Source organism: Cryptomeria japonica, chromosome 10 (assembly GCF_030272615.1).
Source record: "Cryptomeria japonica chromosome 10, Sugi_1.0, whole genome shotgun sequence".
NCBI classification, from domain to species: Eukaryota; Viridiplantae; Streptophyta; class Pinopsida; order Cupressales; family Cupressaceae; genus Cryptomeria; species Cryptomeria japonica.
The window spans coordinates 477,486,777-477,558,865 of NC_081414.1; the positions used below are offsets into that span (position 1 = coordinate 477,486,777).

Below are 72,089 nucleotides of genomic sequence, written 5' to 3' on the forward strand. Positions count from 1 at the left end.
TAATCAAATTATCAAAATTGGCATGACAAAATCTCTTGTGCCACAAACAATTGTCTTCAATCTTTTCCACCAAACAATCATTTACATTAGTATTCAGATGAAATAGATTACCTCTAGTTTTCTTTCCAATAGCAATCAATTCTCCATTGTTTCTAAGAATCCTACACACTCCAATTTTGAATTCAAGTAGATATCCCTTATCATTAAGTTGTCCAACACTCAAGAGGTTGTGTTTTAGTCCATCAACCCAAAAGACATCATCTGCATTACTCTTCCCATTTAATGAAATTGATCCTTTACCTTTAACCATGTAGGGAGATTTATTACCAAACCTTACAACACCTCCATCAAACTCTTCAAGGGATAAGAACTTACTTTTTTCACCAGTCATGTGGTGTGAGCAACCACTATCTATTATCCATTCATCATTGTTATCCATGTGAGACACCAATGCCTTCTCATCAATCAGGTCCTCCTTCATAGCAACAAACATTATATCCTCATTGTCATCTTCTTCTGATTCACCATCGATCATACTTTCATCCACTACAACATAACAATGTTTCTTGCCTTTTCCTTTCAATTTCCTAAATTTCTCTTTCCTATCCGTGTTAGGGCAGTTAGCAACTATGTGTCCAATTTTACTACAAGAGGAACACTTCAAGGGTAACTTACCTTTATATTTACCTGTTCCTCTAGGGAATCTTTTAGCCAGTAATGCCTCAAGTTCCATCAGATGATCTTCATCATCACCATCACCTCTGCTACCGCCATGACTAGACCTGTAGTCATGATTATGACAAACATATTTTCCTTTCCTTGTTGATGTACTGATTACAGAAGCCTTAAAAGCATATTTAGAAGGCTTAGAAATACTATTATCAAAATTGTTTAGTTCAAATGTAGATAACTTTCCAATTAGAGAATCAATAGTGACTTTATCTTTTGAAATGGATCTCAGTTCTTGAATAGTAGAAACTCTGATTGAATATTGCGGTAAAAGAGTTCTAAGCATTTTACTAACAACAATATCATCTTCAATCATACCTCTGACACTCTTTATACCACTTACAACTTCCTTCATCCTTTGACCGTATTGTGCTATGTTCTCACCATCAACTATTTTTATATCATCAAATTTTCCTCTTAAAATTTCTTCATTTTCCCTTTGTACGTATTCATCTCCTCCATAAATTAAATTAAATTTCTCTCATACCTCATTTGCAGTCTCTAATCCATGAACATTTATATACTCAGAGTCAGACAAAGTACTTACAATTGCATCAAGGGCCTAGATGTTTTCTTGTTGTTCTTTAAGTTCATCTGATGTCAAGGGATTGGTAGTTGGAGCAACATACTTGGTTACCACATGATTCCAATATTGTGAACACATTCCTTTAATGTAGATCTTCATTCGATCACTCCATATCTGGTAGTTGTCCTTGGTAAACTTGGGACCCTCCTTCTTCATCATCTTTCACAGGATCTTTCCCTCAAGCTATTAGGCTTTCTGCACACAAAGGACCAATTCTCTAATACCAATTGTTAATCTTAGAGGATCTGGTTAATACTGAGAGGGTGGGTGAATCAGTATTAACAATAATTTGAAATCAGAAACTTAGACTCATAAAACTTTCACAAAATCAAACGTAGACCAACATTAGAGTCATTTACTAGTACCGGTATTTGCTGGTAAACATCTACTAAACTGATATATCAATGTTGCACATTAAGTTTTCATTAACCATGCATAAACTGAAAGTAAAGCATACTATGACATCAAAAACTGTAGACATCTAAAAATGGTCAACGCTTGCGGAGTCATACTTTAACATTTGCGCATTGCCTTATTTTAGGGTTCTTGCATCGCATTAACATTTCTTCTATGTTGCGCACTTGGTCTTTATCATTTGCGAGCATCGAGTCCTGCTTCTGCATTCCTCATTTTTATCGCTTTCGAATTAGGTCTTGTCGATAACAATCTTCAGTCATGATTTTGGTTGATCTTATCCTATCGCATCAATGTGCATGCTCATTTATCATCATTTTGGACATCGTCAATCCTAATCGATGATAGAATTAGGGTTTTTGTCCTCTCGTCAATCTCGTCATTTTGCGATCGATTCATCATCGATCCTTGTCCTTGTCAATCTTGTCATTTTGCGATCGATTCGTCATCGATCCTTGTCCTTTTCAATCATGTCAATTTGGATCGATTACTCATTGTTCCTCATCAATTGGCGCCTATCAATTTGATCTCCTTGTCAATCTTGGTCAATTTGTCATTGATTTTTGTCAACCAATCTCAATCATTTATCAACATTGGTCCTTTGTCAATCATAATCATGATCGAACCTACATTAATTTCTTGTTGTCTTGACCTAATTCCTTGTCCTCTTATTTCTAGGGTTTTATGACTTGTTCATTTAATCCTTTTCTTCTTCTTTGTGGGTTAAATAAATCTATTTATTTAGTCCTAGGTCTCTTTTCATGAATTAATTAATGGATGAAAACCTATTAATTAATTCACCTAATTTCTATTTCATCTTTTTCCTCAATTTTCTAATTTGCTAATTTCTCCTAATTCCTAATTTCTATTTCTCCAATTTTCTTTAATTTTTCTAATATTTCCCCTAATTTCATTCCCTCATTTTCTCCTATGTTTATGCTTCCACTTGCCATAATTTGTCATAATTTGTCATGCATTTTGCATAGCAACTTGTCATAATTTGTCATAATTTGTCATACTCCTTGCATAGCAAATTGTCATTTGTCATAATTTTGCCATTCTTGATTTGAATTTCCTTTCAAATCTCTTCATGCTAATCTTGTCCTCTCTCCAATTTGTCTATAAATTGGATGATTTTCTTCAATGAAAGGGAGGAATCAATCACATTTTCAGAGATCAATCACATTTTGGATAATCAATTAAAAAATGAATCAACCACGCTTCTAGTATCCTTATGCTGCAATTTTCATCTTGTCATCTTGCTTGCTTTCATACTTTGCTCTTGCACTTGTAGGTGAGATCCACAAACAAGATAATTTGAAGGAGAAAGAAGGACAATGGAGGTCAATTGAAAGAGACATTGATGATGATTTTTCATTTATTTTGAATGTCTTATTTTCAATTCTTCTATTGATTGTAATAGGATTTTATTTCATTGCAATTTAGCTTTGTGGTTAGCTAATATTTATTGCTTTGATGCATTCCATTTTCCTAGTTACAAAAACATTTACCATATGAAAACCATAATTTTCACGTGGAAACCCAAATAGGGAAAAACCACAGTGGGAATTGGTACCCATAAATATTTTGCACTCTTTCGAAATGTGCCCTATTAGGAGCCAAGCCCGGTTAGAAGCTTACAATGATGCCCTATTAGGAGCAGACCTTGTTAGGAGTCACCCAGTTAAGGGATTTACCTCAGCCCTGTTAGGAGATTTGATCTGTTAGGATCAACCTCACAAGAGGATTTACAACTCAGATATTGAGTCACCCTGTTAGGGGATTTTACAATGTGAGGTTTGTTAGGACCTACCCGATTAAGAGATTTTAGTTGTTGTAATTGTTAGAGAACAACATTGAATGATCTGTGTATAGAACTCAACTACTTGCTTGATCAGATCCAATTAAGTTCTAAGTCTGCAACACTCTGGCAGATCTTCTCATACCCCCGTTCGGCTTCACACAATTCTCAAAAACAACCAACACAACAAACATCATCTGTACCGACATAAATAACCTTTACAACTAGGTTGGCATCAAAACCCTAAGACTTACAACATAGATCATCCTAGATCTTTACAACTCATTACATATCCTCATATGGATCATTACAATCAATTACAAATCAATATCAATTGTTGAATGATCATAAGTCATCACAGCAAGTCGATCTGATACAAATTCAAACCCCTAGCTCATTCCGCTAAGCACTTTGCACATTCCCAAGAAATTTGATCTCCAAACATGCCAAAACATCTTTTAAACACATCACATGGTTTGTGCCGCATTATCATCAACATGTGAACTTGATGTAGATCACCGCCAACCCAAAAATCATTACCGGTCAAGAGAATTCTCTACCGGTCCTTAAACCCTTCTTAAACCTTGGCAAACACTCAACATAAATTATAAACATAACTTCTAGTTGTCACAACATGATGTAGTTTGGATAAGATACATGTTACAATGATAAAAACTTACATTCAAAACCACAAAGCCTTAATCATGACCAAACACCATATACATTTAAAATATTTCCTCGTTTACCAGTTAAGGTCCTAATTCCTAGTTTCTTGATTCTTTATCGGTAAGCTCTTTCCAGTAGACCAAAATATTTAGATGACACAATACAACACAAGTAAACATCATTAGACATGAATACACATTAGTTGCCTTCAATGACAACACAAATAACTGATCAGAGTCATCCATCATGCAATCTCAATCTCTTCATCACAATATCATCTCAAACAGTCCTTTACCAATTCAGTCATCATTCTCCATCTATATCAGTTATGCCAAACATGCCAACACTCCAGGTGGTCGAATAGAAATGCAGAATTATTGAAGATGTTGTTGGTCAATCTAATTAGTGCAAAGGTTGTAGAAGACATTAATGGTGGATCTGTAGCAGTTGGTTGATGGGCTTGAGGTGATCAATAGAGGTTGGATCAGATTTGTTGAGTAGATTGAGATTACTAAGTTTAGTAATTTATGTACAGAATGACCTGAAGACAGGTAAAATATATTTAATGTGAGTGGCTAGTCTGATATCATCAAGACAAAGAATGAAATTGTACAAATACAGAGCTGACCAAATGAAGAGGCATTTTTTATGAGATTTGACATCGATGGTTGAGGTAGCTGAGATGGGAGAACTGTGTGGATAGGTAGCAAAGCAGACAGAGGCAGAAGATCTTATGGGCAAATACAAAGATGATCATGTTGAGAATGGATAGCTGTGAGGCAGTTGAGTTGGCAGGGTTGTGTGAACATGTGGAAGAAGTGGTTGATGGCATGACATGTAAAACCACCATGATGCCAACAGTGAAGGTTGAATCTAGTAGATCGACGACTTAGATTCAAAGTTGATCATGAACACAGGTTGGTGCGTTTAGAAACTTGAATTGCCAACTGGGAGGATGCAAACTGACTGAATGGACGATCTACATGATGCATAGGAACTTGTACAGATCACGGGGCATGATAATGAGGAAAATAATGTAGTATGTTTTGAATAGAGCAACAAGTTGAGATAGAAGTAGGTTACAACAGACAGTGGTGGTGGTGTAACAAGGAGGTTGTCGCCAAGAACTGAAGTAGCAGAAGCACATAGAGAGAAGGATAAGATCGATGAAGCGAATGCTGCTGAATTTGGAGAGAAAAGTGATTACAAAAGGTGTGGTAGCGGTCGAGCTGATAGGTGTGTGCAGTTGCAGAAGGACAGCAAAGAGATAGAGAGAAGAAAATAGAGATAGAGGTAGGAGAATACAAAGAGTTATCTGTAGAGACAAAGGAAGGCATAAAATAAAGTGTTGTTTGTAGACACACAAAGAAGACAAAGATCAGAGAGCAATAGAAACTAGAGACCAAAGAGTAGAAACAAGAGGCAGATAACATATTAGGTTGTGTACACTGTGAGAGGAAGAGAAGGAGAAGTGATCTGAGTAGCAGACAGAGAGCAGAGAGCAGAGAGCAAAGAGCAGAGAATAAAGAGAAGGAGGAGAAAGAGCAGAACAATAAGGTGTTGCAAAACCTCATTTGCAACAAGGCACATAATTTATATTTGAAATATATACTCATTGTAATTATCTGAGTGGGTGCTTAGAGTTAGGGTTTGGTGCCCATAAACTTCAGGGGTTGGTGCTCCTTTGGGTTGGTGCCCATAAAAGTTGTAACCAACATTTTCATTGTGAGGTTGGGTTAGAGAAATAGACTCCATCAGCTATTCTCACCGAGGTTTTTTCCCACATTGGGTTTTCCTCATATATTCATGTGTTATGAGTTGTCTTTTATGTGTGTGTGCTTATGTGTTTGATACTTTTGCTCATTGCTTGATGATTATTGTTATTAAATATTAGATCTTTTTGTTGAACACAATGTACTACTGAGAAGGGGGTGAATCAGTGGTTCCTAAAAATATTTTCTCTTTAAACCAAGCTTTGAGTACTAGTTAACAACCTAAACACTAAGCAATCAAACCGGTAAGATATCCAAGGATATCAAAAGAGGCAAACACACAAATGCATAACCCACAACACCAGATGTACTAGGAAAACCCTATATAGGAAAAACCTCGATGAGAAATGTTGCTAAAGTCTACTGCTCCAATCCACCCTCACAATGAAACAACAGGTTACAAATGATTTAGGGCACCAACCCCTGCACCAAGCACCAACCCGGTGTAATGCAATGATAGCACCTAGTTGCAAATGAATTCTGCAACACCTGATCAACTGATGTCTATCAGTTATCACCTTCCTCTGGTTCACCAGTCCTTCTACTGTCGATTATCAGATTGCTCTCTCTAATCTCTTACCAGTTACTCTCTGCCTCTCTTCTCTTTCTCAGAACCTCACCCTACATAGTATCACACTTGTAAGCCTTCTTAACCATACAATCTCTATCGATATGCTTGACTATTAAGATTATAATAGTTTACTAGTTACTCAGTCTCTGTAGGTTAGAACCTCTCACTGATTCAGCCTGCTAACTCAACACTTTGACTCTCTATGAAAGAACTCTCAGGTAGATAGTCTCTCTTCTTTCTCAAGCTCTCTTCTTACACTCAACTTGTATCCAACATCATCATCTTCAGTATCGAGTTCACATATTTATATATGAGGGTTCCCGCCAAAAGCAACATTCAAATGGTGGCGTGCTAGGGTTTTCCTCTACCAACTCAATCTAAATCAAATATGATCGGATCTCCTTTTCTGGAAAGATGATCCACATCATATCAAACAACACTGCCATATCCTTGCCTTCCAATGCACATTTTCTATTTTTAGATGTCTGCAACAAGCTTTTCGACATTGCTCTGTCAATCACCTTTAATGGCTCGATTGTTTCCTTCAACCAATGAGTACAAGGATCAGATCATCTTGCAAGGTCAGTTCAATCACCTTGCCACTCCGTCTCCCTCAAGCCGCAACATCTTGCCATCGTCCCATGATTTGTAGGTTCTTCATTAATGTCGACCTGCTTGTCAACTATCATGTTGATGAACACTTCCCCAACCTCTGCATGCTCACCACCTAGTGTCCACTTGTCATGCTTTTTGACATCCACCTATGCTCATATTGTAAAGTCAGTTTGACATCCTTCACCGACCAAGACTCACTATCGGTTCAACACACCTTACCGGTATAACCTAACTTCACCAGTGGACCTTCATACCTGTTGACCTCTTCTCTATCTATGGATCAGCTTGTCCTTCCATCAAACATGTTGGTCCATCCACTGGATCCATTTACTGATTACATTATCTTTCTCTTTGTCTATCGGTGATCACATCCCTTTGTTCTTCTTTGCTTCTTTGCTTGCTTGTCGGTGGTCCTGCTTTACCGGTAGATGATGCACTTCATGTGTACTAGTAACATATCTTTTCTGTCTACTTACACACTCCATCCTTCATACCGATTGGCATCATTACTTACTTCACCCATACCGGTCACTACTACTTACTCACTAGTGACCATTCCATACCAGTTGACATCAATGACAACATAATGCCAATAGTTTTAGAAGTCAAAGTTTTAATCGATTACCACTGATTCACCCCCCTCTCAGTGGTCCATTGTGTTCCAACAATTATGGGGGGAGGATATGACCAACTATGAAAATAGATTCAGGGTAAACCCTGACATTCCAATGATATTTGTGACAATCCTTCTAGTGTTGAAATTGTCGAAGGCAGAAGTAATTAACCTTTGTAAATAATTTTTTAGGACATAACTCCTCAAGGGCTTGGAAATTGCAGTAGACAATGTGGATGGACATTTGAGGATCCTCTCTCTGAAATATTATGAACTATAGATGGGCAAGAAGGCACAACTTTGAAAATATGGCATTGTTCATTTTCCTGTTTTGGTAATAAAGGATATGAATCAATTCATAGAAAGGAAATTAATCATGGAATACAATATTGATTTCCTTCAGAAGTGGCTGCATTTTAAGTTCATGGAGGGCATCCAATGGTGGGCAGAATACATGAGAGCTGAAGGATTTAAGCCCCCATCAAAATTTTCAGAGGCAGGGCTGGGCAACTTTCAGGTTTTACCCCCTGTAATTATCAGGGCTTCTCACCTTCAGATGGAAAGGTGGAATGCAAGGGCAGAATTGAAAAGGAAGGTGAGTGAAGCTAAAGGTGGGAGCATGTCATCTCCCTAGTTCCATGATTTAGATACTAATTAAGGTTTCCTCTACAAAATATAGTTATTTGTTGCTTCCATAGGAGTTTACATTTTATTAAGTCTAGTGTTTCTCCTAGTGTCGGTCATTAATGGCGATTAGGGTATGGACTCCTTGTTTATTTTGAACCTATGGGTTGTTGAGAGACTTCTCATACAATATCTATCTGTCTTTCTAATTATAGGACTTCTCATACTACAAACTAAGCTCTAAGTAAGTTTATGAGCATTTTTGGAATTATAATCCTATAGACATGGTAATCTACCAATCTAGTTTATATTATGCTATATTTTTGAATGTCACATTTTCAAGTACTGATACACACACACACACACACACACACACACACACACACACACACACACACATATACATATATATAGATATGTAAATATATATATGTGTGTGTGTGTGTGTGTGTGTGTGTGTGTGTGTGTGTGTGTGTGTGTGTGTGTGTGTGTGTGTGTGTGTGTGTATGCATATATGTATATGTATATATACATACATATACATACATACATGTATGTATGTATGTATGTATGTATGTATGTATATGTATGTATGTATATATATGTATGTACATACATGTATGTACATGTATGGATATATATATATATATATACATATATATATGTATATGTATATATACATATATGTATATACATATATACATATATACATATACATATATGTATATATGTATATACATATATGTATATATACATATACATATATATATATACATATAGATATATACATATACATATATATACATATATATATATACATGTATGTACATACATATATACATGTATATATGTATGTACATACATGTATGTATATATATATACATATGTATATATACATATACATATATGTATATATATACATATATATATATATATGTATATATATATAATATATATACATATATATAATATATATACATATATATATATATATATGTATACATATATATATGTATACATATATGTGTGTGTGTGTACATACATATATACATATATATATGTATATATGTATGTACATACATATACACATACATATATATATATATATATGTATATATATATATATACATATATATATATATGTATATATATGTATATATACATATATATATATATATATATGTATATATATATACATATATATATATATATATATATGTATGTACACACACACACACACACACACATGTGTGTGTGTGTGTGTGTGTATGCCCAATTTCATATGCTTATTTAGAATGTATTCTCTTTTTCGATTGGATATGGTCATAGAATATTACGCCCGATTTGATTTCATGCAATGGTTAGGCATGGATAGTCTAGTTGATTCCCTTCAGTTCTGATTACAAGGACAGAGAAGGTTCCTTCTTATATAGTTATATTTCTTTCATTCATTAATTATGATGCATTGTTTATGAAATGTTGTTTTTGGTGATGCTGGAGAATATAAGTGCCCTCTTGTAATTTGGTCATAGGGGGTGGATTAGTAGCTCTTTTATTGAGCAGTTTAAGATTGAGGATTCTTTGGTTGAATTATAATATCTCTTGGGATCTATCTTCCATATGCACCAGTAAAGGGCAGATGAGTAATTATTTCTCAAGTTATATTCTTGTAAGAAACTTTCTTCTGAATTTTGAGTTTAGTTGTAGTTAGTCCTTAAGTATTGAAAAGAAGGTACTATTTACTATTTATAAAACATGATTTTGGTTGCATTAAGGTCCTCTGGCATTCTAGATTTATTGTTGATAGATTCATTTTGATTTCAGTCACTTATTGCTTATCTCTAACGTGATTTTATGCCTCATAAGGATGGGCATTTTGTTATGATTGTCTCAGTATGTTATACTTTGCCTATCAATCCTAAGTATAAGTGTTAACATATTAAAGATGGGTTAAATTCCATTTTAAAGAGGGCTTAAATATGGCTTGACATTTTTAAGATGGTTTAAATTCCATTTCAACATTATTCTTTTCCTTCGGATGATTGAAAATTTATTTCAGCTTGAGTAATGATAGCTGATGATATGGATAGGATGAATAATGATATCTATTTTGCCTAACCCCTTCCGTTGAGTTGTGAAGTTTTCAGCATTACAAGATCTTACAGGGATACATATGACATGATTTGATCTGGATAGCTACCTAGGGTACTATCTGAAAGAATCTAGATATGTAAATGGGAAATAAATCCCCAAAAGGAAATCCTTGTATCTCTAGAAATTTACTATGGCAGCGGATGTAAAATGGTAAATTGTATTGCCAGAATTTGCCTATGGCAGTTGATGTAAAAATTGTAAATTATACTTCCACGAAATTTTTCCTTTGGAAAGACCGAAGGTTTTCTTGACTCGGTTCTTTCCTACTGGTGCCCACACTGAACTGAGTTTGTAAAAATTACCTCAATCAATAAAAATTATCTGGCTATGGCCTTTAACCTATATAAAAAAAAACCCTAATAAAATTTCTAATTTACCAATTAAAAATATTAGCTTTAACTATGATATTTTATAGTTTTTTTGGGTAAAGGGTCAAGGCCCATAATATATATTAGATAATAGAAAATATAAGATTACAAATAGGAATAATGCTATGTTGAAGGAGAGAAACCACTTCAATAACTGAACCCAAAAACAATTCCATTCTAGAATTTCATGAACTCAATTCTAAACCCAATATTTGCAGTTCAGAATTCAACTGTTTCCTTAGAAACGGATAAATTACAACTATTTGAACCCGAAAAGCATGAGAAAATAGAGTGCCCCCTATATATGTTGGCACATACAAAATATAACTCCTACATCCACTAGGAGTGTAGAGCCACTGATTACAACTAAAAATATGACAGAGGAGAAGCCAAATAAAAAATTGAACACAAAGGTTGACAAAGTCAAAATGTAAGATGAAGATGTTGGAAATTGAAGCCTCTAGTATGAGGAAACTACTATCACAGTTCAATGGCTACCTATTGTCAAAACATAAATTTGATCAAAGGGCCAAATTAGGGTCTTCAGATATACTAAACATCCCCATGGTTGTCAAAAAGAGCTCATGAATGGCTCCCACCAACTATAATCTGAGCGAAGAGAATCCTTTGGGCCAGATCCAACTTGAGTAACTACTACCAACTGGTTGAGAAAAATAGTTCTAATTGGCACTTGATCCCCATGAAATCTTAATTTTTTCACCAAGACACACAACATCCTCAATGACATGTTCTTTTTCAGAATTAAACATGCCTTCAGTTGTCACATTAACATGTCTCACTGAAGTCTTAAGTCACATCGAAAACCACAAATTGTCACCAAGATCCCACATAAGTCTCACCAACATGGTCTTCATCGACAAAGGAAGTTACTTTGGCTAGCCCCATGAAATGTCTTGTCGAACAAGAATGTTATATTGAAAGCAGCTTATCGCCAAGATGAGCCCCGTAGCACATTATACAAAGCTAATCGGCCAAAGGGCACAATTAGATTATAGTTAAACCAATTGCTAATCTTATTAGTCTTAAAATTATCTCATCCATATCCTAACACCTTGAATGTCACTCTAAACCATGATGAAATAGTTAGGAAACATAAAATTAGTGAGGCAATTAAAGAGTAGGAATCATGTTGCTTTTTCCATTCCACATAAAAAAGAGGTAGTTACAAAACAAAAAATCAACAAGCCAATAAGTAAAAGAGGAGGAACTATTTTTTCCTTTTTAAGTTCTTATTTCAATCAGATGAAAAAGGGAAATTTTCAATGAATACTGAATAAAGAAGAACACAAGATATTTTTATATGCTCTTTTTCCTTTTTATAGAGTCTACTCCCCAACTTTTTACTTATCCCCTACTAAAACTTATAGTAAAAATATATATAACATATTAAATAAGTACTCAAATTTAACAATGAAAGTTATTATAGCATTAAATACACTACAAAAATTTAAGAGTAAAAGAAAATATATATTTTTTTATAGTAAAAGAGTTTTTATTTATTGAGATTGGGTTTTAATCTTGGTCCAAACCAAGTGGGGCTACAAGTAAAGAGCCACCTCCCCTAATAAGGCACCAAAGTGCAAAAACCCATCAATAGGTCGATAAATCAAGTCTTCTATTTAACTCCATTCATGTCCTCAAAGAGAAACAAACAATTGAGTAGGCCCTCCTTCAATGCTCTTTTGTTCCTCTTGTTGGCAATTTGGAGGAATTGATTATGTGTTGCATTGATGTTTGTCATTGATGTCAACACTAGTTGTTTTGCTAGCTACTAGTTTTTGGTAGAGTGGTTGGTCTTTGATGTTGATATGGAGATTCGTCTTTGGTTTTGGTCTGACTGTTGGAATTGGTTTGGATTGGTTATTCATGTATTCCTTATGTGTATCACATTCAGTTGGTTCGGGATTTGATGATCTGGATGCTATCATATGTTCTAGTAAGTCTTTTGGTTATCGGTAAGGGTTTTATCGGCAGTGCTTTGATGAAGATCTTTTGATGAATCTGATAAGTGGTGTTGGTGTGGCTTCTAGAAGGTTATCAAGATGCTAATGATTATCATGTTCATTTTTTAGTTGTTTGTGGTGTTTCATTTGTCTTATGGCAACCTATTTTAGGTCCAATGGTTATTCTATTAGGTTATGGACGGGTTTATGTAACGTGTTGGTTGATGCTCTCGATGCATCACTGATTGGATTTATTGTTTGGTTTATGTTGTTTCGGTCTTAGGCCGACTTGGTTTATCATTGGTTTGTGGGATTATGTAATAGATCTATTGTATTATCTTTTAGGTGGCCGACCTAATTGTTTAGGTCCTGGGCTGGTATAAATATAATGTAAGATCTTTTTGTAGATCATATATATATATATGTGGTAGGAAAAGGTTATGGGATTATCTATGTGTGAATAAAGTTGTAATCATGTGCAGAGGTTTTGGTCGATCATAGGTGATCGAATTGGGTTTGTAAAAGGGGTTTAAGACCTCGGGTATTGAGCTTAACCGGAACTGTACTTAGGCATAGGAGATGTTATTCTTGCAGTTCATTCATTTTTCTAGATTGTAGTCTAGATTTCTTTGTAGTCAGTGAGGCTCCTTTTGTGATGATAAGTGCACTCTAGGTTGTTGGCCTTCCTGCATGTGCAGGTCCCTCTTATTGTAATCACATAGTTGGTGCAGAAGTATTATCTGACTGTGGGTAGGCTCCCACCGTGGTTTTTCCCTTTACCGAGTTTTCCACGTACAAATCATGGTGTTATGTGTTATGGATGGTTGGTAATTGTTCTATGATTTATGTTTACGCTTAACTGTTATATCTACTATTTCGGTATTTGGTTTATGCATTCCAGTAAAAGGTTTTGTGTGCTTAAAGTTGTATAATCTATTGACAACTTATTCACCTCCCCCCCCCCTCTCAATTGTCCACCGGTTATCCTAATAATTGGTATCAGAGCTTGGTCCTCTTTGCAGAAGCTTAACTACTTGAGGAAGATCCTATGGCAACTATTAGTTCAACTGCATCTATTTTCCAGAGAGAAACCCCTAAGCTTGAATCAACAAATTATAGGGTATGAAGATTCAAATGGAAACTCATTTGAGATGTATTGGGAAAGAGATTTGGGAGGTCACGGAGAAAGGTTATACTCCTCATAATCTGGCATCTGGCAATCCTCCTCTAACAACCTTGGATAAGGACATTGAGAATGATTGTAGAGCTAGAGAAGCACTCTTAAGTGCACTTTCTGATCAACAAATTATGGGATTAACTAACCAATCATCTGTGAAGGCTTTATGGGATAATTTGGAGGCTCTGAATGAAGGTAACCCTATTGTTAAAATTGCTAAACTTGATGGTTACCGGGTGAGGTATGAGAATTTGAAGATGGAAGAAGATGAAATGATTACTGCTTTTATGGAAAGAGTTAATGAAATTGTTATGGGAATTCGGTGTTGTGGTGGATCTCTGAGTGAAGATGAGATTGTTTCTAAAGTATTGAGAGCTTTTCCATTGGCTTACAAGATGAAGGCTAATACAATTAATGAGCTAAGAACAATGGCTAACACTTTTGTTAACATGGATACTTTGGTTGGAAAATTATTTGCTTTTGAGCTTGAAGAATTTGGTCCTCAAGTAGCTGCAAAGACTGAATCTACTTTTCACACATCTTCATCATCAATTGACAAGAGTGATTGGAAGCTTTATATGTGAAGGAACTGGAGGAAATGAAGAAAGAAGATGATGAGTTTGAGCAACTTGACATCCTATTTTCTACAAGAGTACCTAAAGGTCTAGCAGGAAGTAAATATGAAGGAAAATCACCTTTCAAATGTTTTGCATGTAATAAGATAGGTCGTTTTGCATCTAGATGTCCTGAAAGGAATTCAAGATTTGAAGAGAAAGCTAGAAGATCTTTTAGGCCTAACCATGATTATCAAAACAAGCATAAGTATAGGAGAAACAAAGAAAAATCATGTTACTATGCGGATGAGGAAGGTGTGATTGATTTTGATAATGAACCGACACAAGATTTAGTTAGTGGATCCAATAGTGGAAAGGAATGGGTATTTTTGGCTATCAAGGAAGATGCTTTGACACCTGTTGTTCAAAATGAGGAAAAGACCCTTGCTGCTAAAATTGAAGACAAGGATGAATGGGTGATAGATAGTGGTTGTTCACATCATATTACTGGAGATAAAAGGAAGTTTTTATCTTTGCAATAATTTAATGGTGGTCTGGTTAGATTTGGAGATGACAAAGCATGTATGATCAATAGAAGAGGAACTATATCATTGGATGGTAAGCATAACACTGGTAATGTTTATTATGTTGAAGGTTTAAGGCATAATATTTTGAGTGTAGGACAGTTGGTGGATAAAGGATTTCAATTACAATTCAAGGATGGAAAATGCAAAATCATTAACAGATCTAGTTTGGAGATTGCAACCAATACACAGACTAAAGGTAACATCTTTCATTTGAACTCCGGTGAGAAGACATGTTTGATTGCACAAGTTGATGAGAGTTGGTTATGGCATAAGAGGTTGTGTCATGTGAATTTTGATTGCATTTTAAAGATCAGTTCAACTAAGGTTGTTAGAGATATACCTAATATTGTGAAGCCCTGTAATCCGGTATGTAAGGAACGTCAAATGGGAAAGCAAGTCAACACTTCTTTTAAGAGTATACAAGACAAATCTAATGATGTTCTTGATCTTATTCGTACTGATTTGTGTGGTCCTACTAGAATAAAGATTTTTCAGGGTGATAGACATTTCATGCTAATCATTGATGACTATTCTAGAATGACGTGGGTTACTTTTCTAAGGGAGAAATCTGAAGCTTTTGAAAAGTTTAAGATCTTTAAAGATAAAGTTGAGACAGAGACAAGGTTGAAGATTAAATGCTTAAGGTCAGATCAGGGTGGTGAATTTACATCTGATGAATTTAACAGTTATTGTGAGAAGCATGGGATAAGGAGATAGTTGTCTGCTCCTCAGACACCTTAGTAGAAGGGTGTTGTGGAAAGAAAGAACAAAACTATCTTGGATGTGGATAGAACTATGATGATGGAAGCTAACTTGCCTCATATATATTGGAGAGAAGCCGTGAGCATGATTGTATACACATTTAACAGAGTTCATATTAAAGGAGACATCGGTAAGGCACCTTATGAGTTATGGTTTGGTCATACACCTACAATTAAGTATTTTAGAATCTTTGGTAGTAAATGCTATATCAAAAGAGATGATTCCATTGGAAAGTTTGACCCTAGATGTGATGAAGGGATATTTCTTGGTTATTCTAATGAAAGCAAAGCATATAGATGTTATAACAAAAGATTGCAGATAATTGTGGAGAGTACTAATGCCAAGGTGGATGAGTTGTACAAAGGTCAAATCAGAACTTATGAGAGAGAACTGGAAGTGGAGATGATCATAATTGAACTGGTAGCACCTGTACCGGAATAAAATGTTGAACCATTTACCCCGACAATATCAGAAAATTCAACAGTAGCTGAAGATCAGAGCAGAGGAACAAAAACTCAGAAGACTCCAAGGTATGCAAGGTTAAATCATTCAGAAGATCAGATCATTGGAGACAAGAACAAATGAGTAATGAAAAGAAGAAGGTTGTCAACTGGTGAGGTATGTTTAATTTCTCAAGATGAACCAACATAAGTTATTGAAGCTCGTAAAGATGAATGTTGAATGAGAGCTATGGAAGAGGAATTAGATCAGATTGAGAAGAGAAACACATGGACTTTAGTTCCTCAACCTAAAAATAAGAATGTTATTGGAACTAAATGGGTTTTTAGGAATAAATTGAATGAGGATGGACAAGTTGTGAGGAATAAGGCTAGATTGGTATGTAAAGGATATTCTCAAAAGGAAGGAATTGATTATGATGAGACTTTTGCTCTGGTAGCTAGGATTGAAGCTATGAGATTATTTCTTGCTTATGTTGCCCATAAGAAATACAAGGTTTATCAGATGGATGTTAAGTGTGCATTTTTTAATGGAGATATTGAAGAGGAAGTTTACACTGAGAAAATTGATGGATTTTTACTTTCAAATGACAAAAACATGGTTTGCAGGTTAAGGAAACCTTTATATGGATTGAAACAAGCCCCTAGAGCTTGGTATGCTAGATTGGACAAATATCTTTTGAAGCTTTGTTTCACTAAAGGTAATGCTGATTGTAACTTATATTATACAATTAATGATGATGCCATATTGATTGTTGAGGTCTTTGTTGATGATATCATTTTTGGAGGTGAGGATAAGTTACGTATGAAATTCTTTGAAAATATGAAGAATGAATTTGAGATGTCTATGATTGGGGAGATGAAATTTTTCTTAGGTTTGCAAATTACTCAGAATGATAAAGGTATTTTCATCTGTCAAACTAAGTATGCTAGAGAGTTGTTGAAGAAATTTGGTATGGAAAATTCCAAACCGGTTGGTATCCCTATGGTTACAAGTGAGAAATTGACAAAGAATGATGCATCAACTCCGATAAATCCTACAAGGTATAAATCTATGATTTGAGGTTTTTTATATCTGACTCGGACTAGACCGGATATAATGAATGCAATTTGTATTGTATCAAGATATCAGAGTGATCCTAGAGAGAATCATGAGAGTGTAGTGAAAAGGATTTTTGAGGTATTTGCAAGGAACAATTGAGTATGGTTTGTGGTATCCTAAAAATGATGACTTTACACTATGCGCATATACAAATGTTGACTGGGCTAGAGATGTTGATGACCGGAAGAGAACATCTGGTGGAGCTTTCTTTCTTGGAAAGAAACTTGTTTCATGGATCAACAAGAAACATTCATGTACTTCTTTATCTACTATTGAAGATGAGTATGTTGTTGTTGCTACTAATTGTACACAAGTTCTATGGATGAAGCAAATGTTGAAGGATATAAGGGTGGATTGTAATGAACTGGTAGTTATTCACTGTGATAACTCTGCTGCTATTGCCATATCAAAGAATCTGGTATTTCATTCTAAGACTAAGCACATTTCTATCAAGTATAATTTTCTGAAGGAGAAGGTGGAAGCAAATGAAGTCAGACTGGTTTATGTGAACACTAAAGAATAGATTGCATATATCTTCACTAGACCTTTGCCTATGGAATCATTTGAGTACTTCAGAGATAGATTGGGAGTTTCTACGCCTCTGGTATAAACTTGAGCGATGTTGATTGGCATCAATCTAGCATGTATTATCAAAACTATCATTCATTCCTAATCGATGTGTTGGTGCTACTACTCAGGGGGAGTAGTCAGCTATGTGGTTCAGAGGTTTTATGACTTTTCTTTGATGTTTTATGTCATATTTATGGCATTGATATCAAAGGGGGAGATATATTTATGTGAAAAACAGAGCTTAACAAGGATATCATTCATAGGGGGAGTTTGGTCTGTTGGTTCAAAACTTCATTGTCATATCATTTTGGGGAGATTGTTGGATGTCTTCCTTTGGGGGAGACTTGTTTGGCACTTCTTGGCACTTGGATGTTTTTCACATCTAGTGTTGCCATCAATGCCAAAGGGGGAGATTGTTGGCAATTTGGAGGAATTGATTATGTGTTGCATTGATGTTTGTCATTGATGTCAACACTAGTTGTTTTGTTATCTACCGACTTCCGATAGAGTGGTTGGTCTTTGATGTTGATCTGGAGATTTGTCTCTAGTTTTAGTCTGACTATTGGAATCGGTTTGGATTGGTTATTCATGTGTTCTTGATGTGTATCACATTCAGTTGGTTCAGGATTTGATGATCTGGATGCTATCATATGTTCTAGTAAGCCTTTTGGTTACCGGTAAGGGTTTTACTGACAACGCTTTGATGAAGATCTTTTGATGAATCTGATAAGTGGTGTTGGTGCAGATTCTAGAAGGTTATCAGGATGCTGATGATTATCATGTTCGTGTTTTAGTTGTTCGTGGTGTTTCATTTGGCTTATGGCGACCTATTTTAGGTCTGGTGGTTATTTTGTTAGGTTATGGACCGGTTTATGTAACGTGTTGGTTGATGCTCCCGATGCATCACCAGTTGGATTTATTGTTTGCTTTATGTTGTTTTGATCTTAGGCTGACTTGGTTTATCATTGGTTTGCGAGATTATGTAATGGATCTATTGTATTATCTTTTAGGTGGCAGACCTAATTGTTTAGGTCCTGAGTTGGTATAAATATAATGTAAGATCTCTGTAGATCATATATATATGTGGTAGGAAAAGGTTATGGGATTATCTGTGTGCGGATAAAGTTGTAATCATATGCAAAGTTTTTGGTCGATCATAGGTGATTGAATTGGGTTTGTAAAAGAGGTTTAAGACCTTTGGTATTGAGCTTAACCAGAATTTTACTCAGGCATAGGAGATGCTATTGTTGCAGTTCATTCATCTTTCCAGATTATAGTCTGGATTTCTTTGTAGTCAGTGTAACTCCTTTTGTGATGAGAAGTACCCTCTAGGTTGTTGGCCTTCTTGCATGTGCAAGCCCCTCTTATTGTAATCACATACTTTCTACATAAGTATTATTTGACTGTGGGTAGGCTTCCTGCCGTGGTTTTTCCCTTTACCGGGTTTTTTTTTACAAATCATGGTGTTATGTGTTATGGATGGTTGGTAATTGTTCCATGATTTATGTTTATGTTTAATTGTTATATCTTCTATTCCGGTATTTGGTTTATGCATTCCGGTAAAAGGTTTGTGTGCTTAAAGTTGTATAATCTGTTGACAACTGATTCACCCCCCCCCCCCCCCCCCCTCACAGTTGTCCACCGGTTATCCTAACACATCTTCCCTTGCACCTCAATCCACCCTCATTCCTTCTCTATCACTCCCTAAGTTACTGCAATATTATCACCAGATGAAGCCCCATTACTCTCCATCACACACTATAAACCAACATGGCTACTAACTATATTCATCACAAAGCTACAATCCACATGTAATGTCCCTATTCTTTGTCACCAACTCCTTTGAAGATTTTGAAGCCGAGGACACCAAACTTTGCATGCCCTTAGCTTTTATGTCAACCTCCTTTCTAACAACTCCCATTCCTAACTTTTCCTTAACAACTTTATCCTTTTTCTTACCATTTCCCTCCTTCTGTATGATAGTTTCTTCCTTCTCCACCAAATAATGATGGGGGAGACCTCCCTCCACTAGGTAGCCTATCTATTCTATTTATGCTTGACACATTTAGCAACCAAAAGCCCAATTCGATAACATTTTTTGCATCTAAAGGGGATACTTTCATAATCCACCAACTGCACCCAAATCCCTTACCTATATTCAAAGATAAATTTGTAGGAGGGGATTTTGGGATGTCCATCTCTACCTAAGATTCATGCATAAGTAGTATAAAAATACCTTAGAGAGCTCTCATCCACTCCCAAAAATTTCGCTAAAGTATTTCTTATAGCTTTAAAACATGATTCATACTAGAACTGTAACGTCAAGTTTGGCAATCTTACCCATATAGGGATTTTATCGAATGACTGGGTTGAAGGTTGGGTACCATGATTTCAAGAAGAGTATGTGTTTCTCCTCCCATCCCCGAAGAGACTCATAAATGATCTCTTCTTGTCCTTCTCATTATTAAACACCACTACAAAAAAATCATGTGCTCCACGGTAGATTTGGACATCTCCCTCTAGAATGGGGCTTTAACACTCAGTAATCCGTTTATGTAAATTTTCCAAACTCAGCCAAAAACCTTAAAACCCACCAATCAAACCCATCTCAACAAAATTTAGTTTGTTCTCCTTTACTTCAATAGAGGTCTAAACATCAAAACCCACCATTGTCCAAGGTCAAGTGCAACATTACCTTGAGAAAAGGGGAAACCTGCACCTTTGGAACCCCCTCTCCAACAATCCTCCACGCCTAGAAAACCCTTTTTTGCCTCATTCTCAAATTTCTTGTGTGCATCCTGCTATTCCATTCTCCTCCGAATAGATTTACTGTCGTTGTGAAAGGTAGAAGCGCCATCGTTAGCATCATCTCCTAGCAAAGATCCATCATTGGGAGGATGAAAACTATCTACAAAAGTAGAATGAAAGTCATGCCCAAAACCATACACTGAATCATGAGAAGGTGTCAAAATTACAAAAGGCCTTTGCCATTTTTGGTAGACATCTCTGCTACATTGAGAAATTGTAGAAACCCTACAGGTCATAAAAATTCATAGTGGCGACATCACATCAACTATCCCAATGCCACTTATAGAAAATATAGCATATTAAATACATCTATAGATCACAAATTGATTGATCAAACTTTATTATATTTTTATGGACTCCAAACTTTTGTTACCCATAAAAAAATATTAGAACAAAATTTTTATTAAATACAATAAAGATAAAACCATGTAAATATAAATGTGTAGCAAAAAATGACTGAAAATAAGATTGATCATATACTAAATACTTCCAAAAAAAACCTAGATAGAATGTTTTTTTGTTTTGAAAATGCCCACTTATGCTTCTAATATTTATTGGTGTGCAATACTAAGCTTTGCAACATAAGTAATCCACTTTTAAAGTTAGGAATGAGAATCCTAGAAATAATTTTGTGAATCTACCACCTCTAAATTTTTGAAATAGATAAGCTTACATCTATCTACATTTTATTCTAAGAATCAATCCTAGAAATTAGAGTTAGAACCTTTGCTACTATTCTCTCTTACATTGATAAATAGTATTGTATGCCAATTATATATTTACGAAGAAGATTAAGGGTATATATATGCAAAGAATTATAATTTTTTATATGAAATTCACCTCCTTAACCCCACTCACCCACATGAAAATCTCAATGTAATGAATTACAACTTCATTTTCATTATATTCAAATTTGGAGAGATTCTTCCCAAACAAGGAAAATTTCCAAATGGAGCCATCATTTGCACAACATTTACAAAGAAAATCTTTAAATTTTTTTTCCTTCAAAACACAAAAAATATTCAAAAGAAAAAGAAAGTTAATTTTTTCCAAATCTTATTAGTGACTGGTTTGTTACCTATTTGGCAAAGAAGATTTCAATGTTCAAATCTATCTTGGGGGTAACAATTACTAGTTTCATTGATAGGAACTATCATTATGTAACACAAGAGAGAATTAAGAAAAAAAATGTTTTAAAAAAGATCAATTTCTATGAGAACTATATATAGAAGCTCCCTGCAAAATTAATCACTTTATTTTATTGTCAATGTATCAAATTGCACTAATCTTCTTGGATCCAACTGGATTTGGAGGTTTTGACCCTCTTTAAATTTTTTTCGAGTTTTCTGAATCCCAAATTAAGAAAGTATTTTTCATCTTCTATTTTATTAGATTGCATATTTTATAGGAGTTTTACAATACCTCTACTTCTCTTTGAGATCTAACAATGGAGGATGTCACCGTTAGACTCAAAGACAAAGAAGGAGGAAATGTAACTTGACCATAAGGTTGCCATGGGATGTGAAGAATGATGTTGCTCTTCTTCTCTAGCCTCAATTGACATTTCTTTGTTTGTGCAAGTATAATGCACCAGAGGAAATAATGGATACTCACTTGATTCTAACAAACCCTTCATTACTTGATAAGGATTAAAAAAAATGAAAAATGTAATCTACTACAAACATTGCCCATGACATTAGAGGATTTAAAAAATACAGTATATGGAGAAATTATTTACAAATAGAACCACACAAGAAAAATAATAAATATGGACTCCCTAGGTTCAAAGCCAAAATATGCATATTAATTTTTTTTTTTAAAACAACAAAAATAAATTGGGTCGTCATTAAAACCTATTCATTAAATATGTCAAACCTACAACATTTTATTAAAACCTTGTTTTTATGCACTCTAACATTGAAATATACTTTATATAAAATGTAACAATACTAGCTGCAAAATCTTAGAATTTTTTTGATAAACTTAAATATTTTTTTGAGTTAAGACTCCAAACTAGATTTATTTGCACTTGTTTATTGCAACACTTTTCTTGTTGCATTTCTTCAAGTTACAAACCATCATCATCAACAAAACTAATATTATGGTTTGATAATACTTGATTGAAAAATGTAAAGTTGAATGCAATTATAAATAGAGGGGGGGAGTGGGTCAAATACAAGATTGAATTCACACCCAATCATCTTACTAAAATTGAATACACGACTAATTAATTTTCTCAATCAAAGAAGTGAACCCAATAGTTTTTCCAAGCAATTAACACAACATGTGGGTCTTCACAAAAAAATGTTCTAAATCTAAACAAATTAGGTTTTTGCAATAAGAGATCCTCCAAGATATACCCAATGAAAACAAATCTACAAAATTGAATCTATGAATATTGAAAAAAAATTTCATAGGCATTTAGGTGCTATTAGACAGTTTAAAATTGTAACAAAATTCGAGGATCGACACATAATGAAAAAAAACCCTAAACAATCATGAATTGAATTTGAGTTCATCCATATAAATAGATTCTTCGAGATTCTAGTAAATCTGTAATTGAGATAAAGGGTTCAAAACCTCGATTGATGAATCTCTGAAAGAAACAAAAAAATGTGTCTTCCTTTGTGATACATAATCGAAGGTCCCACCCCGTAACACACAAATACAAAATTGAGGGGAAAAATCCTCAAAGAACACAATTCTGGGCAACAAAATTGAACGAAAACATTACAAAAGTAGTTGATTAAAGAAGTAGTTCAAAGTAATAATCACAACTACACATAAACGACCATAAAACCCAAACATTGAAACTATAAAACAAATTTTTGATAGTAATTTCATTAAAAAAAAGTTCAAGCAAGAGAATAAACCATACCTTAGATGAGAGAGAAAGAGAGATAGAAATGAACTACTAAAAGAAAATGCTTCTGCCTCAGGGTTCGTTTGTAAAATGTTTATAATGCTGATTGACAAAATGACATCATCCTTGACAATATTTGTACATAAAGAAAGTTGTTCATTGTAACATGTCTTGAATTCAACATTGGTACATGCAAATACCCAAGTTGGAACAACCTTCTCCGTGCCATTGTTTGAGGAAATGAACTCCCCTTCATCACCATACCAACATACCTACATCAATGGACTTCCATCTTCAACCAAAAGCTCACAATGAATGTTTATTTGTTCCCGTTTGAAAATAACTAAACGATTGACCATCAGTAAATATTGAGAATAAGTTTAATAAAATGATTATCTACAGTTAAACATGAACAACTACGATTAAAATTAACCCCGATATTTATGCAAATCTTGATTTTTTTGTATTAATCATCCATATTGGTAGAATTTTTTTAGCCAATTAGATTGAAGAAAAAGAATAAATTCAAATATGTTTTGTTAAAGAAATTGCAATTGTACTTTAGTTAAACAAATATTCTTTGAATAGGGAAATAAATCTGTATTAATAACGAGTTAAATACAATGCATTACCTATATTTTTATGGCAGGAACTAAAAATATAAATAACATGTTTAGCTTAAAAGTACAAATATTAACTTTCTAATAATCATTTTTTTAAAATAAAAATAATAATCACTTTTGATTGGTACAAAACAATTGATTAATTGAATGCACAAATAATAATAATAACTAAATTTACTTTTTATTTTTTAAATAAATTTATCAATTTAAATTACAAATTGATTTTTTAATTTATATTTTAAACTATCAATTTAATTTACAAATTGGTTTCTAAATTCATATTTTAAATCTCCAATACACAAATAAAAAAATTACACTTAAACATATATTAACTTACAAATGCTAAGTTACATAAACCAATGGTGGACCGGCTGCTTACTTTGAAGCCAATCTGAACGTCCCACGTCATTTGAGCAGGAATCTACGGCTGCGGGCGCATATATTTGGATCCAAGGGCAGTGAATGCAACCCTGTCATATATAACTAGTCTCGAGCCTTTTTGTCAAACGCTTGGCGCAACTTCAACTCATTCCCCGTCGCTCCCCTCTGCAGGAGTGGAAGAAACCATCCCGTCTAATTTCGAAACCCCAAGTGAAATTTCTCAACTGTAGGACTAATCGAAAGTCACTTGAATCCGAATTTCTTTCTCCCAATAGAAATTCCTTAACCAGAAGCCTTTATTTACATGTTACCTCGTAAGGTTGATTGGAAATCATTTGAACCAGAATTTCTTTTCACCATTTGAAAATTCCTTAATCAGAAAGATTGAAAGCTTACTTCCTAAGGTTGCTTGAAAATCGTTTGAATCCGAATTTTACAGATAATATGGGCTACTTGATGCGTTCAAAGTTCCTCAAAATACTCTTCGTGTTTCTACTTGTAATTACGCCAATTATGGCAACTGGACGTCACATTGTTTTGGTTTTAGATGATGACGATGCCTTAAAAGAAGGCGGGGACGGAGAAGGAGGTGCAGGGAGTGGAGACGGAGGTACGGTTGAGGCTTCTGAAACAGTAGCAATGGAGGATTCTGAAGAATGGGACGAATTTGGATATTCAGAGGACAGATCAGAGGAGGAGCTTGATCCGGGGTCATGGAGAAGGGTTTTGGAGGATGCCTCGAGCAACGAAAATATATCTGCAGATGGCCGCTTATATGTTTCTGGTTTGAATAAGATGATGTTTGCTGTAAGTGAGGGTGATCCAGAACTCATGAAAGAAGCTGTAACAGATCTTCAGCTGGCTGCTGATGGTGGCCATGCACATGCCCAATCAACACTCGGGTTTTTGTATGGGAGTGGAAATGGAGTGGACCAGAGCGATGCAAAGGCTTTCTTGTATCATCATTTTGCTGCAGAAGGTGGGAATTTTCAGTCAAAGATGGCACTGGCTTACATCTATCATCGCCAGCAGGTACATTTTGATGGTTTTTTATCATTGTTTTTAAAATAAGTGGAAGTAAAATATTATATTGAATTATGAACATAGGTTTTCGCAGTCAAATCTAGTGAACGAGGAACGATTCTGGAAAAACCTGTGTGTGTGTGTGTGTTATGTTTGCATCAATGTTTCCGATCACACACCTTGATCAGGATGACGAGGAGTAAAGATATATTAAGATTTTAGCACAAGCTATTTCTAGAAATCTCCATATGAAGTATAATTGCATTAAGTAGGCAACGTCCATTCCCTCCCATAGCAATTTATCATCACTGGGAACTAAGAATTTTAATCTGGGCTGGACAGGTCAAAAAATTAAAACTACGGCACATAGATTATCTATTCATTTTAAGTCCTAAAGTTTAATCCTAGAAATTAGCACAGAAATTAAATGTCCTATCATTTGTCTTCCTGTCTGCTTTGAGGAGATCAAGGTGTTTATCCATCTTGAACGCCTTGCAACCGTCTACATTGCCATAGCCTAGAGACTGACCTAAGGGAAGAATGGTAGGCCCCTTTTGGGCAAACTGCCAGTCACAATGTTCCTGCATCTATGAGAACGGGAAAAATCCACTTTAGAGAGGAAGCCATTATGACTTTTATATCCCGCTGTCATCATTCCAGGCAAGGCATGACCTTGGAATCCTAGAATATCTCAATAATAACCTTTTATGTGCCTTGCTTATATGCTTCCAAAAGCTATTTTTAACTCAAGTGCAACTACATGCTAACACCAAGGTTAAGGATTAACCGGAGTTTAAGAATTGTACTATAATTCTTATAAAGCTTTTCCAATGCTGCAAACTGTAATAGCCCCTGGCTGCAATGAGTGATACAGTTATGTATTTGATCTCTGTCTGCAATATGTGATACAGTTTTGATATTCATATACAAAATAGAGGAGAGACAGTCACAGGAGGGATTAAAACATGCATATAATAACATACTGTAGCCAGAACTTGCAACAGAAATTTCTGGTATACAGTCAGGTCTCAGGTTACAATAACAGTGCAGGGATATTTTCCTTCAAATTGTTCTATATTTGTATATCAGTTTAGGGTTAGCAGATATCGACAGTCCTGGAAAAATATCATTAATCACTTACAGACTGCATGCATCTACTTTGCCTCTTAATGAACTCTCTGGGGTATCCTGTTGTCTTGGCTATGGCAATCTGAGTGTTTGCTGACCTGCACCCTGTTATGTGACCATCTGGTTATGCATGGTAATCTGTGAATTCACTGGTCTGCATCCTGTCAATGCAACAACCTGAGATGACCTGTGCTTTGTCAATAGGGCTATCCGTATATTAAAATATTTACTTTGCAAGAGATTGTAGGTAGTGTGATCAGATTTATGCCTCTCTAAGAGGGAAATGAGGGTGATGACTGTGACTGCCCTATGAAATGATGGTGATCACTACTCCTTTGCTGACTCTACAAGGCTGGAAATGCCTCAGCTTGCACAGTTTACTTGCTCCAAGGTGTGATGCCATCAACCTGGCAGCGTAAGGATATCCACTTCCAGATGCATGGTGGATGATGGATCCTTAAATTCTTCCCAAATTGGTGCTCCTCTCGAACAGCAGCTTGAAACCACCTGGAAAGACCTCAAGATTTCACAGTCAAGGGGTATTGTCCTCTATTGTGGAAGCTTTGGTTTTAAACCAATAGTGTAAACTTAGGAATTACCCAAATGAATAATGGAAACTTGCTTTTAGACCTTCCTTGGATTGGGCCAATAGGTCCCTATTTTGGTGCCAGTTTAAATTTTAAAAATTAATTTATATTAATATATTTTATATATTAATATAATATTTGTAAATTTCTATACATGTATAGTGTTTTAAAACGCTTTCTTTTATAAGGGTGCTGGAGGTCGGCTAGGAAAGAAGGGACATGTCAGTTCTTCTTTCCCCAATTTCAGATTTTGATGTTCAAATATCTCCACTCCTTCCTGTGTGGTGTGGTCTGGTTTCATTGAGTGGGAGACTCTTCCATTTCATCAAATACCTAGAATGACCTTGTTTCTTAGCTTCATCTCCGTCAGTCGATGATAGCTTTGGGCTCCAAAATCAATTTTCCTTTATCACCAAGTGGTGGCAGCTCTAAAGTAGGTGTGGCATGTTGTCCAAGAGCCTTCTTAAGGCACAACTCATGAAAGACATTGTGAATTCTGCTGTTTTCCGGATGTTCCAGCTCATATGCAACCCACCTATCCTTTGTATGATCTTATAAGGTCCTTAAAATTAGGGCTTGAGATCTTTTGCATCACTCCCCTTGATGGATGACTGCCTATAAGGTTGTAACTTCGAAAAAAACCATGTTTCCCACTTTTAAAGCTCTCTCCAATTGGGTGGTGATCAGCATACATCTATTGTTGATTTTGGGCCTATACACATGTGATGAGTAGAATTGTAGCAATACTCTCCAAGGTGGAGCCACTTAACCCATGTTGTTTGCTGTCTTGTAACACAAATCCTCAAATATCCTTCTATTCACTTGTTCTCTGTTTGCCCGTCTATTTGAGGATGATAAGTAATGCTTGGAGACAATTCTATACTTTTCACTCAAAAATGTTTTTGTCAAAACAAACTAATGAACCTGCTGTTTCTGTTGTTCACAATATTCCATGGCAGTCCATTTAGTTAAATACCTCTCTAAAAAACAAAACAGTCACTTGTGGAGCCTTGTATTCTAAATATACATAATAATAATGAGCATACTTAGTGAGTCTATCCACTTTTGCATCTTTGTACTTACGGAAGATCTGTGATAAAATCCATTGAGATGCTCTTGCATTTTTGATGGGGAATGGGTAAAGGTCGTGACAAACCGGTTGGAAATACATGTTCTACTTTGTTTTGTTGACAAACCAAACACTCCCTAAATGGTTCACAACATCACCTTTGAGTCCCTTCCATGAAAAATGTTCTCTTACTTGTTTGTATGTCTTGTAGTATGCCGGGTGAGCAGCTAGAGGTTGCCATGACATGTACCAAGATTTTCTTGGTACATCTTTGATTTTGGGACAAGATATACCCGGTCCTTATAAAGGACAAGCTCATTAACTACTTTGGACCTGTCATCTTGTACCTTGCCATCCAAAATATCAAGAGCAAATGTGCTCTTGGCAAATTCAGCTATTCTAGAAACCTTCCAATTAGTAGATATATCAGTCATAAAACACAAAATAAGGTTTCATAGATAACACATTAGCCATTGCATTATTCTTCCTTTTAACACTCAATGCCAAAATCATAGGCCTATAACTTACTTACCCACTTTTGCTATCTATCATTAAAATCCTTTTGATTGAGGAACAACTTCAAGCTATTATGATGTGTATTTACCACAAATTTCCCTCAAACCAAATATTCTCTAAACTTGGCTAATGCATGCATGATGGCTAGCATCTCCTTGGTGTAGATAGAAAAACTCCTCTTTGATTCTTTGAGCTTCCCGCTTTCGACTGCAATGGGGTGTTTTTTACATCAAAACCGCTTCAATCCCCTCTCTTGAAGTGTCACACCATAAAACAGAAGTGAAAAATCTGGAATATTCAAAACATGATATGAACTCATTACCTCCTTGAGCTTATCAAAAACTCTCCTTTGTCAAATCTGTTACTAAGGCTACTAGCTATGATTTTTTTTGATAAACCTCTTGTAATAGTTGATGAATAGACCAAAGAATCCTCTGAAGTGTGCTATATTCTTAGGTGGAGGCCAATCAATGATTGTCTTAACCTTCTTATCATCCACCCTAACCCCTTGGGCACTAATCTTATGCCCTAGTGTCATGCCCCTGCCATAATAAGCAATATTGCAACAGTATCAAATAGGTTTGCTGCTTGAAAACCTTGATAAATTCAGAATATAAAAGAGGCGTTTCTCCTAAGGGGTCGATAGGGATTTGTTAGGCAGCGTTTTCTTAATTAAAGCTATGAAAGCTATTACCAAAAGCAGCAAGTTAGTTAAGGGGGTTGTGACCTTTGTAAAGGTTGTGACTTTTAATCCGACAATGGAGGATATAAAAAGGAGATTGACTCATTTGTGAAGTGGGTATCTGTTGGTGTATGTTTTATCATCTACCAAACACTTAGAATAAAATACCACAAGGATACCCTATCCTCTCTTGAACAAAATCACTACTTGTGCCAAGATTGTGAGAAAGACCACAAGGTGACTCCAAGGTCTATATGTGCGAATGAGCGACTTTAGTGGGATAGCTGCTTGGGTAGTGTGTGCTAAGAATCTCAAGGGGGACTTACGTTTGTTAACTAACATCATTCACAGGTTGAACTTAGGCAGATTTAACAACTTATGTTCTATGATTTTGGATTTTCTGGTTTAGGACTTCAAAGAAAAGATAAAAAAGGATGAGGGTTTAGGGATTTTATACTACGTCTAAGCTATTCCTATGAACTCAAGAGACGGCAATGACTGGATGAAATCGATAACCACTCTTTGTTTCGCTACACTTGGACAACTACGCAAAGCGGGTGCAATCTTCTAAGGTCATGCTTAAGATTTTCATACTTAGGAAGAATACCAACAATTGAACAATATCATTCCAAGTAGAAGTTAAACATCCATATTAAAAACAGCTTAGACTAACTTTGCACATTGAAAGGAAATCATCCATCCAACAAAAGTATGAGCAAGATTTCACCAATCAATACTATCAGATCTATCATTCATCTAACAACTTGAAAACAAATTACTTAAGCAAATCTAATCTAATTGTTGAAGGGAGTATGTAACCATGCAACCATTTAGCAATAAAAAGATTTCAAAACAATACTTATAATGAATATTTTATTACTCAAATAGCTATGTGCAACAATTTCATAAAACTCTCCACCACACAATGAAATGAGAGAATGGGGGTTTATATAGAGTTTTGAAAGAAAAATGAATGGCTGAGATCGATCTAAGATCAACGACTGAGCTCTAAACAACCCAACCCTAGATAGAGTTTCCCAAAATAATATCAAAGATCAATTACAAAAGAGACAAGTGTCGCAAGATGCTATTTTTTACGATTGTATCCCTTTCTTTTGATATTCATTGAATTTGGACACAATTTGGTCCACTTCTTCCATTGTGACATGTGGCAATAGGTTTTCCTTGAATTCCAATCCTTCTAAGTCATCTGCATAAAGAGCAAAGGTGAATTCCCAGTCTAGTTGCTGTTTCTGAAAGGCATCTCTGACGGAAAGGAGGTTCGATGCTTTAGGCAGATTACTCTTCAAGACCGGTTCTGTGATGGCAAAGAAGATATCCTGTGTTTTGATCTTCAAATTCTCCAACTGCATATCCTTTTTTCGCATGGTTTCTTTCTCAATTATTTCTACAACTTTAAGGAAAATCTTATCCTGAATGGCCCTTATCCGCTCCTCTGTTTTATCAGCATCAATCTGAACCTTTTCCAAGACCTCATTCCGTGCAACCAATGTCCAGAGCCAACTGTGGAAATCATAAGCAGCTCCTGCTTCAATTATCTTGTGATTAACCAACTCTTGGGATGAGATTCCTTTGAGTTCTTGAAGGCATGAAATGATTCTTTCCTGGACATCCTGGAAGTCAGCCCACATTTCTGCCATGTTATCAATCCTGGTAAGCAAAGAGAAGTTTGTTCATATGCTGATGATATTTCTTCCATGAACTTGGCTGCCTCTTCTTTTGTATTTTCCATCCAATCCCTGATTTCTCTGGCTGTCACTGCATCTTCTTTAGATCTTTTGACTACCTGCTGTGAGTCCAAAAGTAACAGAGCTTTTGGGTTGGCTTGATCAAGTGGCTTAGTAGTTAATTGTCGAATGTACTCCTTCAGGCACTACTTCTCTCTTATGCTCATTCTTCTTTTCTGTCTCCTCATTTAGTTTTGCCTTTATAGAAGCAACTGAATTATCTAAGTCATCTTTTGCTTGGGTTTTTGTGACTGTGCCTAAGTCAAAAGTGGTGATCTCAAACTCATGAGGAGTGATGTCTCCCTTTGCTTTGTTCACTTTAGGCACAACTATTTGCACTATGTGGTTGCGTGTCTCATCTCTCTGGATAGTAGAATATCTCTTGGCTGGCTTCTTCACAGCAGTTTGCTCTAACCTGGCCAAGAAGTCTGCCATGCCATCTTTTTCTTGTTCTTCTACTACTGGTGTATTCATCTTCAATCTCTCCTTCAGCCATTCAAGAACAGTGGACTGCTCAATGCCTTCTACCTCTTGGTCATCCTTTGTTTCTATGTCACGTGTAATCCTCCGGAGAGCAGAAATCATCCCTTCTTGGAATTCTTCCTCTTTAATATCTGTGTCATGCTCTGATTCTAGGATTTCTGTGCCAGTAGGTGATGGTGGCTGTTCATCTTCTTGATGGACTAATTCTGCATTTTCCTCATGAATTGAAGAAGGAATTTCTATTTCAACCAATGGTTCATCAATTTTTAATATGTATTTCCCATTCCTTGATGTGGCAGAATGAGATGGTTATATCCTCTACCTTTTCTGAACAAGTTCTTCATTCTCAATTGCCTTTCCCTTCCTTTTAGCATCCTCACTTGGTTTGGCATTTTGTGTTGCTTCTTCATTTGAAGAATATCCTTCTGCTATTCCCATCAGATTATATGTCAAAGTTATATTATTCTGCTTCAGCCTGTGACACTACTGATTAACCGACCACCTAGTATATTTCATGACTAGCCGCATTAGGGTGGCTAAGTCTGCATGATCCGACTCTGACCACTTGATAGGAGGAAGAGGTGCATGCTCATCAAAACCAGGTTGAGTATGCTCTCCATTATCTTCTAACTGATCTGGTACGAGAAAAGGTTGAGTTTCTCTGATGAAATTCACAGATAGCCTGGATTGTAACTTTTTCTTGATTTCGTACTCGTCAGCAGCTTTTGCCCAGAAATCTTCTATATCTATTTTATGCCTGAATCTTTCCTCCTTTACTGATCTAATGTTACTGTGAGGATCATAATTAGTTCTGGATTGGTAGAAAGTAAAAGGATACCACTGCATTTCAAGCCTGGCACCTTCAGTTGTTTGTTCAGTTGGACAAGATTCGTCCATGTTTCCAATGAAGAATGGAAAAGATACGGCTGCCTTTTGCCTTATTCTTTTGAAACTCTGATATGTCTTGAATTGTTTGAGAACTTCCAACAGGACCATCCTATTGGTTGGATAGATTGACAATCGGTAGGGATGACCAGTGAAACCTTGGATTTTGATATTGGTGAACTTCGGAAACTGGATAAACCAGGATCCATATCGGGTGATCAAACTTTTAGATTCATGAGAAAGTTGGTTATGAGTGCCTCCTTGTAGTGTTCTTGTTATGTACTTCAGGAATGCGTTATGGGCTCGGAAACTTTTCTCCTTGAGCTGCAGTTGAGGATAACAATCATATGATCGGAATTTGTTCTCATCACCTCCTACCATGCCTTTGCAAATCAATCCTGAATATCTGTAAGTGGCTGCCAACAAATAAATTATGTAGGAACTCATGTGGAATGTCTTTGTCCTTTCCAAGTTCATCAACTGCTCATGAAGGTTATCACTGATTATGCGGGACCAATTGAATATCTTGGTTCCTGAGGTGATTTCATCCATGAAATAGTACATCCATGTCTAAAATAGTTGACCCTTAGAGCTGCCCATTATTCTATTCAACAGTAGGATGATATCACCATACTCTTCCTTGAAGAATGGACGCAGCAAATACTTCGACACCTTTCCTTGAGGTCTTTTCTTCTCAAGCCAAGACTTGCTTACATTCGCAGCACAAAGTTCGAATTGACTATCATAAACCCTCCGGGCCTGCTCCTTGGTCTTATAGGTAGTTTTACCGTGTTTAGGTATACCAAATGTCTCCTGGATAGACAATTCTGAAAGATTAGCCAAGACCCTTCCATCTCGTGCAATGATTTCTCTAGATTGTGTTTTATAGTGCAAAGCACATTCGACAATCAACTCGACACACTCTTTGGCTGGTGGGAATCCAGCTGCCTGGACAATTCCGTTTTGCATCATCCTGTGAGTAATAGGTGTAGGAATATGCCCATCATGTCCATACATTCTTTTCTTAAATTCTTCCATATCAACATGTCCGAGATCTATGTTAGTGATATTCTTCCACTTGGACTTGAGTTTGGATTTCAATTGCGCTCCCTTGCTGGCGAACTTCATGGCTACCTGTAAAAACACATGAAAACTCTGTTATTTTCAGAATTTAATTTTGATTTAAACTCTTCTTTTTGAAAATTTTACTTTCAGCCTGTTAAAGATTAAGTCTTTAATGTTGAGACATGGACCAGCTAAGACTCGGACCTAGGACCTTCCATACGCTGCTGGAGTGCTCTACCATTGAGCTACTGGCCCCTTTTGGACCAGTCCATCATTGGTTCGGGTGTGGCTTATTTCAAACACCAACACCCCCCCTTAAGCCACACCTCTCGCGTGCTTGGGGCTCCTAGCCTGGACCTGGCTCTGATACCATGTTGAGACATGGACCAGCTAGGACTCGAACCTAGGACCTTCCATACGCTGCTGGAGTGCTCTACCACTGAGCTACTGGCCCCTCTTGGACCAGTACATCGTCGGTCCGGGTGTGGCTTATTTCCAACACCAACACCCCCCCTTAAGCCACACCTCTCGTGTGCTTGGGGCTCCTAGCTTGGACTTGGCTCTGATACCATGTTGAGACATGGACCAGCTAGGACTCGAACCTAGGACCTTCCATATGTTGCTGGAGTGCTCTACCACTGAGCTACTGGCCCCTCTTGGACCAGTCCATCGTCGGTCCGGGTGTGGCTTATTTCCAACACCAACATGTTGAGACATGGACCGGCTAGGACTCGAACCTAGGACCTTCCATACGCTGCTGGAGTGCTCTACCACTGAGCTACTGGTCCCTCTTGGACCAGTCCATCATCAGTCCGGGTGTGGCTTATTTCCAACACCAACAACCCCCCTTAAGCCACACCTCTCGTGTGCTTGGGGCTCCTAGCTTGGACCTGGCTCTGATACCATGTTGAGACATGGACCAGCTAGGACTCGAACCTAGGACCTTCCATACACTGCTGGAGTGCTCTACCACTGGGCTACTGGCCCCTCTTGGACCAATCCATCGTCGGTCCGGGTGTGGCTTATTTCCAGCACCAACATGTTGAGACATGGACTAGCTAGGACTCGAACCTAGGACCTTCCATACGCTGTTGGAGTGCTCTACCACTGAGCTACTGGCCCCTCTTGGATCAGTCCATCGTCGGTCTGGGTGTGGCTTATTTCCAACACCAACATCCCCCCTTAAGCCACACCTCTCGTGTGCTTGGGGCTCCAGCCTGGACCTGGCTCTGATACCATGTTGAGACATGGACCAGCTAGGACCTTCCATACGCTATTGGAGTGCTCTACCATTGAGCTACTGGCCTCACTTTGACCAGTCCATCATCGGTTCGGGTGTGGCTTATTTCCAACACCAACACCCCCCCTTAAGCCACACCTTTCGTGTGCTTGGGGCTCCTAGCTTGGACCTGACTCTGATACCATGTTGAGACATGGACCAGTTAGGACTCGAACCTAGGACATTCCATACGCTGCTGGAGTGCTCTACCACTGAGCTACTGGCCCCTCTTGGACCTGTCCATCGTCGGTCCGGGTGTGGCTTATTTCCAACACCAACATGTTGAGACATGGACCAGCTAGGACTCGAACCTAGGACCTTCCATACGCTGCTGGAGTGCTCTACCATTGAGCTACTGGCCCCTCTTGGACCAGTCCATCGTCGGTCCGGGTGTGGCTTATTTCCAACACCGACACCCCCCCTTAAGCCACACCTCTCGTGTGCTTGTTGCTCCTAGCTTGGACTTGGGTCTGATACCATGTTGAGACATGGACAAACTAGGACTCGAACCTAGGACCTTCCATACGTTGCTGGAGTGCTCTACCACTGAGCTACTGGCCCCTCTTGGACCAGTCCATCGTCGGTCCGGGTGTGGCTTATTTCCAACACCAACACCCCCCCTTAAGCCGCACCTCCTGTGCTTGGGGCTCCTAGCCTGGACCTGGCTCTGATACTATGTTGAGACATGGACCAGCTATGACTCAAGCCTAGGACCTTCTATACGCTGCTGGAGTGCTCTACCACTGAGGTACTGGCCCCTCTTGGACCAGTCCATCGTCGGTTCGGGTGTGGCTTATTTCAAACACCAACATGTTGAGACATGGACCAGCTAGGACTCGAACCTAGGACTTTCCATACGCTGTTGGAGTGCTCTACCACTGAGCTACTGGCCCCCCTTGGACCAGTCCATCGTCAGTCCGGGTGTGGCTTATTTCCAACACCAACACCCCCCCTTAAGCCACACCTCTTGTGTGCTTGGGGCTCCTAGCCTGGACTTGGCTCTGATACCATGTTGAGACATGGACCAGTTAGGACTCGAACCTAGGACCTTCCATACGCTGCTGGAGTGCTCTGCCACTGAGCTACTGGCCCCTCTTGGACTAGTCCATCGTCGGTCCGGGTGTGGCTTATTTCCAACACCAACATGTTGAGACATGGACCAGCTAGGACTCGAACCTAGGACCTTCCATACGCTGCTGGAGTGCTCTACAATTGAGTTACTTGCCCCTCTTGGACTAGTCCATCGTCGGTCTGGGTGTGGCTTATTTCCAACACCAACACCCCCCCTTAAGCCACACCTCTCGTGTGCTTGGGGCTCCTAGCCTAGACCTTGTTTTGATACCATGTTGAGACATGGACCAGCTAGGATTCAAACCGAGGACCTTCCATACGCTGCTGGAGTGCTCTACCACTGAGCTATTGGCCCCTCTTGGACCAATCCATCATTGGTCCAGGTGTGGCTTATTTCCAACACCAACACCCCTCCTTAAGCCACACCTCTCGTGTGCTTGGGGCTCCTAGCTTGAACTTGGCTCTGATACCATGTTGAGACATGGACCAGCTAGGACTCGAACCTAGGACCTTCCATATGCTGCTGGAGTGCTCTACCACTGAGCTACTGGCCCCTCTTGGACCAGTCCATCGTTGGTCCGGGTGTGGCTTATTTCCAACACGAACACCCCCCCTTAAGCCACACCTCTCATGTGCTTGGGGCTCCTAGCCTGGACTTGGCTCTGATACCATGTTGAGACATGGACCAGCTAGGACTCGAACCTAGGACCTTCCATACGTTGCTGGAGTGCTCTACAACTGAGCTACTGGCCCCTCTTGGACCAGTCCATCGTCGGTCTGGGTGTGGCTTATTTCCAACACCAACATGTTGAGACATTGACCAGCTAGGACTCGAACCTAGGACCTTCCATACGTTGCTGAAGTGCTCTACTACTGAGCTACTGGCCCCTCTTGGACCAGTCCATCGTCGGTCTGGGTGTGGCTTATTTCCAACACCAACACCCCCCCTTAAGCCACACCTCTCATGTGCTTGGGGCTCCTAGCCTGGACCTGGCTCTGATACCATGTTATGAGATGGACCAGCTAGGACTCGAACCTAGGACCTTCCATACGCTATTGGAGTGCTCTACCACTGAGCTACTGGTCTCTCTTGGACCAGTCCATCATTAGTCTGGGTGAGGCTTATTTCCAACACCAACACCCCCCCCTTAAGCCACACCTCTCGTGTGCTTGGGGCTCCTAGCCTGGACCTGGCTTTGACACCATGTTGAGACATGGACCAGCTAGGACTCGAACCTAGGACCTTCCATACTCTGAGAGGGGCATGTAACTCAGTGGTAGAGCACTCTAGCAGCGTATGGAAGGTCCTAGGTTCGAGTCCTAGCTGGTCCATGTCTCAACATGTTGGTGTTGGAAAAAAGCCATACCCGGACCGACGATGGACTGGTCCAAGAGGGGCCAATAGCTCAGTGGTAGAGCACTCCAGCAGCATATGGAAGGTCCTAGGTTCGAGTCCTAGCTGGTCCATGCCTCAACATTTAAAGGGTTTGGTCAAGAATTTAATGAAAAATAAGACAGAAAGATGAGGAAATTCAGTCTAATTGAGTTTTTGAATCCTCTTTATGACTGAAATTTACCTCTAATTTTGAAAATCTGCCTTAAAATCAGAGAAAAGTGTTTAGTTTCTAGACCCTTGACACTTAGAAAAATGATCTTCTAGACAATTCTTCTTCAAAAATCCAAAATTTATGAAATTTGAGAGAAAACTTCTTTCAAATGCTCTCCAAAATTTTCAACCGGAATAATGAATTGTGAAAGTGAATTGGTTGAAAATATATGGAGTTTAGGGTTCTTAAATTTAGAGGTTTTTGATTTGTTTTATTGTTTTTTTTTATTTTAAATAATTTTTATTGTTTTTTTTTGTTTTTTTGTTTTAATCTTTCCAAAGTGGAAAGTTTTATTTTTTCTCTCAAAAATTCGATTTCATCCAGGAGTCTTCTAGAACTTTCTAGAAATTTTAAATTTTTAAAATTTTCTAAGTGGTGAAAATTGTAATTTCCGAAAATTTTGGAAAATAAAAATTGTTTTCCAACTTGCTGGTCTGATTTCATGTGAGTTGTGATCAGAATTGTATCCCCCTAGCATGGCGTTTCAGTTTGATTGTCTTTATTAATTGATCAAATTTTAGAGCTTTAATCAGGCATCTTCACATATTCCATTTATGCCTAGATAATTGGAATGGATTTGAACTTGTTTGACAAACTTGCAAGGGTTTGAACAATTTGTTCATGCCTTAGGGTTTGGAAGGATTTTTTTTCAATTTGCACACCTTCTATGTCTTGGCATGCTTTATGTCAGCTGGACAATCATTTTTCCGTAACTTTTTTGATTTTGAATCTTGTTTGTCCTGACAATTCATGTCTCGGATTGTTTTGGATCGATTCTTGGAAGAACTTTTGTACAGTCATCTTTAGGTGAATCTTCATCCATCATGTTTTGGTGAGCTTGGACAATCATGCGTCTCTTTTGTCATGAACTATTTTCTTATACTTAGTGAATTTTGGGAGTTGTTGTGCTTGCTGTCCATGGTAAATTTCAAGATGGATCAGACAATTTGTCTTCATCTCTATCATATCTTTTTATTTCATTTTTGTGTGATGCTTCATTTGTCCAACCCTTGGCGAACCTGGATCATGTCTTGCCATATTTTGTGAAACACATTTCAACTTTGAATGTTTTCTTCTTGGTGGAATTTACAAGCTTTGGACAGGTTTCAGTTGGAACTTAATTTTTCTTCCCTTGAACATGATATGGCGAACTTCCCACATCTTTGGACAAATTTCAACTGTATTTCTTATGACGTATTTGAATAACCTTCTCTTTGATCATGGTAGGCTTAGAGGTCTGATCATGATTGCAGCAATTGGACAATTTCATTTGCTTCCAAATCCTTGGATATGTAAATTTAGATTACTTTCTTCTTGGCAGGGCAGGTTTACACAAAAGTTCACCTTTTACTTGGAAGAGCATCAAAAGTCTGTCAAAGATGATCTTGGATGAGTCTTGGATATGTATCTTTCTCCAAATTTGTTTTACTTCTTTATCAAAGGTAGATTCGATAGTCTTCTGGACAAGGTGAAGTGCAGGCTTGAATGAGTCTTAAAAAGACTATGCACAGATTTGGATTCTCTCTCTCTTCCAAGGCGGATTCAAGAAGGATCAATGATAGAATCAGAATTTTAATAGCAAACCTTCAGTCTGCTGTAAATGGCGAATTTGTTAAACTTCTTGACTATCTCCTTCAAACCCTTAGATTTGCTTTATATGGCCGATCCTCCTAAAATCTAATCAGACTTTGGAGTGATTTTCAAGAAGAATTCGAACTTCTTTCTTGAATCTGCTTTATTCCTTCTTCTGGAGATGATCAAGGTAGAATTTACACCTTTAATCTGCTATTAATGGTGAATTTGAGGAGAATATCGAACTTATTTCCTTCAAACCCTTGAATTTGCTCTACTTCCGCAAGGCTAATCTGATAATATGATCAGATTTTGGCATGAATCTGATAATCTTTTATGTTTTTGAACTGCTTACCTTGATCACTCTTAGCGATTTTATGCTTATTGAATTTGGCAAAGAGAAGTAATGGCAAAAACTTGTCTTTATAGCTTCTTGGGTTGCTTCTAGAAGCTTTATTGTTTTATTCTATCTTTAGGAAATTCGAACTCTTTGCTTTGCTTGGAAGATTCTAAAAAAAATGAGAAAGTTCTCCTTCTTAAGTAATTCGAACTTCATCCTTGCTTTTTTCTAGAAGGAAATTTGGAAGATGATTGCCAATATTTAGAAACTTTTTAATGCTTTATACTTCCTCTTAGAAATTCGAACTTGATCCTTGGAAGCTTCCATTATATTTTAGAAAGTTTTATTTGCTTTAAATCTTCTTCTAGAAGTTCGAACTTGACATGTCATATATTTTATTGACTTTGATTGTTTTAAATGCCATGTCATCTTTCATTGCCATGTCATCTTCAATTTCGCCTAAGTGGGCCCTTCATTCTTTCTCAAGCTTTGGTGAACTTTGCACATCTTCCTTGTGCCATGGTTAACCTTTGCCTAGGCGTATTTTGAAGGTATGATGGACAAGGCGGACTTTGAAAATTCCTTGACATGTTTGTTTGTGCCTTGGATGAATCTTTGCCATCTTTATTTCAGGCCATAATTTTAAGGGGAACTTTGAAAGTGTTGGACATGGTGAAAATTGCATATACTTAACCATTTTTACGCCTTGGTTTCTTGTTTGCTTAACCTTGAGAAGGAGTTTGTTAACTGTCGCCATGAGTTAGTCGACCCCCGGTAGGAGTTTGCCATTTGTCGAACAATTTTAGCTTGGCTATGAGGTGCACTTGGAAAATTTGTCAGACAATTTTGTGTACAAATAAGCTTAACCCTAGGTAGGAGCTTGAATAACTCTTGCCATGGATTAGTTAACCCTTGGTAGGAGTTTAATATTTGTCGGACAATTTTACTTGGACAATTCTCCAATGCCTTGGCAAACATTGATTATGCTCAAAATTGAATTTTGGCTGATCATTAAACTCTCAGTAATTCTCAAAATTGAATTTTGGCTGATCATTTGCCATTCCATTTGCTTAACCTTGAGCCCTGTCGAACTTGTCTACCATTTTTATTTCGTCAACCTGGGCGAAATTTTCAATGTGCCATTTCACTTGCCTTCCTTTTGACTTAGTCAACAGTGTTCATGCTATGTTCATACCTTGCTGGTTCATCTAGACAAAAACCCTAATCTGGATTTCCATTTTGCTTTTTGCACTTGGAGACCTTATTTTTGAAATCTGAGAGCATGGATACTGTTAAAATGGTTGATCTTCTGGAACAAAATCCTAATTAGGGTTTGCATTATGCTTTTTACCCTTAAAAGACATGATTTTCAAAATCTGAGAACATGGGTAGGAATAATTTGGCATGAGGATTGAAACCCTAATCTCGGAAAAAGCAAAAAATTTCAAACCCTTGCTTTTTACACTTAGAAGCAAAATTATTCGAATCTGAAGACATGGGTAGGATCAAAACAACCTAAAGAACAAAACCCTAATCTCAAAAAAAAGCAAAATTTATGAAGCCCTGCTTTTTACATCTAGAGGTGAGATTTTCAAATTTCGACAAAATGGGTAGTAATAAATTAGCTCAAAGAACAAAACCTAGATGCCACTTTCAAAAAAAGCAGAAAAAAGCAGAAAAAGGAAAAATTTCTAAAAAGAGCAGGTTGTTAGAAATGACCCAAAGCAATTGCAATCCTCGTCCTTCGAACCTTTTGAACACTTTGATGACAAAACTTAAATTCAATTTTGAGCATAAATTCTCAGTTTGGCCCGGAATGACCTCAAAACTCTAACTCTTAACTCTCTCAAAATGAAGATTTATGAAAATGCAGAGCTAGGACAAAACCTAAAAAAGCGAAAACAGGGGGTTCCCATCTGCGATGGGGCGATGTGTGAATTAGGTCACCACAGTATCCAAGACAGCTATTGGAAATAGAAATGGATAAGGAATTTGAAGTATTCAGAAATCAATTGAAGAATAAATTGGAATAGAAATTGAGAGCAGCAATAAATAATATTCAGAAAATATTTGGTGGCAGCCATTTGAGAATTAATTTATTATTTCATCAAGAGATATCTGATTAGAAATAATATAGCAAATTCCTCTAGCAATCTATTTTGAATTAATAGAAATGTCTTACAAATAGGAAGGATGGCCAGATTTCCAAGTTCATAAGAGTTGAAGGACCAGAAATCCTTCACGCATCTTATCAAGTACGCCACCTTGAGATGGATGGACCAAAAATTGTGCCATGATCCTCCCATGTCTTACTATAAATCAAGATGTCATCAAAGAAAACTAGAAACAAATTTACTTAATTGTTTGATAAATACTTGGTTTATGCAAGACTAAAATGTGGTGCTTTCGTCAACCCAAATGGCATGACCAATAACTCATAATGCCCATAATGACACTTGAAAGCTGTTTTATGCACATCCTCCTTTTTCACCCTTATTTGATGATACCTTGATCATAGATCAATCTTGAAGTACATTGCATCATGGAGCTCACCTATCAACTCATTGATCTTGGGGATGGGGTAGCGGTTCTTGATTGTTTTCTTGTTGAGGGCTCTATAATTCAAAGTTTTAAAACTCGGACTCGCCACAGACTCGGCAAACCAAAAAATCGGACTCGGACTCGGACTTGTGAAAGACTCGCAAAAGACTCGGCAAGGACTCAACAAAAAGAAAACCGTAGTTTTATAAAAAAACATAAAGAAATTAACGCACTTAGAGAACATAAGAGCCATAATTGAAACATTATACGTCATATGATCTCCAAACACTCAATATTTGAAATTTCATCATTCATACTCATAATTTCAAACTTTAAAATGTATAATAGCAGCATAAGTTTATAAATGTTTACAAGATTACATATAATGGTAGTTCTAGATCTTGGGGGAGAGAGGAGAGCCTGAGATAGAGAGTGGTAGAGAGAGGGGATAGAGGAAGAGTGATAGGGAGATAGATAGTTACCTACTGAATTCTATAAGAAGCACTCGGAATGGATAAGCTTGGAACTATTTTCTTTGTATGAAGATGTATTTAAACAGGGATCCCTTGGAGAGAACATCAATAAAGGTGTCATCATATTGTTACCTAAAGGTGGGGATAAGACTCTGGTTAAAAACTGGAGACCTATTACCCTACTGAATATCTCCTACAAAATTGTTGCAAAAGTATTAGGAAGGAGGATTGCTGGGTTATTGAACTTCTTCATCTCTGCCACCCATATTGGATTCATTAAGGTAGATATATTTTGGAAAACTTGGTTACTAGTTGGGAGGCAATGCATTGGGCTAAAGCTGATAACCAAAATGTTGCAATGATTCTTTTGGACTTTGAGAAAGCATATGACAAAATTGAGTGGCCCCTCATTAGAGGAATGTCACAAGCTTTTGGTTTTCCTTTCTACTTCTGTAGATGGATTGATATTCTTTTTAAGGATTCCTCCACAGTTGTTGAGGTTAATGGTGAATTCTCTGAACCTATCCCTCTAAGGAGGTCTATCAGGCAAGGTTGCCCCATTGCCCCGACCTTGTTTGCCATTACTGCTGATGCTCTTTTCTACATTCTGAGGGCTCTTGCACTTGGGCCTTCTATCAGAGGACTTACTCTTCCTAATGTTGATGATCTGATCAATGCCCAATTTGCTGATGATATTGCTTTATTTTTAGCTTTGAATGAGGAAAACTTTGATAATGCTATGAATAGACTACAATTTTTTTGTTTGGCCTCTGGAGCCTCACAAATCTACAGTGTTTGGTTGGTCTTATGTTCCTCCAAGTTGGGTCCCCTGCAAAGGTTGGTAGTGGGCTGGTCCGAATTCTATTGTAAGGTATCTTGGTATTCCCTTTTCTATTAACCCCTCTACTCAAGATATGTGGCATTGGATATACTCTAAAATTGAGAGGAAGCATTTAAAATGGTAGACTCACCTTCTCTCCTTGGTTGGAAGAGTGCAAATTGTTCAAAAGGTTCTTTCCTTTCATCATATCTACTGTGCCTCTGCATGGGTGTTTGCTAACTACCAAACCGATAAGCTTGAGAAGATCATGAAGGACTTTCTATGGTCTGATGGGATGGGTCATAATAAGAGACATTGTGTGAATTGGAATTGGTGCTGCAGACCAAGGATTATGGGTGGATTGGGTATCAAAGATATCAGGGCCCATGGCATTGCCTTAGCCTCCAAATGGATTGTCAAAGCTTTGTATGGTAATGAACCTTAAAAGGTGCTGATCAGAAATAATATTGAAAGGTCGGTTATAAAAAAAGGCAAAAAGTGGAAGAATATCCCTTTATGTGATGTTGTATTGGGGGATTATAACATGGTGGTGTTTGGTTCTAATGTATTTGCTTCACTATGGAAGGCATGGTCATAGGTAAGGAGGTTATTCCTTTCTAAGGATGCTATAGGCAACTCTCCTTCATATGTTGTTGTGGACAGATCTATTTGGTGGGGGGTGAACTTAAATAACAAACCTCTTGCTCTGACTCAAAGCTACTCTGCTAAGATCTGGAATGAAAAAGGTATTTCTCTTATTAGCAAATGTACTATTTGACAACCGACTTGGCTCTTGGACTGAGATCAGCTCTAATTATGGGATTCCTCCCTCACAAAAGAAAACCTACTCTCTTATTGGTAAGGCTACAGGTTGTTTCTTCCCTAGTAAGATTCTGGATACTGACTCCTTTTTGAAGCAACTAAAATGGCTGGATGGTTCTTCTTTTTTGGACATTTCTACTAAGCAGATTTACATGATGTTGAAGGATGACTACTCAATCTTCACTCAAGTTAATTAGTGTTGGGGTCTTGATTGGCCTAAGTCTAGGTGGCAATTTGTTTTTGATTTTTTTTGGCATTCCTCCATTGATCCTAAGAAATCTTGTTTTAGATGGCTTCTTCTTTTGAAAAAATTAGCTGTTGGTTCTTTTTTATTTGTTGAGGGTCCTAACCTTATTAGGTGTGGTGTGTGTAATGTCCAGGAGTCTTTTGAACACCTGTTTTTTGAATGTGATTTTGCTCGTGGTGTGTGGTCCATCTTCCTTGGCTCTCCTATTGTCTGGAACCATCGGCCTGGTCCTTCTTGGAGTGAAATCCTTGCTGGTTTTGTAGAATCTTTTGACCTTAGGATGAATCGGTTTTGGTCTGTCCTATCTTGTGAAGTCCCGTGGTTTATCTGGAAAGAAAGAAATGGAGAGGTTTTTCAAAACAAGAGGAGGAGGCTTACTGGGTTTAATAGTAAACTCACACATTTTTACATTATGTCACAAGATTCTGCTGTCTTGGAGATCTCTAAAGACAGGTTCATGATTCTGGTCCGGGAAGGTGCTCTTCAGATTTGCAAGGAAGATATCCAGTCTGTTCAATACTTCAAGAAACATATGTATATGCTACATCCGAAGGAGATTGAAGCATTGGCACAGTATATGCAGAGACTCAAGATTGAAGATCCAGATGAGCCTTCTCCTAGGACTGGGGAGAGTTTTAGGAGCTCATTGAACAGTGTGGTCCTTTTTGCTATATGTATACTGACACATTAGGCAATTTTGCTGTACTAATCCTCTTATATATTGTTCATGATGTAAAACCAAGTGAGCTAACACAGGGCTATGGCCTTTTTGATATACATGTAAAAATGATACTTTAGATAGTAGAATACATGTAAAATGTAGGACACCAGTCCGATGACATCTTTGGAATGGTTATGATGTATATGTTTTGAACTATTTTAATAGGAAGATTAGCCCAAACAGTAGGGTTTGAAACATGCACAAATTAACACTAATTTAGCCACAACTTGCAACAGAAATTTCTAGCATACAGCCAAGTTTGGGAGTTTCCTTTAAATTGCTACATATTTGTATATCGGTCTAGGATTTGCAGATATCAACAATGTGTAATGTCCCCTACTAGGATTTGGTCTATTCTAACCATAATTAATCTATTTTAAACTAACTTGATTAAGAGTCAAGACCACCTTAACATGAATCAAATCTGGAATGTTCTATCTTTCTATAGTCCATTAAGTACTTGCTATCTTACCATACTAAATAGTTAATCTTATTCTGATTCAGTCCATTAAGTACTTGCTATCTTACCATACTAAATAGTTAATCTTATTCTGATTCATTTATAGATCATTACGTATTTATTAATTACCATTTATGTAAATTATTACTAATTTCTAAAGGTATTATATTATTATCAACATCTATATTTACAATCGTTATATTATTTCTCACTCTGATTTGAGTATATGTATACATAAATAAATACGTAAATTAAGTAATATATTACCAATTATTTGTGTATTAGCTAATATCCTATTATATAAATTACTAATACTACTAACTAAACATTACTTGCTAGTAATATGTTTGGTGGCTGGTCATGGCAGTGTCAGATCTGGTCTGCCACTATCATTAGATCTGACACTATCATTGTACTTAGTATCCTTTTTAAATACATAATGCACTCTATATTAATATTTTTATTAATATTAAATTCTGCATAGAAGTACTATCGAACTTCCTATAGTGAGAATACATCCCCATGCATACTATCATGGTCAAGGATGCTACCGCCTGTAGCTTAATACAATTCTGATCTGTTCTGATCGGTGGTTTCTATTTGTCCACATGGTGCCTTATCACCCGATCACAAGTCTCTAAATGTTTGGCCTATTTCAAATTAAGACGGCGTGATATATGGATATATGTCTTGAGTCGACCTGTTCCCTTAAATATCCGGCAAAGAGATTTGATGGGAGAGTTGTGGCAAATCATCGTTCCTCCAGTTTATGTGGCTACGTATTTGTCTCTGTCACCTTTATGGGGTCGGCAATGATAGCTTCCTTCTAATCACCATCTCTGTCTGGCGATAGTCGACCATCCTCAAAACGTAAATAATGTTTTACAATTAATAAAGCTTTAATCACTAAACTCACCGATGTGGAATTCAATAATATTCAATTTATTGTTGAATGTTTTCATATTCAATTAGCCACTTTTAATTGTTTCCAATAATTATCATTGGGTCCAAGTAGCATCTCACCATTTGCTGTTGTTAGCATGTCTTTTGCTTGACAATTACTTGCTTTCAATCGCCAACGTATATGTGTAAGGTATTATATGTAAATTATGTTTATTATTTATAAGTTATAACATATAAATTATGTTTATAATATAATATTAATTTATTTTTATTTGAATATTCCAAGAATATTATTAGTAATAAATATTAATTAAATAATAATATTTAATAAATAAATAAATTTCAAATAATCATTTGTTATTAATTATTATATTAATTAATAATAATAATTGTTATGTATATATGACGATCAGGGAGGGGACATGACACAGTGCTGGAAAAATATCAATAATCACTTACAGACCACAGGCATCTACTTTGCTTCTTGATGAAATTGCCAGGGTATCCTGTGTGTCTTGGCTATGGCTATCTGAGAGTTTATTGACCTGCACCCTTTTATATGACGATCTGAGTATGCTATGGTGATTTGAGAATTCGTTGGTTTGCACCCTGTCAATGCAATGACCTGAGTAAAATATGGGAACCTGTATAATGGCTTTGCAAGAGATGGTGTTGGTAGGTAGTGTAATCTGATTTATGCCTCTCCAATAGCAAAGTGAGGGCGATGGCTATGACTGCCCTATGAAATGACGGTGGTCACTACTACTTTTTTGACTCTACAAGGCTGGAAATACCTCAACTTACACAGTATACTTGCTCCAAGGTGTGATGTCATCAACCTGGCAGCACTAGGATATCCATTACCAGATGCAGGGTGGATGATGGATCCTTAAATTCTTCCCAAACTGGCTCACCTCTCAAATGATAGCTTGAAATCACCTTGTCAGACCTCAATATATATATAGCGTTTAAAATTCCCATTCTTGGGGTTTTATGTTTATGATCTCAAACATCTTAAGCACATTCATATATCTTGAATGTTTTGTTTGATGGAAAGTCAGTATGAAGTCCACAATAGCATAACATTGTTTTTTCTGGTTCAAGATAAAAGGCAGATTATATAAAGTTCACAATAGCATAACATTGTTATTTTGGTTCAAGATAAAAGGCAGATTATTCTAATTAATTATTACAAAGTAAAATTGTTAGGCAAAATCTGTTTAAAATACCCCTGTAGGAGTAGCCTAATTCAATATTTGAAATTTTTGGTAATATAAGGAAAATGAATGATATTTATTTTAACTGCATATGAAACAGGTGTTTTATATAATCTTGCTTTCTGTAACAGATGCATGAAAAGTCTGTGAAGCTTTATGCAGAACTTGCAGCAGTTGCAGTTGCTAGCTTTTTCAGTGCCAAAGAATCTCCATTAATTGAGCCAGTGAGGATAAATGATGGAGCTGAAGAGAACAAAGAAGCACTAAGGAAATCACGTGGTGAGGAAGATGATGATTTTCAGATTATAGAATATCAGGCCCAGAAAGGGAATGCAATGGCGATGTATAGACTTGGTATCTTCTACTACTTTGGTTTGAGAGGGGTACGCCGTGATCATGCAAAAGCATTAATATGGTTTCATAGAGCTGTTGAGAAGGGGGATTCACATTCCATGGAGTTTCTTGGTGAAATTTATGCACGAGGTTCTGGAGTAGAGAGGAACTACACCAAGGCACTGGAGTGGCTAAAGGCTGCTTCTAGGCAAAAGTGGTTTTCTGCATATAATGGCATTGGCTATTTGTATGTCAAGGGTCAGGGAGTGGATAGCAAGAACTTTACCAAGGTGAGATTAAGTGCATGTATCATTTACTAACTGATTTTTTTTAATAGTTTTTTTCTCAGAAACTTGTTTACTTTTGCAAAAAAAGAATATAAAGTTCAGCGCATATACTTTTATGTTGTTTCTATCTAATAATGGGGTCCTTTCCATTTAAACAAAAATACTTGAGTCCTATAAGATGTCTGAAATTTCTGAATTCAAAGCAGAGGCCATTGTAGATTCTTCAATTCATGGTTGGTTTTCTTTAGTAGGTAAGTGATTGATCAATAAAATAATCTTTGAGAGTGTGGTCATCAGTGTAGTTCTTAGCATGGTACATCTGTTTTTAAACCTTTTTCTCCATGAATACAAGATACAATTTTTTTCTAAACTTCCCGCCTCGTATGTTTGACATTATGTCATATTCTGTTTTGTTGTTGAGCATTTGGAATATTCTATAATGGCACGTGACTAAGATGCTAAAATGTTGAGTTTGTTCATTGTAGCATGGTTAGGGAAGCTATTGTTCATAGGAATCCATTTTACATCTGTTTTCAGTTTTTCTTTTCAGGCTAAAGAATACTTCAAAAAGGCAGCAGAACATGATGACCCTAATGGACATTACAGCTTAGGTGTTCTATACTTGAAAGGAATGGGTGTAAAAAAAGATGTAAAGCTAGCTTGTAGGCATTTTATAACAGCAGCTAATACTGGTCAACCAAAGGCATTCTATCAACTTGGAAAGATGTTCCACAATGGCATTGGTCTGAAAAAGGATCTGGCTATGGTGAGTTTGTTTCTTGTGTTATGTTTACAACAAAGTTTATGTTTTTATATTTGAAAATGTTTCATTTTATGAATCATTATGGTATGGTTCTACATGGTGTCTATCATGTCAAATGTTTGTTCATTTTGGCATGTGATTTTTAATTAAGCATCACTTTTACAATTGTTTTGCTTAGGGTTAATTTCAAATTCAATTTTGTCCCAGGCTGCTATATTGTATAAACTTGTCGCAGAGAGGGGTCCCTGCGGATCTCTATTAAGATGGGCTCTAGAGTGTTATTTGAAAGGTCAAACTGGCAAAGCTCTACTGTTATACTCAAGGGTGGCTGAACTTGGATATGAGGTAGCACAGAGCAATGCTGCATGGATTCTTGACAAGTATGGAGAATATGACATATGTATAGGAAAGTCAGGCTTTTGTTCTGATGTTGAAAGACATCAACGTGCACATACCCTTTGGTGGCATGCCTCAGAGCAGGGTAATGAACATGCGGCACTACTGATTGGGGATGCCTATTATTATGGCAGGGTGAGTTTTTCCATGTGAATCTCAATATGAATACCAAGGTAGCTTGCATACTTTGCAATTCATTATTGATGTTTGATTTTTGCTTCATAGGGCACTGATAGAGATTTTGAGCGTGCTGCGGAGGCTTATATGCATGCTCACTCACAAGGGAATGCCCAGGCTATGTTCAACCTTGGGTTCATGCATGAACATGGAGAAGGGCTTCCTCTTGATTTGCATTTGGCGAAAAGATATTATGATCAGGCTTTAGAGACTGATGCTGCTGCCAAGTTGCCTGTGATGCTTGCACTTATGAGTGTATGGTTGAGAAAGAATTATACTGGGAGCAGCCTTGTGAGTTCTTTTGTTGCTTTTACCATTTTTCTGGTCTGTTCATTAATCAATATCTATGTTTGGGGGAGTTGCTTTTGTATTCAACTTCTGCATTGTTTGTTCTTGCTGACATATTATTTTGTTGGGCAGTACCTTTTATTTGGCTGCTCATGGTGGATAGTTTTTATGTATGTTATCTGTGTGAATTCGCAAACAGACTAACCAAACAAGATTTGACCTTGTTACAGGTGGCATTAATTGATTCTCTGCCTGACATACTTCCCAGATTATTGGAATGGTTGAAGAAAACTCTTCTTGATGATGGCAATGTGACTATACTTACACTTGTTGCCTGCCTTTTGACAGTCTTGTATCTCCGTGATAGACAAAGACGTATAGCTGCTCCTGCAGTTCCTCAGCCACAAATTGGCAATAACTGATGTCTAACATTTCTGAGGCCTTTGTTGTCTACTTCCACTTTTGTAGGCAAGGGGTTCTCATATATCCCATGTGATCAGTTATCTGATGAGAGATCTTTTCTTGTTGAATTGCCATTTTTAGTTATCGATGTCATTAGTCATGCATTCAATATTTGTTATACCCCTTAATCTGAAATTAAAATCTTAGAAGTGGACCCTGTTGGTACTTTAAGGTCTTGTTTTATCTCAATGAACATATCTTAATTTCAGTTATAGCATTACTAAGGATTTACAGCAGGAGATATCAATAAGTGTCTTATCTCTTTGCTCTTAAGTTTATGGTAAAATAGGACTACTAGTGGATTTAATAAATTAATTTTTTTTTAAAAATAGCTAATTGCATAAAAAAAATTACTAAGACGGATTGAGTTATATGTAATTTTTTGTTTAAATTTTTGGGAATAAACTTTGCCTTTCAGGATACAATTGCTTCTCTACGGAACTGCTTTCTAGTCTCTAAACCTCTATCCTTCCCTCTGGAACTGATTTCGAGTCTCTACCCTTGCCTCCCTCAGGAGTTCACAGAGGTCTGAGAAGAAAATAGTTTACTGAATCACATAACCTATGTATATGGCTGCTAAGTTCCATATCAGTTTCTGGCAGCTATGTGTCTCCACTATTCTTCTTGTTGAATTCGTTTTACCACTTTATAGTAGATCAGAAAGGATTCTTAGAGAACTTTTGTGGGCTGATGTCCGTTGTGAGAAGAGATTTCATAGAGTATTCAAAGTTTTGTTGTGTGGCAAAAGATAAGGTGGTATGAACTCGACAATTGCTTTTTGTGCAAATTGGATTATTCAGGCTATGCAAGGGGATGGACTTTGAGAGGTCGTAATATGAAATTGGATTATTCAGGCTATGCAAGGCTTGGGTTTTCAAAACCTTTTGTTTACTTTACCTTGATGAAGGTTTTAGGGACCTTCGTGACTCGGTGTGTTCAGAATGCTAGGGAGTAAATGAAACCGTATGCTATCTAGAATGCACTCTACATTAATGAATATGGTTCACTTCAATTTTTTTTTTAAATCCATGGTTTTGCTTTTGGCCCAACTTTTTCCTTTCAAAACTCTCTGGCTGCATAAAATAGGTATTGTTTTCAATCAGAGCTAAGGTTGAACTTCAACTGGTAGTGAAGATTGTCAATAACTTCATTCATGGCCTGGTTTCTTGGTGAGGCTCTTAACAATCTTGGTTTCAACCTGCTTCATATGGGGTAGAGGTACCAGACCTGGACAGTGGATACTTGGTTTGCCAAATGTAAATCAAACTCAACTTATTAATGAGTTATCCCAAAGATAGCTGTTGGTGAGGTTCTCATTGATAGGTGGCAATTGGATTTAACTGACCACATTTGGATTAAAAGATATGTAACTTGAAAGATATGCGGGTGCCATATTGAACGTAAGAAAAGCCACCTCCGCCAGAGGGTGAGTACCTTTTTTGTTTGTTTTATGTTTAAAGTTTACCTCTTTGTGAAATACTCCGAGTCATTCAAGCATACTTTTTGGTTCAACCATAACACAAAATGATGCTTTGTACTATATTAATCTCTCTTGGCTCCCTTTAAAAAAAGTCTCTGAGTAGTTATCTTCTTATTAGGCTTTCTTTTGGAAATTTCGTACAGTTTATGCAAAGGTTAAAAAGCAATACGGTTTCTTCTTCAAAATAGAACTATGTTACAACTTTTGCAAATTGTGAATATAATTTTTTTCTTTAAATTACAAGTGTTTCCTGTTTTTTTTTTTTAATATATTAAAGATAGAGAATAAAACCATATACAAGTCTATAATATCATGTCTAAGTCTGAGACTGTCATCTGCATCACCAGAAAAAGACTATACTCGGTGTTTTAGCCATATATACAACATGACTGACTAATAGTACTATGTCTAATAATATGGAGCTACAAAATAACAAAATATTGATTGACCATCTTCCTAATTTCTACTGTCATCATTTGTTTCTATTAGATAGTTGTTTGAGATTCAAATTTTTTTTCCTCTTGCTATACTGATCCATATCATTCCAGCCAAGAGGGGGATCAATGTCTGAAATGTCTTCATTTGAATTGACAACTTCCACAGTTGAGCTCTGCCCTGGGTCAAGATGGAATCTTGTCTTGCTTACTTTGTTCTTCTTTTCAGCCTCTTCAGTCTGCACACCTTTGCCTTTTTCCTTTTTGAGCTTTTCATCATTATACTCTTTGACAAATTCTCTCAGGCCTTGTACAAAGGGTCTGTTCTCGTCCTTGGTATGTGCCCATGTGTGTCCATACATCACTTCTGAGGTAATGATCCGGATTGTGCCATCTTCCAGGAACTTCATGAATTTGGATCTTGAGATGTCTAATGTTACGGTAACTTGCATTGCAACATAAAAAGATACGAGTCTCTTGCAAGACTCAGTAAGCTCCCTCTTCACACCTTGAAACCCCTCCTCATTCCTTAAAATCCAAATATGCCATAAAATTTTAGTAGATAATATTGACCAAAAAAGATTACATTATTTGTTAAGCCCATGTATTTTACCAAACAATATCTCATGGTAAACAACATTAACATTCCAACCTTTAAGATCACAACAGAAATGAGTCCAAAGCTTTTTTTCAATAAAACGATCAAAGATTATATGTTGAATTGTTGCAGGTTGTCTGCAGACACTAAAATTATCAACTTCTTTAATATCGTGCATTTTATATGGTAGTTTTTGCAAAATGAATAACCATTTAAAGCAGGCATTGTTAGGCTCCATGCAATTATTCCAAATTCTACTGATAATATCTTGCCAGTTATTACCAGTCAAATTAACTTGCAAGCATTATTAAGATAATCAATTATGTCAGCAATATTACAAAGAGATTTATTAATCATTTTAGCATTAACATTAGTTAGAACAGTTTCATTAGACCATTTGTAGTTCTTAAAACTCTCAAGCTCAGTGAGGCAAGTCTTAGGAAGACCAAGCGAAGTGCATGCTTCTCTGAGAACAGAATATGTTCTTCAATTGGATTGAGGGATATTAAACTCTTGGCTTAGAGAAGCTCAAAGTTTTAGTTGCCCCTTTATGAGGATATCACGAAGCACTGGATATCTTTGAGATGCCATTTTTTTGCAGAGTACCCTTGCAGAAGGGCAAGAGGCTTCTCTTTATGATAAAGGTTCCACCAGATAGATCTCCTACCACCGATCTTCTTGTTATTTAAGATGATATAATTGTGAGTAATGAGGCTTTTGACTGACTCCCTAGCTTTCCAAATGGACTTGAACACTGTGGATCCAGTGGGAGCCATTGGAAGCTACCTATAAGTAGGTCATTGAAAGGGGAGCAATTTCCATGTCTTAGCATGCTTAGGGATAGAAAGACTAATATTATTTATGTTAAGGACTTTCCAAGGCCCCTCCCCATCCAAGGCCTTGAGAATCCACTTTGCTGCAAGTGCTATCCCTTGAAGTTTGATATCCTTTAGTTCTATTCCCCCCATTTCTTATCTAAGCAGCACCACTGCCATTTAACCGAGTGCTGTTTACCATTACCTTTCCCATAAGACCACAGGAACCTTCTAATTTGTTTTTGAATGTCAGTGACTTGATATCCATTGAACAACCAAACAAAGGAGTAGTAGATGTTGTAGGAAAGATTTTTTTGACAAACCTGAATTCTCCCAGCTAGTGAGAGGAATTGCTAGTTCCACTTTCCCAATTTATGATCAATTTTCCCTTTGATCCAAAGCCACATCTCTTTTAGGCAGGGATTAAGGGCAAAGGGGATGCCTATATATCTTATTTGCTTATTTGGTCCACCCCATTGGAAGTTATATTTCTTAAACCACGGGAGATGGCTCTTCTTGCCATCTTAACATAATAGATTTGACATTAATTAACTTTGTACCTGAAGTTTCACAAAAAATATTGAGTTTCTTCATAAGAGAATCCATATTATTTTCACTGAGTTCCAAGAATAGAGTTGTGTCATCTACAAATTGGATGTTTAATAGGTTCTCTTTGTTATGTAGTGTTATGCCTTTCACAATAGGTGAGAGGGAGGATTCTTTGAGGAGATAGAAAATTGCATAAGATGCAATGACAAACAAGGGAGGGGCCAAGGGGCAGCCCCGCCCTACTGATCTCTCAAGATTAAATGAATCTGATATAGATCCACTGATATCCGATTGAGTGCTTGCATCTTTCATAAGGGTTTCAACCATGTTACAAAAGCTGCTAGGGATGCAAAAGGCTTCTAAGATTGTATTAAGAAGGGCCATTCAACCCTACCATAAGCCTTTTCAAAGTCTAGTAAGAACATAGCAACATTTTGATTGGTCATCTTGGCCCCAATTCATGGCCTCCTAGCTGGTTATTGGGTTTTCTAAGATATATTTGCCTTTTAAAATTTGTTTGAGTATTGTTGACAAATTTTGGGAGGATTTCAACCAATCTAAGAACCATCACTTTTGCAAGGATTTTATAAGAGACATTCAGAAGTGTAATCGACCTCCAGTTCTTAATGAGTGTCTAGTCCCCTTCTTTTGGAAATAATTTGATGATGCCTTTATTTATATTACTCCCTATAGACCCTTTGCTTATGGCTTCCTTATAGACCATCAATAGATCCCCACTAATCCTATCCAAGTTCTTGTAAATTCAACAGGCAGTCCATTTGGACCAAGAGATTTATTATTATTTAGCACCTTAATTGCTTTTAGGATTTCTTCCAAAGTAGTGTCCTTGTCCAAGGTGATGATATCTTCCTTAGAAAGTTCCATTGGGATTAGAGATCTACAAAAAACCCTGGCTTTTTGACATTTGATTTTGTTTCCTTCAACAATGAGCAAATTTTCATAGATCTTGGACAATTGTGTCATCATTCCACAACTTATCAATCTTTTCCTTGTATTCTTTTTGATTTAGAAATTTGAAAAAGAACTTTGTTCCCTTGTCTCCACTCTTCATTCAATTCATTTTAGACCTCACTTTAAGACCTTGTATCTTCTTGGTTTGAGTCCTCCTTGAAGCATTCTTAATCAATACCAACTTCTCACTTAGCATTCCCTTGGAAGGGTCTTTTTGTAACCGAGATTCATTGATCAATAGGTCATTGTTTAGTATGTGTTTAGCCTTCTACTATCCATGGCCTTCTTCTTCCCTATAGTTTGAAAGAGAATATTTTAGTTATTTACATTTGCTCCCATTTATCACTAGTTGAGTTATTCTGCATTCCCCATTTGTTAATCTATTTGATCATGAAAATGACACAATTATAGTCATCATCTTTTAATAGGTTGACATTGAGTAAGAAAGAATTGTTTAGACTAGGGACTTTGACAAGTGCATTGTTTCTAAGAATAGTGGCCCACATAGGATGATGGTTTGAAAGGGTATAGAACACCTTTACAACATTACCATCTTGATCTTTATTAAAATTGAAGTGATCCTTGTTTACATAAAATTTGTCCAATCTGCTATAAATTCTATTCCTTCCTTGTTGTGAGTTGCACTAGGAAAACCATATGGCTTTGTGTTCCTCTCTGTTGCCCTCCAAGGGATCAAATAAATTTAGTTTATCTTTCATCCTAGCCCAAAAGTATTTTTCATTTCCTTTCTGCTCAAACTTTTTACCCCCACATTTATCATCCTGATGCTCAATCATATTGAAGTCTCCTCCAAACATCCATGGAATGTAAGTAAGATAATAGAGCCATTTCTATAATTCTATCCCGTTTCTGTATTCATTAGGTGCATATAGAGAACATAGACTAAAGTTGAAGTCATCCTTCTCTATGATGACCCATACAACTTTGTTACATGGAGATGACCCACTATCAGTAACATTATGAAGTCATTTATTAGAAAGCAGTATAGTAGACCCTCTTTTCCTTTATCACATTTAGTAAGAAATTGGGCAACATCTTTTTATATGCACTTCAAGTTGACATCAAGGGTAAATCAAGTAGCTTTAACTTCTGGGAGAATGACTACATCTTTATCTTTTGTCAAATTTAAGAATCTTCTTACAACATATTTCTTATCAGGGGATTCCAACCCCCTTACATTCCGAGATGTACAATTGAAATTCATGAGAAACTTATTCAGATGTGTCCATTGATTTCCTAAGCTTTCTTTTATGGATAAGGGATGAGGATAACTTAGTATTAGTCTTTCTCTTTTGCTTTGTCACCATAAACCTACCCCCAAAGTTGAGATGAGCTTGTCTTCTCCTTTGGGGTGGATTTGACTTTTGAACCTTGCTCCTTAATCATTTTCACACTAAGTCTACTCCTAGTGGCTCCCACAGGATTCATCTTGCGGTCACTTTCCATGCTTGGGATAGACAAGTCAATAGCCTTATTATCATTCAAGTGGTTAGGGTTAAGAGAAGAATCATTATTATCATTCTCTTCATTATGAGCCTCTACAATTGCCTTTGAGGCAATATTTGTTACCATCCCTTGCTTGGGTACAATTATAGGGTTCAAATAGTCTTGTATCCTACCCTCAGGTTTCAAAATCATAGGGGCCTTTAGAGACATATGTTGGCCACTCTCAGAGTTGTTTTGCACAACAACTTCCTCAACTTTATGATTGCCCTCTAGCTTCAAGGCTGACTGAGCCATGAAACTATTTGAAACTTTCATTCCCAACTCTGTTAAGTCTTTTAGTTTGCTAGATTTCTAGAGACTCCTATTATTTTGAGCCTTGTTTTCAAGTTTGGGAATAATGCTTTACACAAGGGATCCAACCTTTGGGTTTGGGACCGTTTTGTCACATTGCTTAGGGTCGATAACATCTCTCACAATGAGAGCAATATTAAGATTGCTATCATTTGAATCTATAAAATTATACATCTCATTGATGCTAGCCTTTCTTTTATTTTTTGTGGGTTCTTAAGCTTTGTAGTTTGTAATGTTACATAAATTTAGTGTGAAAAATGTTACATAAATTTAGTGTGAAACAAACGAAATATGGTTTGGTTAAGATTATTGGGGAAACAACCTTTGTACCCATGAAAGTGTCAGCTGAGCTGGTGGTGTGGAATACTCCTTGTAAGCTCAACACTCATCATATGTGATGGAGCAAAAATGCACTGCAGATGACGCCTCAGTCAACAATTATAGGTTGGAATTAGCTTACCAATGGGTCATCCCCATTTTTTTTGTTTATGGGATTCTTTACCATAGATTGCAACTTAATAAATAAATGAAACTATTCTTTTGAATAAGAGATTTGAAAGTCACAAGGCCACAACATTAAAAGTAAGAAGGCCCCATTCTTGGAAATTTATATCTCAAGATTACGTTTTGGTTAAAGACTCCAATGTAGGAGACCTCCTCCAATCACTTGTTCCACTTATAGTTGACAAGAGTCATTTAGGCATAGTTTTTGGTTTTACCCAAAGGCTAGAGATGTTTGGTCCTTATCTATTCTTTTTTGGCAAAATTTTAAAATCCCAATCATTCATATTTGCTTTAGTGACCATTTCCCTCACGTTGCCACACGATGACACCATGTGTCACATTTGGTCCACCAACATTGCTAATTTTAAATTTAGTTAATTATTGTAATAACAATTATTAATTAAATAAGGAAAAAATTATTTCTTAGGCCATTAAAAGCCTATGAAGCATTTTATAATATTAATGGCCTTGAAATAACAAGGATTAAAAAAGGGGCTTAAGTATAATTCTTTTAAGAGAGTGAAGTTGAAAAGGAAATATTTACTTTGTCGTGAGAGTAATATTTTTGCCAAGGGCCCACTATATTAAAAGGCACTTTAATGACTTAAGCCCCCTTTTTAATCCTTGTTAGTTCAAGGCCAACCATATTATAAAATGCTTCATAGGCTTTTAATGGCCTAAGAATTTTTTTTTTCTTATTTAATTAATTGTTATTATAATAATTAACTAAATTAAAAATTATTGCCATCATTTGCAAAATTTATCTTTGACCAAAATATTTCTCAAATCTTTTAGATAGTGACTTGCACTTTGAGAAATGATTAGGGCCTTGAATTCTGATAGATATAACAAATTTGATTCTGTGAATGCACAAACTATGCATAAATTTTCAAAGCTAGTCAATTTGTTGTAGGAAGAGAGTTTTTTTGCAAGTGCCTTTAGCATATACCTTGTATACAAGAAGTTTTGTGAAGAACGAGGCTCATTGACCTGCGTGGAGAGTACCTCATTTTGAAGCCTTGTATCAATTGATTTAATCCAGTGTTGTTATGGTGCCTTGTTTCATCTTCATACACCTTGCACTCTCCCTACAACCTCATGTACGCAAGACTTTTTTTTGGCCAATGTTTATTAATTCTGAATAAGCATTTCCTTATTTGTGTTGTTTTAAGGTTCCTATGTGTAATAGCAAGTTTGCAGGTGGCCCTGTAAGTCATTGGTTTGAGCATTTCTCTTTGGGTTTTTAGTCCCATATTAGTTGCAAGAAGAGTCATTTTGGTCTTTATATAGTTGAGCACTCAATAATATAATTTTGTAGAAGATTTTGTGCTACTCATGGTGCAGTGTAATGTTGCAAAATGTGGTAGAGACAATCTTGTATAGGTGTGGTGTTTATTTTGGCGTTTTGTGCTTGTTGCCATCTGATCATTGTCTGGGTAGTGTCGTTTGGGGCATTCATGCAAATTATTGTCCTCTTGATCATGATCATCATATGTTTTTAGAGAAGATACTTCAGCTACAACAGCATATCAGTCTTCTTTCAACAATTGTTTGCAACTTCTTCATGCTTCGATGATGTTCTTCATGTTCTTGTTTTGGGACATCATTTTGGAGGCTTCTTAGTCCTTTATTTTCTCTCTATTGGAGAGTTTTTTCTCCTTTTCTTCATTTGTGAGAGATTGCATTTCATTGTAGTTGTACATGGGTACCTAACATGTCTTTGTTGCTGAGACTCATTTTGCATCTCATATTGCATAATAATCTCCCTAAGTTGCACTTAAGGGGGGTGTTAGTCTAGGTTTAAGTTTACTTAGTCTACCACATTTTACTTTATTAGATATTAGTCATGATCCGTTTTGAAATATCTTCGACACCTAAAGGGTATCCCTTCATAGTCCAAAGATTGAACCCAACTGCCAATAGAAGAATTGATAACGATCTCAGTAGGCGGTCCTTTTGAAACATCTAGCTCAACCAAAATATGGGCAAAGGTGGAGTGAAGAACGTCAGATGAATCATCATCTACCAACAAAAAATCCCCAAGAGCGTTACCAACTTCCTCAAAAAGAGAATCAACCCACAAATGAAGAGGGAGATAAGGAAGCCTAACCCAAACTGGAATCTTATTAAATATTTCAGAAAAAGGATTGAAATCAGAGTGCTAGGGTTTAACAATTAAAGGGAAGCTGCCCTTCCAACAAAAATAATTATCACACAAGATTTTCTTTCTATCCTCAACATTCTCAAATTTTGCAATAAAAAAGCCTTTAGTTATAGGGTAAATATGAACAGTACCAGAAATAAGAGGCTCCCAATAATGGGAGATCCAATCATGCAGCTCAGGGAAGCTGGGCCAAAAACCCTTGGACCGACAGATAACACCATGATTAGAAAAAAAAAACACATTATGTTCTATATCCAACGCAGTCTCCTTATTCACTTGCATTTATACATAGTTTATCTTCTTCCCAAGGGGAGAAATATTGTTTGTAGGCATTGGACAATGTTTTTTCTTCAAGCACCCACCATTTCTGCAAGCTATTATACATTGTGTGGGGGCTATATAGTCTCTCTTTCCCTCTTATAGGGATATTCATTGATTGCAATTTAATTATGGATGTAGTTCTTGGCTGGTATCATAGTGTCCTCCATACATCATCCTTATTAGTATCTTTTCTTTCTTTTGGAGAGGAGTTTTGTCCCACTGGTATATCTCCTTTTCCTTGTTTGTGGCATATTTATGTTGTAAATGGGTACCTAACATGGTTTTGTAGTTGAGACCCATAATATTCTTGCATCTTTGCATAATAGTCTACTCCCTAGGCTGCACTTAAGGAGGGTGTTGGTGTGAATAAGGTTTTGTACCCAGCTAGTTCCTAGTAGGGGACTTATTCATGACTTAAGTTTACTTAAGTCCTAGGTGTCATTTTAGAAGCTTAGTTGTCTAGATAAAAACTTATCTGATTTTTATGACCTTTATTTACTTTTAGCTACCTAATCATTTAATGTTTGTCTCATGTTAGTTAATCTTACTACATCACACATAGTCTTTATAAGCAATGCATATCATTGTATATTTCATATTCAATCAATTAATCTTGCATTTTGAAGCAATCAATTATTGTCGTTTTCTCTCTTGTGAACTAGTTGTTGATCCTAGGGGTGTTGATGAGTCATCACTAATACCAACATTCAGATCAATAGATTGCGAGCAAAACAAATATTTGTTAAAAAGTGGTCGAGTGTAGAAAACATAAATTAAATTAAAGTCTTTTTTAGAGTATTTTTTGTGAGAAACTTTGTTGGAGCTAATTTTTAATGAGAATGGATATCTTTTTGTTATTCTATTTTGACCTTGAGTTAATATTTTATTATGCATAATTAAGCACGAATAGTAGTTGGAGAGTTTTATTCTTTTTGTAGTTGAGTAGGGTAGTTGTTTAGGTTGAGACAAATGTTAGCATTTTTTTAATTTGATATAATTTATTTGTTATAAATACGAGATTCAACATAAATTAAATTTAAGTCTTTTTTAGAGTATTTTTTGTGAGAAACTTTGTTGGAGCTAATTTTTAAAGAGAATGGATATCTTTTTGTTATTCTATTTTGACCTTGAATTAATATTTTATTATGCATAATTAAGCACAAATAGTAGTTGGAGAGTTTTATTCTTTTTGTAGTTGAGTAGGGTAGTTGTTTAGGTTGAGACAAATGTTAGCATTTTTTTAATTTGATATAATTTATTTGTTATAAATACGAGATTCTATAAAGACATAAGGGTTGGTTTTTAAAGCAAATATTTAAGTCTACGAAAGCTTTTTGATCAAGTTTATATAATATTCTGTATTTTCGTATGTTTTAGGCTACCATTTTTTTTTACTCCAAGTCATTTATAAATCAAGAGAAAATATTTTCTTGATCTAAAGAAAATAAAGTTTTTAGTGTCTTTTTATAAATATGGAGAAAATATTTGCTTAGTCCGACGAATTTTTTTGCAAGAAAAATCTTCTCCATGTCGAAATATCTCTAAAGGTGATTGATAATTTTAAGGAATTTGACAAATCTTTATGGCTACAATATATTTTCGTTAATATATAGAATATATTTGCAAAATTTTGTCACTACTATCTTATGGGGTTATCTAATTATTTTAAGATTGAGAAGAACATTCAATCATGTGATGCTCTTGAGTCTTTGAATTTTTAATTTCATTGAAAACCTAGCAAGATTGACAAGGTCTCTTAAATTCTAGTTATATATATTGAATTTACATACATGTTTTCTCATTACTTTAGGATTTGACTCTACTATCTACGGATCAAGACAACAATTTTATTATCTTTTGATTATGCTTTCAAATAATGAATCATCTATCCATGTTTCTACTAAATTATACACAGTGTACAAGGTGTTAGGGATAGTAGGAGAGACAGACTTGTAGCTAGAGGGAAAGAGTGTCCAAATGGGACATTATACAAGGGATCCAAGGAAACATAATTCTATTTAATATAAAATATTATATCAGGATATATATAAGTTTTTAAATATATATTAATATCACTAATTATATTATATTATATATGTATTAGTAATATATATAAATATTTATATATTAAATAAAATATATAAAATAAAATTTTAAATATTATACAAAATAGTAATATAATATATTATATATTATACATAGAGAATATAATATATTATATATTATATATTATGGTATATGATATATGATATATTATATTTATAGAAATAAACTAACAAAAATCAGATATCCTATAATATCAGATATCCTATAATATCAGATATCCGATAAAATCTGATATCCATTACTTGCAGATATATTCAATATCCGTTACCTTTGACAAAAATATGCAGCCTTGGGATTTGTCTCAGGATTGTTTTGGCATTTGACTAAGACATGCCAAACCTAGAAAGTCAATGCAAAAAATGGGTTTAGGAGTTTTGCTTGCTTTCCTAGACATCGCCCATGTGGCTGACAACTCTTTTTTACTCGAAATTTGATGAAATGAAGGGTTTTTTAAGGAGATTCTCAGATTTCCACCAATATAAATTATGCCTTATTTTGAATTTAATTAATAATTATAATTCATTTTCTATTTAACTAAAGTCCTGATTGAGAGCCTGATTGAAAAACATCTATAACTTTCAAATGATATCACATTTTTTGAATTCAAAATATGTGTCACAATCTATGCTTCATACACTATAGGATTAAAAAAAAATGAAATTCATAAAGTTTTGACCAAGTTATGGTGGCCAGATATACAAGATTTTATATTTTTAAAAAGTTGTAGTAAAAAAATCATGATTAATTATTTACTTTGAAAAAAATTACAAAAACATATGTGTCACATCCAGACATGTGTCTTCTACTTATATCTAAAATCTTATAAAAAAATATTATGACTTGATTGTGGTTAGGGTGGTCAGACAGACTCCTGCTTCTTATCTTTTTCTTGAATTTTTAATAATAATACATTTAAATTTCTAATTTTCGTCAAATAGATTTATTTATTTTTAGAAAAAAACTAGTAGCTTAGAAACTCTATTCAATTTGCTACAGATTCTATTCTTACATATTTTTGAAATAATGCCAAGATAACTTATTCAAATTTTTACGTCAAGTTGCCTAACTCTATTTTTCTTAATTTTCATTGCCACTTAAGGGCCTAGTTTGGCCCACCATGATCCTGCACATACCCAATGCTCAAGATTAATGTTGATGGGTATTCTAGATGAAATATTAGACATGGTGGGATTGAAGAAATTGGAAGAGATATTTTTGGTGTGGTACTTTGCTTCTTCTCTATCTATAAGGGGAAGCAGACCAATAATCTTATGGAGGCCCTTTCTCTCTTTTATGCCTTGGAAAGGGATTTTTGCTTGGCTAGCATAAGGTAATTTGTGAGTCAGATTCTCAGATTTTATTTAATCAATTGACCAAGTAGAATTTTGATAGTGTAAATTGGTAGTTGGTTTTGATGGCTCGATAGATTCTTAGGCTAGGTAGTTCTTTGGACTTTGTTTCTTTCATCCACATCCTATGGGAGTGCAATGTTGTGGTAGTCTATTTGGCTAAATCGAATTTTGAGTAGTTAGGAGACTAAAATATTAGACATTGGGAGCATCTTCCTTAGAGTTCTCTCATAAGTTACAAGAGTTGATTGATGAGGATATTCATGACTTATGGAGTTGTTTTGTTGAGATATCCTTCAAGGTCTTGCTGACGACTGTTTTGACACACTCGCCAATAGTCAGGTAGTCAATGTGAACACTCACCACCTCTCCTAAAAAGTAATAAGTTATGGGGAACTAATCACTCCAAGGTCTCTATAGTCGGGTCTCGATGGTGATGGGCAACTCAATGGTTGATATGTTTGTACCTGTTAAGGGGCTTGCTGGTTGAAACTAAATCCCACTAATCATTAATAATTTAACTTTTTTTTTTTTGTATTTTATGATTTTAAGATTCTTCTAGAAATAAATTGCAAGAGATAGGGAAACAAGAAAATAACAATGAAACTAATTCAGTGACAACTTAATGAACTACTTAATTAGTACCCTGCAATCCAAAAGATTATGAAATATTATCTAAATCAACATTCAACAACTGACCTCCAGTAAACTTGCAAAGTTAGCATCCTTACAGACTTATGGAAAGAATATCGCCACAATAATTGCCTATCGCAGTAATTCTCATACACCACTTACGTGCATAGCATGAGTCATAAAGCAATAAACGGAAGATCAGAACACGATGCTAATTTTAGACAATAGACATTAATGGATTACAAAGAACAAACTCGTAGAACATATGCATAGATCAAGCAATCTATAAGCTGCTTCTTGTATTAATTTCAAAGAATGTGTAACAAAAATAACTCAAGTTCATAAGAAATTTGCAAAATAATCTAAAATTTCTAAGTGGGCCTCAACGCATCAATTTGTGGACCCTTACAAATGAATCAAACTTCTCAATTTATAGAGTTTTCTACCCTACTTTCTAGGAAATAAACCTAATCTAAATTAAGAACTCAAAACTAGGAGTCACTGTTAACTTGCAAGTTTTTGCCTCTAGACTCCAGTTAACTACTATGAAATAGAGGTTCGGTGAGAACTACGAAGAGCATGCTGTATGAGCCAAGCTTTCGTAGTCATGCAAAATTTTATTCAAAACTGGAACTTGAGTTGGAGCTGCAGTTGGAGTACGGGTGGAGAAGTCATGCAAAATCTGTCCTCAAAAGTCCTTCTATCTTTAGTAACTATAGGTTCATCTTCTACTTCTTTTTATAAGATTTATAATTATTAATGATGCATGCAACTACCTCAACAGGAGGATCAACAACATGCTTAATTCTAAATTTATACTTTTTCAAAACTTCCTTTGTATTCTTTCTTTTCTCCTCCAACTCCCCTATTGTTTCTGCTGCCTCTTGACATTGTGTAATTAAGTAAGTATATCTATCTATAGACACCTAAAAATGTCTCATTGATCATGTACTAATTATTCCTCTAATTGATTAAATAATCTTTATTATTTAATTAATATATTTCTTCTAATTTCATATTTCCTCACCATCTTATTAATTATTCTATTTTCCTATTCTATCATCATTTAATCATTTTCTAAATATTAATTATTTAATTAATTCTAATTAATTCCCCAATTTAAATAATCTTTATTATTTAAATAAATTGCTAATTATTCAATTTCTATCTCTAATCATCTAATCATTCAACCCTCTTCTAAATATTAATTAAATATTAATTATTTAATTAATTGTGATTTAATCCTTTAATTTAAATAATAAAGATTATTTAATTAAATTCCATTTCTAAATAATTAAATAGTTTCTTTAAATTATTTAATTAACTAATTAATTCTTCCATTTCCAAATCCCCAAATTCTAATTTCGTTCAATTTCATATTCTTCTAATTTCTTCCAAATTCAAATACATGTGCATGATTTCAAAAACCAAATTGAAAATCAAAGTCAAGTTCTAAATATATTCAAATACTAAATTGAATTAATAAATTCAATATTTGAATTAAAATCTCATACAAAGATTAAATTAAAAATCTAAATCTAAATGCAAGCACATGCTAAATTAATTAATTCAATCAATTAATTAATTAAATCATTTATCTCTCCAATCTCTATTTCTATCTTTCAGTTAGCTTTTTCTAAATTAAGCTTTCTTTGTCATCCTCTTTATTTCCTCCAATCATTCTTTTTCTTCCCTCTATCAGCTTTTTCTCAATCAGTTAACTCAATTAATTTATTCAATCTATTGAGTTTCACTCCTACAATCAGCAGTTCAACTATCAATTTTCATTTGAGGTCACCTGGGTTCACACCTCTTGATCAATCTGTTCCACCTTTCAATCAATCTTCTCCAATTTTCTATAAATTGAGCATCCAATCTCCATTTTCAACAATCACGAACTTTGAATCTCTGTGTCACTTGCAGGCCAGCGCAATATCTGAGAGCCATCATACCACGAAGAGGAGAAGAGCAATGGAAGTTCTACGCAGTCACAAAATAGGGAGTTTTTATTGATTTCATTCATAAATCCTATTTTGCTTGGTTGTATCATTTCATTGTTAGTTTGTTAAATTCTTTGATTAGAAGGGATTCGTGATTTCCCTTTTTGCTCCTAATTGATTACTTGTTTTTATAAGATGAATTTTACATGCGCCCATTTTGGTGAACCTGACGTGAACTAACAACAATTTAACCTTTTCTGTGTTCTGTGTGATTTTTGCAGATTGTGTGGATTTTTCATTTTTTTTTGCAGGTTGCACAAATTTCGAGAAAAGATATTTCCGTCATGCAATCGAGCTTACATCATCACACAATCGAATAGACAAATCACGCATTCGACCCTTCGGGGTCACGCATTCATTCTGATAGGGTCACACAATCGCCCTGTCACGGTCGCACAATCGCCCTTTCTGGATTATGCATTCGCAGGAAGCTTTGCTGTTTAATTTTTTCTTCCGTCTGTTATCTGTTCTGTTTAATTCCGTCTTAAATTTAGTTAATCCGGGATCAAATTCCTTTTTATTTCATGATTTGATTAACAAAATTTATGGCAAGAAAAGTTCAGTTCAAGATTTCAGGTGCAAGAAGGATGAAACAACAAAGGAGAGAAGCCAAACGCTATCAAAAGGTTCTCCAGGCAGAAAAATTGATACAGGATTCAGAAGAACAACTGGCCTTAGACAGATATAACAGCCTAGTTCTTTCTTATACAATTAAATATGATCTAATCAATATTGAATGGATGATGAGGGATTTGGCTAGGGCTTCACAATTGGTTTCGCAGGTTCCTAATCAGGTTTAGTTTTCTTATTTTTTAGTTTTTAACTTTTTTTGTTGTCTGCATTCTGTCACACAATCGACCAAATATAGTCATGCATTCTTTCTGTTAGATTTAAGCATTCGGTCTGTAAGTATCACACATTCGCTCAGGTAGTATTACGCAATCGCCTCTATCAAGTTTTGAGTTTCTGTTTTCTGTTGGTTTAATTTTACTACTAATCTTCTGTTTACAGCCTGTGGCAGATTCGCAGGGAGGATTAGATTAGTAATTTTGCATGCACATCTCACACTTCAATTTCTAGTGCTTAAAATCAACAACAGTTAAAAAGGACATGCATGGATAATCTCACACTTCGTTGTTGGTGTTTAAAATAAACATGGGCTAAAATGGACATGCGTGTATCTCACACTTGGTTTTTGGTGCTAAAAAATCAACAAATGGTTAAAATGGACATGTATGCCTTCATACTTGGATTTGGTGTTTAAAATTGACATGCACATGCGTATCTAACACCTAAATTTGGGCTATAAAATGAACGTGAATCAGGCTGCATTAGATTAAATCATTTTTTCATTTTCTTAAGGAAAATAACTTTTTATTGTGTCTGGGGTGGACCTACTGTTGCACTAACTGACTTTCTACCTGCCATCGGGCTCTTGGGAGAAAGAAGGAAGGTGACAATGACATCCAAATTTTCTTTTATTCTATGTAGTGAGGGGTATCTTTGACTAGGGATTTCATCACCCCATGGAGGTACTTCGAATTGGGATGCGTTGGGGACATCATCTCTCCCAGCGTACTCTCGAGCGGGTTTTTTGAGCCGCTATATAAATATACTGGTCAGGCGGCTAGAGTGTTGAGTGAATTCGATGTATGTGGGGGCCTTCCCTACACCGATAAGCTCAACTAAAGCCTTAAGTGGCTTGCTCTGAGAATCCATCGTTGGATTAGGACCCCTTGAAACCTAATACTAAGAACCAATTTAGTTGCCAAAAATCCTACATTTAGTGGTTCCGAGAGTGCGGATCGTACCCCATAGATACCCTTCATGTACCTTACACTATGATACAGGAATCCCTCAGCTATAAGATCCTCAGATCTTCAGGGTAAGAGAGACTGGCATGCCTGAGAAGTGTGTGCCGTGGAGTGGAGCAAGTGCTACCAGATTCTCTATTTGTTCATTTTGTCTCGGTATTTCGTAAGGGCCTCACTGAATGGTGTCCACTATCCAGCCTAAGATTGTATTCCATTCTTTTTCATGTATCGTTGTGATAGACTAGTATTGAGTCAGTCCCTTGGGCTATTTTAGGCCCTATCCCACGTATCTCTGAATTTTTTGAGATTGTATAAAAATTGAGTCAGTCAGCTATACATACCTACCAACAATGGTTCTCAGATTTGGAAAACTACAAAACATTGTCCTACACACGAAGTTACCAAAAACAAAGTCTATTTTGAAACTGAGTCTCAAAAGTCCTTACATACTTGTGACCATAGGCAGTCCCTTACATATTCTTTTGCATAGTCCCACTTACATCCTCATTATCGTCCATAGTCTTTTACATAGTCCCAATCACGTCCTCATTATCGTCCTACATCTTTTGCATAGTCCCACTTATGTCCTCATTATCGTCCTACGTCTTTTGCATAGTCACACTTCCGTCCTCATTATCGTCCTACGTCTTTTTGCATTATCGTCCATATTAGTTGCATAGTCCTACATTATCATATACATCTTCATCTAGACCTCATATACGTCTAAGTCCATTGTCAGTTATAGGTTCATAGCATGTGCCTTCATGGGTCTCCCAGGTGATGGTTTGCTCCCCTTCGAGCAATCTAATCTAGTTCCAAACGACGGTCAACGAGAAATCATTGATGGTCTAGCTAACTTAGCTTGGGATTTAAGAAGAAGCGCACCTCAATATATAGGAGTCATACACGAGATAAACATTGAGTCTAGGATTTCCCATATAATTGATAGAGAGATTAAGGCTGAACAACTTCATCAACAAATGGAAAGACTTGCATTAGAGAAATCTAGATATGCTAAAAAGGTCTCACATCAAAATCCTCAATAAAGTCTAGTATAGTCTTTCATACCTCATATTTACGTCTACAGTCTAGTGTTAGGCCATCGTCTTGCATAGAACCACCTTCATATAAGCAAATTTAGATGCCCGTCACAAGGTCACAGAAAGCGAAAGGAATAATGGACCCGAACAACACATAGTCTATAAACCCTACTTGGAACATGGACATGTCAACAGGTCAACACTCAAGTACACAGACAATGTCCACCATAAACAAATTACAAAAGCATTTGACAAAGGAAGAAATTGAGTCTGCACAGCAAGACCCACATGTCCTCATGATCCTAGATGCACTTATACATAGTGATAGGGACAAGTATCTTTCACTGTTAATACAAAATGGAGAAAAACCACCTGAGGATTTTGATATCACAAATATTTTACCACCAAGAAAAACTTTAGGTCAAGATAACAGTCAAACACCACCCTTGACACAAATACAAGCAACGACCTCTAGTTTTCCTCAAAACGTACCTATCCAAACAAATGTCAACACAAATGCGAACTTTCAAACAAGTGTGTCATCCCTAGCGATCAATGCTAGTATACCATCACAGAGCATACCGATAATATCAAGTATCTCACCACCTATTCAAACACAGGCAACAAGTGCAACCCAACCTCCAGTTTCCTATTCCATGGGCTCCACATATAGTTATCAAAATACAAATCTAGGTCTTGCCAATACAACAAGTACAACTCAACCAAACATGGGTTCACATATCACCTATTTCACAGTACCTAGTGGAACGCACAACACACAAGGTTATAATCTTGGTACCTTCCAACAACCTCCTAGTTATGCAACCACAAATCCTTTTGTGGGGCATACACAAACACAAGGTATACCTTTGACACAAACAGATATTCTAACACAACAAATACAAAATTTGCAACAACAAATGACGACCATGCAAACTGGTAACGATAAAAAGAGCTACACAATGGAGGACTTACGTCCTTATCCATTCGATCACACATTATACATGCCACCTTTCCCACAACATTTTGAAACACCCAAATTTGATAGATATCGAGGGAAAGGTGATCCTAGAGATCATATCAGAGAATTTTTTTATGGCATGTATAGAAGTTGCCTCAGAAGATACTTATCTAATGAGACTATTTCCTAAAAGTCTGGGAGGTCCGGCTTGAGAATGGTTTTCACATTTACCACCAACTATCACATCATGGGGAGAATTAGCTGAACAATTTATTGCAAACTTTTCGCACAACATTGACACCTTGGTTACTTTGATGGACTTATGTGCCGCTAAACAATATGAGAATGAAACATTTGCATCCTTCATACAATGATGGAGGGCTCTCTATAGGAGGTACAAGACAGTTATCTCAGAAACAGAGCAAGTGGATATGTTTACAGAAAATTTGATTCCTAAGATTAAATATTTGATACAAATGCAATGTTTAACCACATTCAAACAAATCACAGAAAAGGCTCTCAAATGTGAGAAGGGATTAGTAGAACAAAGTCTTATTAAGTATGGCAACACCAACAACAATGACAAATCTAAGTTTTGGTCGAAAAACAAAAATGTGACCAATGATGGTATTGTAGATGCCAGAATGATAAACATAACTCAACCCGTTTTATCTTTGGGAACGACTCAGTCAACAAATCCACATACAAGGAATAACACAACATCAACAAATGTAAATGCTATGCAATGCACAAACACAAGATACCCCAGGGTAAACATTCCAAGAAGAAATTACACACCTTTAGGAGAACCTATTGAGTCAGCACTCAAAAAGTTAATACAGACAAACATGATCACTTTACCTGAAGTAAGAGTATATGAACTAGGTCCTTTCAAACCCACATGGTGGAACGACAATGATTTCTGCGATTATCATAGGACTAAAGGTCACAAAATGGCAAGTTGCTACATATTGAAAAACTTGGTCCAAGATATGATAGACCAAGGGGACATCACAATTGATACCGATAAGACCTCAGCAAACACAAATCATATGATTTTTAAGGATCCTTTTGTTAAGCATGACAAGGGAAAAGCTACTACATTAGGTAGCCAAGACAATACGGCTAACTACACAAAGGTCTCATACGACTACACTATTCATGCCATTAGCTCAGGAGATACAACAAACAATGATTCACAAGAAACACCTGATCAAGAGGACCAATATCAAGACACTCATAGAGATGATAACCAAACTTGCATGATATCTAAAGCACCAAAGTACGATGATGATACAAATCTTTGTCTCAGAGACTAGGGACATGATCAACCATCTCACTCAGGTTGGTTTGAAGATGAACTCATAGAACATATTATGGATGCCAAAAATACACATAAAGAATATGAAGAGGTATTTAACATAAATCTTGATAAAACAGCCTATGATACAAATGATACAATTGCTACAATCACAATTACTCCCAGAGACAGAGACTGTGTAGTGGTTACTCGTAGATCAAAGGTAACTTTACAAGGGATACCACAAAATCAACCACCAACAGTAGGGACTTACAATGTAGTTGAGCAACTTAAGAAAACTCCGGCACATATATCATTATTTGAACTATTGTGTATTTCACCCAATCATAGAGCTATACTGGACAAAGTACTCCAAGATTCAGTAGTGGACAAAGATATAGATGAACATGCCTTCCAGTCTATGGAAGGACATCTGACACAAGGCACACGTATTGCATTCACAGAACAAGATATTCCTAGTGATAAATTTCTTCATAATGACCC

General features: G+C 36.2%; 1 protein-coding gene and 1 non-coding gene across 2 annotated transcripts; one reads left to right on the forward strand and one right to left on the reverse strand.

Annotated features, from left to right (window-relative positions):
• The first annotated feature begins 24,857 nt into the window (after positions 1-24,857).
• Positions 24,858-50,968, forward strand: LOC131039376 (ERAD-associated E3 ubiquitin-protein ligase component HRD3A). Its single transcript, XM_057972108.2, has 6 exons — positions 24,858-25,794; positions 48,153-48,644; positions 49,192-49,407; positions 49,612-49,935; positions 50,026-50,268; positions 50,496-50,968. The coding sequence occupies exons 1-6, from the start codon at positions 25,207-25,209 to the stop codon at positions 50,685-50,687; spliced, it is 2,055 nt and encodes a 684-aa protein (XP_057828091.2). The 5' UTR covers positions 24,858-25,206; the 3' UTR covers positions 50,688-50,968.
• TRNAV-AAC (transfer RNA valine (anticodon AAC)) lies at positions 34,530-34,601 on the reverse strand. Its single transcript has one exon. It is a non-coding gene; the product is annotated as a tRNA-Val (tRNA).
• Positions 50,969-72,089: the final 21,121 nt, after the last annotated feature.

Excerpts from the sequence above, each read along its gene's own strand:
- LOC131039376 (XM_057972108.2), top strand. The coding sequence starts at position 25,207 with ATGGGCTACTTGATGCGTTCAAAGTTCCTCAAAATACTCTTCGTGTTT. Across the intron at positions 25,795-48,152 it reads ACATCTATCATCGCCAGCAG|ATGCATGAAAAGTCTGTGAA; the intron begins GTACATTTTGAT and ends TTTCTGTAACAG. Across the intron at positions 48,645-49,191 it reads ATAGCAAGAACTTTACCAAG|GCTAAAGAATACTTCAAAAA; the intron begins GTGAGATTAAGT and ends TTTTCTTTTCAG.